General features: G+C 35.6%; 1 protein-coding gene across 1 annotated transcript; it reads right to left on the reverse strand.

Moving 5' to 3' along the window:
• Positions 1–31,836: 31,836 nt before the first annotated feature.
• Positions 31,837–59,116, reverse strand: LOC115425990 (fibroblast growth factor 5-like). Its single transcript, XM_030143899.1, is given in 5 exon segments — positions 31,837–32,019; positions 32,021–32,166; positions 32,169–32,199; positions 43,504–43,607; positions 58,900–59,116. Coding segments are annotated over 5 exon segments (681 nt in total).
• Between the last annotated feature and the right edge of the window lie 10,884 nt (positions 59,117–70,000).

The raw sequence follows: 70,000 nt of genomic DNA on the forward strand, positions 1-70,000 counted from the left end.
ACCTGCAGGTTTTTTCAATAAGATTCAACTATAGAATGATTATTAATGTGAAACTGATGGTTTAGTTTGAATTAATACTAAATAATTGAACCTTCATATTGTCCTGGTTCTGAACCCACTGACTAGAACACATATCCTGGGACAGATATTTTCCTTTTTGTTCATATGTGAGTGTTTTAATCTACAGCCGTTTGTTTCTGTCACTACATTTTTCTCATAAAATGATGTGAACAGACGTTAAAGGACAGATGTATTGAAGTAAATGTAGGTGAACTGATGGTTCTGGTTGTAATATGGGTTCAGGTACTGATTCTTCTGCTCTTTGGACCCGACTTATCACTCTGTTCTTCTTCCTTTTAATATAAATAATGTTCTGGTGGATTTATCTGCACTCATTTTCTATCAGGTGGTGAGATTTCCATGAACACAAACAGAGGAAACTGAGGAGTTTTTACACCTTTTACTTTCAGATTCACAGCTTTTAAAAACAGTTCAATCAGATGTTTGACTCACTGGGATTCATTTTTGGAGACAAAATCCACGTCCTGGTTCTGTGTAAAGGTTAAAGGTTGAACCTTCATGTGTCTGAATTCAAACAATCCCATGTTATTTTCCACAGTTTCGTCTGTTTCCTGCTTCAGAAAATCTGCACCGGATTAGTTTCATTCACAAGTCTGAGAATAACATCACAGAAACATCTGATATATTTCAGTCACTGCAGACTTTGTCCCATGTTCAGTTTATTTATATTTATAAGTTTAAGGTGAACGAGGATTTATTGTCCTGTTTGTCATTGATGTAATAAAGGGATAAAAGTGGAATGTTTGTGTTGTGTTTCATCTGTTTGTCTCATTTGACACAATTTTATTTCAGTCACATGAGTTGAGTTCCAGACTAAGTCATTAACCCTTTCATGCACAGTGGTCACTACAGTGGACTGCTGTTCTGCAGCTGTTCTATTGTATATTTATGGGTTTTGTTGTTTTAGTTCCATATGAGCCAATATAGTGGATGTTTATGTATCATCCCAAACACTGCAGTTCAGACCATTACTCTAACTTTCCTGTTCTTGATAAACCTGATATGCACTAACACATTTTAGTGTAAGTCAGTTGTTAATTGTTCTTAGACTCTGACAATTTTCTTAAACAAAAGTTGTTGTTTTTTTTTGTTTTGTTTTTCCTCCAAGAAGTGAGTAACAGCTAGTACTAGAGTATGCTAAAATGTGAGAAAATGGAATTAGCTGCATTAAAAATGTTTTTATTTCATAGTTTTCATACCGTGTATCCCTTTCTAATGATGGGCTTTAAATAAATGTTTCTTTGCTTCAAAAAATAAATGTATGCTGTCCGGCTGAGTGGACATTTTTATAACTCCATGAAAAATAGGTTCATAAAAAAATTCAGTTGCATTGTTTTTTTTTTCATGCCTAAAGAGGAATAAAATCACTCAAGAAAAAATATTGACTAAGGTTCTCATAATTCATGCATGAAAGGGTTAAATACTGAGTTAACAGAAAAGAATCTGCAGACGAAGGATTTGTCGAAGGTCTGAAACATGTCAGGATGGAACAGATGTTTAAAGATCAGCATCTGGGAGATTATTGGCAAAACTGGAGACAAGATTTAATACTCAATGTTCCTATTTACAAAGTACAAACAAATGGAACATATTTAAGTTTTAGGTGAATGTTGATTTATTGTCATGTGAGTCTGATTTATGTAATAAAAGGATCAAACTGGGATTTGAATTTCCAGAACCTTCCAGTGTGTTTAGACACTCAGTGAACCTGCCGTCAATTTTTTTGTCCAAAATGTCGTTTTTTTGTCTAAAGTTTATCACTATAAAATAATGTATACCTCACAAACACAGAAAGAATAAAATAGTTTTTTTGGGTTTAAAAGATGAAGTTCTGTTCTTTCTTTTGATATATTCAGTGTTCACACACTCCAAACACAACATTTTCAATTTAGTGGATTTGATCAAAAAGGCTGGTGCTGGCTGGAAACAAACTGTAAAACACTCTGGTAGTAAAGAGTTAAGAGACATGTGAACCATAGAGAGGTCTAAGATTTAAAGGGAAAAGAAGTATTGTTGAACTTTGGAGGACCACAGATTTGGAAAAAAATAATAACAACCTAATTTTGGGAATAACTATATGATCTATGATAGCTTTCTAAGAATATTTAAGGTTTTATATGATAAACATTGTCCAATCAAACAATATAGTAGTAGAGGAAAACATAAGGATAATCAATGGATCACAAAGGGGTTAAAAAATGCAGGTAAAAAGAAAAATACACTATAGAGAGTTAATAAAATATAGAACTAAGGAGGCGGAAAATAAATACAAGAAATACAAAAATAAATTCACTAATATAATGACAATATGTAAGAAGGAATACTAGAATAAAATACTAGAAAATAATAAAAATAATATTAAAGGCATGTGGAATGTATTAAACAGTATTATTAGAAATGCTCCTAGTAAAGTGAACTACCCAAATTATTTCACTGAAAATGATATCAATATCAGTAATAGGGACCTGGTGGTGAACATGTTTAATGAGTTCTTTGTTAATGTTGGACCAAACCTGGCAGATAAAATTCCTGCTTCAGCAACAGATCAGAGTAATGGAGTATCAACAGATCAGAGTAATGGAGTACCAACAGATCAGAGTAATGGAGTATCAACAGATCAGAGTAATGGAGTATCAACAGATCAAAATCCAAATTCAATGTTTCTCAAAGCCACTGATGAAAAAGAAAGAAACTGAAGGAAGGTGTTAATAAATGTAAAAATAAAACATCTACTGACTGTGAAGATATCGACATGATAGTTGTGAAAAGGGTCATTCTAGGCATTTCCAAACCGTTAACCCACATCTTCAATTTATCATTCCAAACCGGGACATTTCCAAGTCGAATGAAAATGGCTGAAGTCATACCATTGTACAAGAACGGTGACAGACACCACTGCACAAACTACAGGCCTGTTTCTCTTCTCCCACAGTTAGGGCTGGGTAAAAAAATCGATTTAATTGATCTTAGATCGATCTCATTTTAATTTTGCGTAATTCAGTAATAGTGGATGAGATGGATTTTTTAGAGCAGGACCAGGAGTACGCGGAACCACAGACGGCTCCGTCTTGCGAACCCCTGGGGAAGACTTGGTCTCGCTCGTGACGGCTCTGGTGGGGAAAAGACGCAGAGGAAGGGTGGGGAAAACCTCCCGGCCTCAAACTGGAACCCACAGTGTGAAGTGTTATGGAAATGTTCAACTGATAACCCACACACAAAGAGGAGGAGAGAAAGTTTGAGTTAAAATAAATAAATGCATTTATTGAGAAGTCAATCACAGAGAAACTCTGTAAGTGAAGTCCGATTAAACAAGAGAAAACTAAAGATTATATAGAACCAAATCCAACCCCCTCAAACTATGATGTCATTCCTTACGTACATCGTACCACCCCATACTACTCCTTCTCTGCTCCGTGAAGAGGTCATGATGACCTCTCCACTCTAACCTTGCTTGGATCCTATCTGGAGTGCAGGCGCCATCCTCTATCTACACATTCAGACATTTAGGTGTTTGGGTTTTAACTCAAGGCAAGAACTCCGTTCCTGGGTCGGGGGTGTTACAGAGTGGTAAACATCACACATAATGAATAATGACTCAGCATTAAAAGAAGATGTACTAACAGTATAAAATATAAAGAGTATAAAACATAAAAAGTAAATTTTTCCACCACAGAAGGAACTGGCCACCCGGAGAGACGCAGAAGTCGGTCGTTCTTGGAATAATAACTTGGATCCATACTATCACCTATGGCTGAGTATGGAGTTAGAGGAAGAGGAAAGAGACAATGTCCGACCGCTGCACTACCCCCCCCCACAGTGAGAGTAGAAGGCTCCAGCCATGAAACACAATAAAGATGATGAAGTCTGTTCTGAGCCACTGTACAAACATGGACATGTTTACTGCTGAAATGTCATCTTTATTTCCTTTCTAATATTGATATTGATCCCAGTACTGATGTGTTGCATGACTGCGGTACTCACATAATCAGGTTACAACTGGTTACAACAGGTTACAGCAACTTTTGGACATAATCACTTCAGAGCTAAATAAAATTAAGTTATGGTTTGACAAAAATAAGTTGTAACTAAATTTGTGTAAAATGAAATTCATGATTTTTGGTAAATGTAAAACAAGTAATGAGGTAAAGGTACAAATAGAGGATCAAAATAAGTTTCTTGGAGTGATAATTGAAGATAGAATTTTCTGGAAACCTCACATAAAACATGTACAAAACAAACTATTCAGAAGCATCTGAGTCCTGGCCAGAGCAAAGGGGATCTGAGATCGAAAATCACTTCACATTTTGTATAATTCATTGATCTTACCTTATTTAAGTTACTGTTTGGAGGTATGGGGAATTACATATACAAGTTCATTACAAAGACTCTTATATTACAAAAAAAAAAAAAAAAAGTATTTCTACAAAATAAAGTAAAAAAAAATAAAAAAAATCAAAGTAGTGTTTTTGGATTGGGTTAAACAGGTGTGTTGGCTCCATCTAGTGTATACATTAAAAAACTGCAACAACACAACTTTCCAACAGCATTAGTGGTGGGTAGACTTTTTGACGCAAGAAAAATTCAACAAAACTGATAAAACCTAGAGCACAGGTGTCAAACATGCGGCCCGGGGGCCAAATCTGGCCCGACAAAGGTTCCTTTCCGGCCCGTGGGGGTGAAAGTGCAAAAATGAACCTGAACAGTCAAGGCTGTCAAAATCATTTTGGTTCAAGTTCCACATACACACCAATGTAAAGTAAAAAGTAAAAAATAACAACACAATAACCTATAAATAATGACAAGTACACATTTTCTTTGTGAAAAATTACATAGAAAAAATTTAAGTGAAAAAAATAAGATTACACTGTGAAAATATTTACATTTACAAAACTATTCTTTCACAATAAAATGCAAATAAAAACATAAATAAAAACAAAGATGAACAACCTGAAATGTGCAATTTGAACAATATTCTGCCTGTTACTAAATGTTTGGTGCATTTATGGATCCACTGAGATCTGTAGTTGTGTTAATAATACGAGATGGAATATTGTAGAAACTGTTAAAATTTTAGTTCCAAATTCCAAAATTTTAACAATATTCTGCCGGTTACCAAATGTTTATGGAACATTGTGTGTAAATGTACATGTAGAAATAATAAGTCGAGACATAATATTGTTAAAATTGCACTAATTTTTCAAATGAAATTTCTGTTTTTTCAGGTTATTCACATCGTTTTTGGAAAATGTAAATACTTTCATAATTTAATTGGGGTTTTTTTTTTTTTAACTAAAACAAACAGAAAAACTTTGATTTGTTATTATTTATAGGTCATTAAGTCATTATTTTACTGGTCTGGCACGCTTCAGATCAAATTGGGCTAAATATGGAACTGAACCCAAATGAGTTTGACAGCCCTGACACAGAGAAAGAAGCCAAGAATGTGCGACATTTCCAAAAGGAGCTTTTACGCACAGTGTCTGCGCGCAAAACCAGAGTCCCTTACACTTTTTGTCAAATGTGCGTTTAAAGTTGACAGGAAGAAACAACATTGTTCCTAAAGTGTCTGTTTCAATCATTTCATATACTTTAAGTAATAATGTTCAATTCGGGATACATTAGGTTCATCAAATTGTGGATTTTTTAATGAAATGTCAATATTTTATGGACGAAAAACTAATAACAAACAGGATTTGGACCCAAAAACAGCCTTAAAGTAAATCTACACGAACATTTTGGTGGATTTAGTTCAAGCCGAATTGAAAAGACAGATGTTTGTTTGTGAAAAAAGCCACAGTCCTGTTTGTATCAGGTGAACTGGAACAGATCTGGTCCAAAAACCTGAAACAAACCGTCAGTGGAGGCAGGTTCCAACCCAAAGCAACTGGAACCAAAAGTCAAAGCAGAAGAAAAACTCCACTCACGTTGATGTAAAAGAAATCCACGGCTGTGATTTTGGAGTCCAGATAATCCTCGTAGACTTTCAACTGGGTCACAGTGTCGTGGAACCGTCCCGCAGTGTTGAACTCCATCTTCCTGAGGTGTGTTGGTGGAAAAAGATGCTTAGCAACCCAAGGTTTTTTAGAACAAAACTTTATTGAACAGCAGGAGGAACAACCGCACATGCGCACTGAGACACATGGATCTGAACTATTAGTCTAATAAAGAATATATATAAAAGTTAGAAATAGGAAAATATCATATACTGTTGAAGAAAGAAAGAAAGAAAGAAAGAAAGAAAGAAAGAAAGAAAGAAAGAAAAACAAACAAACAAGAATTCGATTTTATTCTATTCTTCCATATTATATTATATTATATTGTATTAATCTACTCTACTCTATTTATTTCCTTTCTATTTTATCTAATCTATTCTATTTTATGTATTTTTTTTCTATTCTATTCTATTCTATTCTATTCTATTCTATTCTATTCTACTCTGTTCTATCTAATTTATTCTATTCTATTCTATTCTATTCTGCTGTGTTCTGTTCTATTCTATTCTATTCTATTCAGTTCTTTTCTCTTCTATTCTATTCTGTTCTGTTCTATTCTGTTCTATTCTATTCTATCCTACTCTGTTCTATCTAATGTATTCTATTCTATTCTATTCTATTCTGCTGTGCTCTGTTCTATTCTATTCTGTTCTATTCTATTCTATTCTATTCTATTCTATTCTATTCTTTTCTATTCTATTCTGTTCTGTTCTATTCTATTCTGTTCTATTCTATTCTATTCTATTCTATTCTATTCTATTCTTTTCTATTCTATTCTGTTCTATTCTATTCTGTTCTATTCTATTCTGTTCTTTTCTATTCTATTCTTTTCTGCTGTGTTCTGTTCTATTCTATTCTATTCTATTCTATTCTATTCTATTCTATTCTATATCAGTCCATTTACCTCAGTTCTGTTAAATTCAGTTCATCTGTGGTGTGTGTGTGTGTGTGTGTGTGTGTGTGTGTGTGTGTGTATTATTCATACTGCTGTTAAATAATGCAGTGTGTGTGTGTGTTTATCTGTGACCTCACACACTCGTGTCATGGCGTTTGCGTAACATGCTCCTGTCTCCACCTTCCTGTTCCTTCAGGTCACATGACCACGCTGACGGTTAAAGTCGAACAATAAAAATAATGTGGGTCGTTTACTTCACTTCCCATGGACGTCACAGCGGGGGGGGGGGGGGGCTTTAAAAGTCACAACGCATGACAGAATTAAACCAAAACATGAACACATCAGCCAAGAGTCACAGAATAAACGTAAAGACATTCCAGTGAACCTTTTCTTTAGTGTTTTAACCTCAGAAACACAGCGGATGTGCCAGGACTGAAGAACGCAGCATCTGTTGTGGATGAGTTCCACATTTAGGTTCAACTCAATGAAAATAAAGGAGGTTTTTTTTCCACCTGTGGCTGTAATATTAGTTATCTGTTCTGTAAAATGTTCCACACACATGATTAGGAACCGAAAACAGTCACAGAGGTTGAACTGGAACATTAGTTTAACCCTTAAACACCCAGTGGTTCTTCTGTGGCAGTTCACTAATGAACTTTTTCTATATTTAACCTTTCATAAGTGATTTATCACAATTTATTGTAACATTATAGTTTTTTTTTTTAGTGTAAATGATGTATTTTTCTATATTTAATTCACTGATCATGTAGATGTTCATTAAACCTCAGAGTAAATTCAGAGTTTATAATATGAAAACAGAGAAAACTTTTTGTTTTCTTTCTTTTTTTGTTCCCGCAATTTAGTTCAATTTGTCATTTTGTCAACGTTAGGCTACATATTATTTTGTTGATTTATTGTAATTCTTTTCATTTCATTCATTACTTTGGCTGTTTTTGGTCATTTTCTTGCTTATTTTATTCTTTTTTGCTTGTTTTTTCACATCATTTATTATTTTGTAGGTTTTTTTACTCAATTTTTGTCCATTTTATTCACTGTCATTGAACCAACTCCATGGGTTTTTACTGATGAAGCAAGGTTTACATTTTTTTATTCATTTACATTCATTATTTTGTAAAAACAAAAACAAAGAAAGAAAGAAAGAAAGAAAGAAAGAAAGAAAGAAAGAAAGAAAGAAAGAAAGAAAGAAAGAAAAAAATATTTGCTTTGGCTCATTCTGTTAATTTAATTTACTATTCACTTATTTTTGTCCACTTTCTTTCCTTTTTTTTCTGCAACTTAGTTGAATTTGTGGCTAATTTTGTCAATGTTACTTTTACTATTTTGTTGATTTATTATGAATTTTTCTCATTTCATGACTATTTTTGGTCATTTTGCTGCTTATTTTATTCTTTTTTGCTCATTTTTTCACATTACTTATTATTTTGTTGATTTATTATTAATTTTTTTCATTTCATGGCTGTTTTTTGTCATTTTGTTGCTTTTTTTTTGCTTGTTTTTTCACTTTACTTGTTATTTTCTAAGAGTTTTTTTTACTCATTTTTTGTTCATTTTACCCGCTGTCATTGATCCAACTCCATTGGTTTTACTGGTGAATCAATGCTGTAGAAGATGATGGTGTTTCCATGGTAACTACGGAGCCTCTGAACATCCAAACGGGATGACGTTCCATAACAAACATACATGAGAATATAGTTGTATATATTTATTTGTATTACATAAAAACTCATCTCTATACATGTGTTCATAAAAACGTTTGGTGCAAAAATATTTCTTTGTTACATGAGGAACACACAAAGTTAACGACAACGTCAACAACAAAACGCATCGAGATATTTACAGTGTAAGAAATAAAACATGAAAAATAAAAAGATCAGGACAAATGATTGATTGATTTGCTACATTTGCTTTCAAGAGGCAAAAATAAGGTGTAAATAAAACTCCGTCAAGTAGACGATGTATCCCACTGTTCATCTGCGTGTTCACCCTTTAAATATTTACTCAAGTCATTTTGTTGAACTTAGTTTCTTTCAATGTTCAGAAGAAAAATGACATTAAATCTGACATGAGACAGACCAGTAGTAGTTAGTTTTCAAAGGCTACGTTCAGACAGCAGGTCTTGATGCACAATTCGGATTTTTTAGTGAAATCCGATTTTTTCGTGTGCTCGTTCCTATTACACATTAAATGCGACTTCTATCAGTTTTGAATATGAACTGAATGCGACCCTGAAGTGACCCGCATGCACAAAAGAGGTTCTGACGGAATACGTGACCACACAGACACGCACATTTCAATGACGTAAAGATCAGATAAATGCGACCTAGCCCGTTCAGAATGAAGTCGCATTGCAAAATATCAGACACGTATCGGATTTAGGACCACATATGAAAGTGTCCTGGGTCGGATTAGTGCTGTTCAAACTGTCTTTAACAGATCGGATCCAAGTCACATATAGGCAAAAAAGTCAGTCACCACGTTTTTATCATAAAATGATGTGAACAGACGTTAAAGGACAGATGTATTGAAGTAAATGTAGGTGAGTTGGTGGTTCTGGTTGTAATATGGGTTCAGGTACTGATTCTTCTGCTCTTTGGACCCGACTTATCACTCTGTTTTGGTTCCTTGTCACATAAATAATGTTATGTTGGATTTATCTGCACTCATTTTCTATCAGGTGGTGAGATTTCCATGAACACAAACAGAGGAAACTGAGGAGTTTTTACACCTTTTACTTTCAGATTCACAGCTTTTAAAAACAGTTCAATGAGACGTTTGACTCACTGTGATTCATTTTGGAGACAAAATCCACGTCCTGGTTCTGTGTAAAGGTTAAAGGTTGAACCTTCATGTGTCTGAATTCAAATAATCCCATGTTATTTTCCACAGTTTTGTCTGTTTCCTGCTTCAGAAAATCTGCACCGGATTAGTTTCATTCACAAGTCTGAGAATAACATCACAGAAACATCTGATATATTTCAGTCACTGCAGACTTTGTCCCATGTTCAGTTTATTTACATTTATAAGTTTTAGGTGAACGGTGATTTATTATCATGTGTGTCTCATTTATGTAATAAAAGGATCAAACTGGGATTTGAATTTCCAGAACCTTCCAGTGTGTTTAGACACCCAGTGAACCTGGCATCAGTTTTTTTGTCCAAATGTCGTTTTTTTCCTAAAGTTTATCAATATAAAATAATGTATACCTCACAAACACAGAAAGAAAATAGAAACAGCAGAAGAGTGCAAATGTGTATTCATTCATTCAGCGGCTTGGTGTACCAGTTCTGTATCAGTTTTGTGTGAATGCAATACGCTTCCGTAAGGTTGTTCCATACAGTAGAAAAAGTTGAAGCTTGGTACCAGTCATGTGTATGTCCAATTAGATTCAATTCCAATCAATATTTGTTGAGTTATCATGAAAAATGTGTTGTAAATGGGATTTTCAATGTTAAATGTAAATGTCCAGAGTCCACAATCCACAGTGGATGTGGACAATTTTGTGCCAGATACAAGATATTGTTCTAAGCTACAGGTGGATCAAATTGGAGGCTAATCGGAGTCGTTTTGAATTTTTTATGAATTTTCGAAAAATGCTCAATGATGACAGAAGGAAAATTGTAGATTTTTGGCCCAAAATGTCATGGGTTCGTTCCAGGGCCTAGGCCTATCTGTGGGGAAGATTTGGGAAAGATGGGTGGAATAGTTTTCCTGTAAAGTTGCTAACAAACAAACAAACACACAAAGCAAAGTGATCACAATACCTCCTGGAGGAGGTAATGAACATTAGTTTTAGAGGACATTTAGTCTATATAATGTATATTATTCTGGACGGAGGCAGTAAATCCAGGTGTAGATTACTGCACAAAGAGGGAATTGGATTTTCCTTGGTCAGGATATGTACAGTCAGTCCAGCTTGGATTTACAAGGCTGATAATTAATACTGAACAAACAATAACTCAAACTATGAATTATGAAAGAGCTGCAGCATCTGAAACTGACCACAATGAACATTTGACAGATAAACAGAACCACAGTGCTGCAGTTTCACACTCACAGTTTGTCATGTCTGTTAGGGATTGTGTTTATCTCTGTCAACTCACCATATATTTTTTATCAGTAAGTTTTGTTTTGTTTTTATCAATTACTCAAAATTTCAGGCGACCCAATTTGAATTCCAGGCGACCCCACATGTGGTCCCGACCCCAAGGCTGACAAACACTGCTGTACATACATACAGATCAGGGATGTCAAACTCAATTATATCATATTTCATAATAGCCATGAATGATGACTACTCCAATCTTCTCTCTTTGTTTTAGTGCAAAAAAAAAAGAAAACAAAACATTGAATTATGAAAACATTTACATTTGTTACTATCCAAACAAAAAAGACATAAATATACTGAAAAAAATTAAATTTCTTTAAAAAAAAAAAAAACAGGTGCAATTTTAACATTATGCCTTCGACTTCATTTATACATGTACATTATGGATCATATATACAAAGCACAAAACATTTAGGAACAGGCAGAATATTGTTCAAATTGTAAGACATTTTCTTTAGACATTTCAAGTTGTGCACATTTGTTCCAGTTATTGACATTTTATTGTTAAAAGATAGTTTGGCAATGTAAATATTTTCAGAATTTAATGTTATATGTTGGACTAAAACAAAGAAATGAATCATGTGTTAATTATTTATGAGCATATGGTAATTTATTTTTGTTTGTTTGTTTGTTTGTTTTTATTTATTTATTTATTTATTTTTTAACATTAAACCAAAAAGAATATTTATGCTATTTTACTTGCAAATTAATCCCACGGGCCGCATTAGAACCTTAGGTGGGCTGGATTTGACCCGCGGGCCACATGTTTGAAACCTTTGGTATAGATTATTCAACTGTCTAGACTCAAGATACAAAAATATTTTTAAAGCATTGGTAAAGGATTTATAATTTTAATTAAGTCATTTATGAGAGTGTAAACAATTTATACATCTACACAGAGCCATGTATGGACTGTGTCAGTATTTGTTCTGATGGTGGAGGTTGTGAATGATTTAAATGTTGATTTCTGTGGCTTTGACAGTGTTCACATTCTAATATTACAGATGATTAACCTGTTTTATATGTTACTGGTGTTTTAACAGGACTGAATTGTCCATTTCACTGCAGTGATGATTCATGTTATTCAATTCTAAATCAAATATCACCATCTAGTGGTGAAAAGTAAAAATCAGGAAGCTGTGAATGATTGAACTACAAGGAAGAAGAAGTGAAATAGAAAGTAGTTTTAACATTCTTGAACGGAGCTGAAACGCCATTACAGGGTGTTGGATCTAAAACACAGACCAGGAGGATTTTACTGTAAAACCAAAGAGACAGAGGTTTGGTGAGTCTGTGTGTTAAAGGATAATTCACATATCAGAGAAAATGGCAGAGAAACCGATTCTAGAAAACTTTCTGACATGTCCAGTGTGTTTGGAGACGTTCAGAGATCCTGTGTCTCTGAGCTGCAACCACAGCTTCTGTTTAATCTGCCTGAAGGAATTCTGGAAAGAAAAGGAAAACAGAACCTGTCCTGTTTGTAGAAGAAAAAACTCAAAAGACCTAAATGTGAACTTTGCTCTGAAAGAACTGGCTGAATCATTTACCAAGAGTCTGAAAGTTGGATCATCTGAGACAGAAAAAGGAGAACAGAAGGTGGAGGTGGTCTGCAGCAAACATCCAGAAGAACCTAAACTGTTCTGTAAAGATGAAAACAGAGCTGTGTGTCTGGTCTGTGATTTTCCTCATCAACGTGAACACACTGTGGTTCCTGTAGAAGAAGCAGTTACTGAAATGAAGGATGAGCTGAAATCTGACTTAAAGTCTCTACAGGAAAAGAAGAAGAAATACGAGCAAACACAGAAAACATACGATGAAATAATGAAACACTTAAAGAATCAGGTTTTGTGGACAGAGAGTCAGATCAGAGCAGAGTTCAACAAACTCCAGCAGTTCCTGAAAGAGGAAGAGGAGTCCAGACTGGCAGCTCTGAGGGAGGAAGAGGAGCAGAAGAGGAGGAGTGTGATGAGAGAGATGAAGAGGATTGAGGAGCAGATGTCCTCTGTGTCAGACAGTATCTGTGCTGTTGAAGAAGAGCTGCAGAAAGCCAGCGCTCCATTCCTCATCAGTTGTAAAGACACTCAGAGCAGAGCCAGAGCCCAGTGCTCAGTGTCAGAGCCACAGCTGATCTCAGGAGCACTGATCCATGTGGACAAACACCTGGGCAACCTGTCCTTCAGAGTCTGGGACAAGATGAGGGACAAGGTCCACTTCAGCCCCGTCATCCCGTCTGGTTTCCAAAACCAGTCATATTAATACATGTAGATGTGAAATGTATAAAACCTGTTTAACTGAGTCGAATGGAACAAACAGTGAACACTGAGGTGATTTATAATATGATAATTATATGAAAAAGATTATGTTTTTACTGATCAGATGAAATGAAAGTCACTTTGTCTTATTACCTCCGCCAAGGAACAGGAGGTCATGTTTTCATCTGGGTTTGTTTGTCTGTCTGTGAACAAGAGAAGTCACAAAGTTATGGAAGGATTTGGATGAACTTTTCAGGCAATGTTGATACTGGAACAAGGAAAAAATGATTACATTTTGGTGGTGATGGGGGTGGGGGGGCAAACTGATCTGCCCTGGTGGAGGTCTGCTTTTCTAGTTTTATTCATGTTATTCATATTTTAACCTGCAGGTTTTTTCAGTCAGATTCAACTATAGAATGATTATTAATGTGAAACTGATGGTTTAGTTTGAATCAATACTAAATAATTGAACCTCCATATTGTTCTGGTTCTGAACCCACTGACTAGAACACATATCCTGGGACAGATATTTTCCTTTTTGTTCATATGTGAGTGTTTTAATCTACAGCCGTTTGTTTCTGTCACCACGTTTTTATCATAAAATGATGTGAACAGACGTTAAAGGACAGATGTATTGAAGTAAATGTAGGTGAACTGATGGTTCTGGTTGGAATATGGGTTCAGGTACTTCTTCCTTTTAATATAAATAATGTTATGGTGGATTTATCTGCACTCATTTTCGATCAGGTGGTGAGATTTCCATGAACACAAACAGAAGGAAACAGAGGAAACTGAGGAGTTTTTACACCTTTTACTTTCAGATTCACAGCTTTTAAAAACAGTTCAATCAGACGTTTGACTCACTGGGATTCATTTCTGGAGACAAAATCCACGTCCTGGTTCTGTGTAAAGGTTAAAGGTTGAACCTTCATGTGTCTGAATTCAAACAATCCCATGTTTTTTTCCACAGTTTCGTCTGTTTCCTGCTTCAGAAAATCTGCACCTGATTAGTTTCATTCACAAGTCTGACAATAACATCACAGAAACATTTGATATATTTCAGTCACTGCAGACTTTGTCCCATGTTCAGTTTATTTATATTTATAAGTTTAAGGTGAACGGGGATTTATTTTCATGTGTGTCATTGATGTAATAAAGGGATAAAAGTGGAATGTTTGTGTTGTGTTTCATCTGTTTGTCTCATTTGACACAATTTTATTTCAGTCACAGGAGTTGAGTTAAAGACTAAGTCATTAAATCCTGAGTTAACAGAAAAGAATCTGCAGACGAAGGATTTGTCGAAGGTCTGAAACATGTCAGGATGGAACAGATGTTTAAAGATCAGCATCTGGGAGATTATTGGCAAAACTGGAGACAAGATTTAATACTCAATGTTCCTATTTACAAAGTACAAACAAATGGAACATATTTAAGTTTTAGGTGAATGTTGATTTATTGTCATGTGAGTGTCATTTATGTAATAAAAGGATCAAACTGGGATTTGAATTTCCAGAACCTTCCAGTGTGTTTAGACACTCAGTGAACCTGCCGTCAATTTTTTTGTCCAAAATGTCGTTTTTTTGTCTAAAGTTTATCAATATAAAATAATGTATACCTCACAAACACAGAAAGAATATATATATATTTTTTTTTTTTGGGTTTAAAAGATGAAGTTCTGTTCTTTCTTTTGATATATTCAGTGTTCACACACTCCAAACAAAACATTTTCAATTTAGTGGATTTGATCAAAAAGGCTGGTGCTGGCTGGAAACAAACTGTAAAACACTCTGGTAGTAAAGAGTTAAGAGACATGTGAACCATAGAGAGGTCTAAGATTTAAAGGGAAAAGAAGTACTGTTTAACTTTGGAGGACCACAGATTTGGAAAAAAATAATTATAACCTAATTTTGGGAATAACTATATGAACTATGATAGCTTTCTAAGAATATTTAAGGTTTTATATGATAAACATTGTCCAATCAAACAATATAGTAGTAGAGGAAAACATAAGGATAATCAATGGATCACAAAGGGGTTAAAAAATGCAGGTAAAAAGAAAAATACACTATATACAGTAGAGAGTTTATAAAATATAGAACTAAGGAGACGGAAAATAAATACAAGAAATACAAAAATAAATTCACTAATATAATGACAATATGTAAGAAGGAATACTAGAATAAAATACTAGAAAATAATAAAAATAATATTAAAGGCATGTGGAATGTATTAAACAGTATTATTAGAAATGCTCCTAGTAAAGTGAACTACCCAAATTATTTCACTGAAAATGATATCATTATCAGTAATAGGGACCTGGTGGTGAACATGTTTAATGAGTTCTTTGTTAATGTTGGACCAAACTTGGCAGATAAAATTCCTGCTTCAGCAACAGATCAGAGTAATGGAGTATCAACAGATCAGAGTAATGGAGTATCAACAGGTCAGAGTAATGGAGTATCAACAGATCAAAATCCAAATTCAATGTTTCTCAAAGCCACTGATGAAAAAGAAATAATAGAAGGTGTTAATAAATGTAAAAATAAAACATCTACTGACTGTGAAGATATCGACATGATAGTTGTGAAAAGGGTCATTCTAGGCATTTCCAAACCGTTAACCCACATCTTCAATTTATCATTCCAAACCGGGACATTTCCAAGTCGAATGAAAATGGCTGAAGTCATACCAATGTACAAGAACGGTGACAGACACCACTGCACAAACTACAGGCCTGTTTCTCTTCTCCCACAGTTAGGGCTGGGTAAAAAAATCCATTTAATTGATCTTAGATCGATCTCATTTTAATTTTGCGTAATTCAGTAATAGTGGATGAGATGGATTTTTCAGAGCAGGACCAGGAGTACGTGGAACCACGGGCGGCTCTGTCTTGCGAACCCCTGGGGAAGACTTGGTCTCGCTCGTGACGGCTCTGGTGGGGAAAAGACGCAGAGGAAGGGTGGGGAAAACCTCCCGGCCTCAAACTGGAACCCACAGTGTGAAGGAACTGGCCACCCGGAGAGACGCAGAAGTCGGTCGTTCTTGGAATAATAACTTGGATCCATACTATCACCTATGGCTGAGTATGGAGTTAGAGGAAGAGGAAAGAGACAATGTCCGACCACTTGTGGGAGGAAGCCGGAGTACCCGGAGAGAACCCACGCAGACACGGGGAGAACATGCAAACTCCACACAGAAAGGTCCCACCCCCCGTCGACTGGTGTTGGAATCGAACCCAGGACCTTCTTGCTGTGAGGCACGAATGCTACCCACAATTCTCCAAAAATCCACAAAAACTCTTGAATGACAGATTAGACAAATTCATAGAAAAATACAAATGACTTTCAGACAGTCAATATGGATTCAGAACCAACCGATCAGCATCACTGGCATTCACTGAACTCACTGAAGAAATCACAAATTCCATAGACAATAAAAAATTCACAGTTGGAGTTTTCATTGATCTAAAAAAAAAGCATTTGATACCATAAACCATGACATTTTATTTAATAAACTGAAACAGTATGGAATCAGGTGGTGCTGAATTGGGTGAGAAGGTATTTGGAGAACAGGAAACAGTTTGTGATGATGGGAGTCTGTCGTTGTGAGTGTTTGGATATTGTGTTTGGTGTCCCCCAGGGGTCAGTGTTGGGACCTAAATTGTTTCCAATGTATTTTAATGATATATGTAAAGTGTCTGAACAAATTAAATGTATTATTTGCTGATGACACAAATATTCTGGGAACTGGTGAGGATTTGCAGAAACTTTGGACATAATCACTTCAGAGCTAAATAAAATTAAGTTATGGTTTGACAAAAATAAGTTGTCAATAAATTTGTGTAAAATGAAATTCATGATTTTTGGTAAATATAAAACAAGTAATGAGGTAAAGGTACAAATAGAGGATCAAAATAAGTTTCTTGGAGTGATAATTGACGATAGAATTTGCTGGAAACCTCACATAAAACATGTACAAAACAAACTATTCAGAAGCATCTGAGTCCTGGCCAGAGCAAAGGGGATCTGAGATCGAAAATCACTTCAGATTTTGTAGAATTCATTGATCTTACCTTATTTATGTTACTGTTTGGAGGTATGGGGAATTACATATACAAGTTCATTACAAAGACTCTTATATTAGAAAAAAAAAAGTATTTCTACAAAATAAAGTAAAAATTAAAAAAAATCCACGTAAAGTAGTGTTTTTGGATTGGGTTAAACAGGTGTGTTGGCTCCATCTAGTGTACACATTAAAAAACTGCAACAACACAACTTTCCAACAGCATTAGTGGTGGTTAGACTTTTTGACGCTAGAAAAATTCAACAAAACTGATAAAACCTAGAGCACAGGTGTCAAACATGCGGCCCGGGGGCCAAATCTGGCCCGACAAAGGTTCCATTCCGGCCCGTGGGGGTGAAAGTGCAAAACTGAACCTGAACAGTCAAGGCTGTCAAAATCATTTTGGTTCAAGTTCCACATACACACCAATGTAAAGTAAAAAGTAAAAAATAACAACACAATAACCCATAAATAATGACAAGTACACATTTTCTTTGTGAAAAATTACATAGAAAAAATTTAAGTGAAAAAAAATAAGATTACACTGTGAAAATATTTACATTTACAAAACTATTCTTTCACAATAAAATGCAAAGAAAAACATAAATAAAAACAAAGATGAACAACCTGAAATGTGCAATTTGAACAATATTCTGCCTGTTACTAAATGTTTGGTGCATTTATGGATCCACTGAGATCTGTAGTTGTGTTAATAATACGAGATGGAATATTGTAGAAACTGTTAAAATTTTAGTTCCAAATTCCAAAATTTTAACAATATTCTGCCGGTTACCAAATGTTTATGGAACATTGTGTGTAATGTACATGTAGAAATAATACGTCGAGACATAATATTGTTAAAATTGCACTAATTTTTTCAAATGAAATTTCTGTTTTTTCAGGTTATTCACATCGTTTTTGGAAAATGTAAATACTTTCATAATTTAATTGGGTTTTTTTTTTTAACTAAAACAAACAGAAAAACTTTGATTTGTCATTATTTATAGGTCATTAAGTCATTATTTTACTGGTCTGACCCGCTTGAGATCAAATTGGGCTAAATATGGAACTGAACCAAAATGAGTTTGACAGCCCTGACCCAGAGAAAGAAGCCAAGAATGTGCGACATTTCCAAAAGGAGCTTTTACGCACAGTGTCTGCGCGCAAAACCAGAGTCCCTTACACTTTTTGTCAAATGTGCGTTTAAAGTTGACAGGAAGAAACAACATTGTTCCTAAAGTGTCTGTTTCAATCATTTCATATACTTTAAGTAATAATGTTCAATTCGGGATACATTAGGTTCATTAAACTGCGGATTTTTTAATGAAATGTCAATATTTTATGGACGAAAAACTAATAACAAACAGGATTTGGACCCAAAAACAGCCTTAAAGTAAATCTACACGAACATTTTGGTGGATTTAGTTCAAGCCGAATTGAAAAGACAGATGTTTGTTTGTGAAAAAAGCCACAGTCCTGTTTGTATCAGGTGAACTGGAACAGATCTGGTCCAAAAACCTGAAACAAACCGTCAGTGGAGGCAGGTTCCAACCCAAAGCAACTGGAACCAAAAGTCAAAGCAGAAGAAAAACTCCACTCACGTTGATGTAAAAGAAATCCACGGCTGTGATTTTGGAGTCCAGATAATCCTCGTAGACTTTCAACTGGGTCACAGTGTCGTGGAACCGTCCCGCAGTGTTGAACTCCATCTTCCTGAGGTGTGTTGGTGGAAAAAGATGCTTAGCAACCCAAGGTTTTTTAGAACAAAACTTTATTGAACAGCAGGAGGAACAACCGCACATGCGCACTGAGACACATGGATCTGAACTATTAGTCTAATAAAGAATATATATAAAAGTTAGAAATAGGAAAATATCATATACTGTTGAAGAAAGAAAGAAAGAAAGAAAGAAAGAAAGAAAGAAAAACAAACAAACAAGAATTCGATTTTATTCTATTCTTCCATATTATATTATATTATATTATATTGTATTAATCTACTCTACTCTATTTATTTCCTTTCTATTTTATCTAATCTATTCTATTTTATGTATTTTTTTTCTATTCTATTCTATTCTATTCTATTCTATTCTATCTAATGTATTCTATTCTATTCTATTCTACTCTGTTCTATCTAATGTATTCTATTCTATTCTATTCTACTCTGTTCTATCTAATTTATTCTATTCTATTCTATTCTGCTGTGTTCTGTTCTATTCTATTCTATTCAGTTCTTTTCTATTCTATTCTATTCTATTCTATTCTGTTCTGTTCTATTCTATTCTATCCTACTCTGTTCTATCTAATGTATTCTATTCTAGTCTATTCTATTCTATTCTATTCTATTCTGCTGTGCTCTGTTCTATTCTATTCTATTCTATTCTATTCTGTTCTTTTCTATTCTTTTCTATTCTATTCTTTTTGCTGTGTTCTATTCTATTCTATTCTATTCTATTCTATTCTATTCTATTCTATTCTATTCTATTCTATTCTGTTCTTTTCTATTCTATTCTATTCTATCCTACTCTGATCTATCTAATGTATTCTATTCTATTCTATTCTATTCTGCTGTGCTCTGTTCTATTCTATTCTATTCTATTCTGTTCTTTTCTATTCTATTCTTTTCTATTCTGTTCTATTCTATTCTGTTCTTTTCTATTCTATTCTATTCTACTCTGTTCTATCTAATGTATTCTATTCTATTTTATTCTATTCTGTTCTTTTCTATTCTATTCTTTTCTATTCTGTTCTATTCTATTCTGTTCTTTTCTATTCTATTCTATTCTATCCTACTCTGATCTATCTAATGTATTCTATTCTATTCTATTCTATTCTGCTGTGCTCTGTTCTATTCTATTCTATTCTGTTCTTTTCTATTCTATTCTTTTCTATTCTATTCTATTCTATTCTGTTCTGTTCTGTTCTGTTCTTTTCTATTCTATTCTATTCTATTCTATTCTGCTGTGCTCTGTTCTATTCTATTCTATTCTATTCTGTTCTTTTCTATTCTATTCTATTCTATTCTATTCTATTCTATTCTATTCTATTCTATTCTATTCTATTCTATTCTATTCTATATCAGTCCATTTACCTCAGTTCTGTTAAATTCAGTTCATCTGTGGTGTGTGTGTGTGTGTGTGTGTGTGTGTGTGTGTATTATTCATACTGCTGTTAAATAATGCAGTGTGTGTGTGTGTTTATCTGTGACCTCACACACTCGTGTCATGGCGTTTGCGTAACATGCTCCTGTCTCCACCTTCCTGTTCCTTCAGGTCACATGACCACGCTGACGGGTAAAGTCGAACAATAAAAATAATGTGGGTCGTTTACTTCACTTCCCATGGACGTCACAGCGGGGGGGGGGGGGGGGGGGGGGGGCTTTAAAAGTCACAACGCATGACAGAATTAAACCAAAACATGAACACATCAGCCAAGAGTCACAGAATAAACGTAAAGACATTCCAGTGAACCTTTTCTTTAGTGTTTTAACCTCAGAAACACAGCGGATGTGCCAGGACTGAAGAACGCAGCATCTGTTGTGGATGAGTTCCACATTTAGGTTCAACTCAATGAAAATAAAGGAGGTTTTTTTTCCACCTGTGGCTGTAATATTAGTTATCTGTTCTGTAAAATGTTCCACACACATGATTAGGAACCGAAAACAGTCACAGAGGTTGAACTGGAACATTAGTTTAACCCTTAAACACCCAGTGGTTCTTCTGTGGCAGTTCACTAATGAACTTTTTCTATATTTAACCTTTCATAAGTGATTTATCACAATTTATTGTAACATTATAGTTTTTTTTTTCAGTGTAAATGATGTATTTTTCTATATTTAATTCACTGATCATGTAGACGTTCATTAAACCTCAGAGTAAATTCAGAGTTTATAATATGAAAACAGAGAAAACTGTTTTTATTCGTTTTCTTTCCCTTTTTTTCCCTGCAATTTAGTTCAGTTTGTCATTTTGTCAACGTTAGGCTACATATTAATTTGTTGATTTATTATAATTTTTTTCATTTCATTCATTACTTTGGCTGTTTTTAGTCATTTTCTTGCTTATTTTATTCTTTTTTTTTTTTTTGCTTGTTTTTTCACATCACTTATTATTTTGTAGGTTTTTTACTCAATTTTTTTTTGCATTTTATTCAATGTCATTGAACCAACTCCATGGGTTTTTACTGATGAATCAAGTTTTACATTTTTTTATTCATTTACATTCATTATTTCGTAAAAAAAAAAAAAAAAAAAGAAAGAAAGAAAGAAAGAAAGAAAAAAATTATTTGCTTTGGCTCATTTTGTTAATTTAATTTACTATTTCACTTATTTTTGTCCATTTTCTTTCCTTTTTTTCTGCAACTTAGTTGAATTTGTGGCTAATTTTGTCAATGTTACTTTTACTATTTTGTTGATTTATTATGAATTTTTCTCATTTCATGACTATTTTTGGTCATTTTGCTGCTTATTTTATTCTTTTTTGCTCGTTTTTTCACATTACTTATTATTTTGTTGATTTATTATGAATTTTTCTCATTTCATGGCTGTTTTTTGTCATTTTGTTGCTTTTTTTTTGCTTGTTTTTTCACTTTACTTGTTATTTACTAGAAGTTTTTTTTACTCAGTTTTTGTTCATTTTACCCGCTGTCATTGATCCAACTCCATTGGTTTTACTGGTGAATCAATGTTGTAGAAGATGATGGTGTTTCCATGGTAACTACGGAGCCTCTGAACATCCAAACGGGATGACGTTCCATAACAAACATACATGAGAATATAGTTGTATATATTTATTTGTATTACATAAAAACTCATCTCTATACATGTGTTCATAAAAAACGTTTGGTGCAAAAAATATTTCTTTGTTACATGAGAAACACACAAAGTTAACGACAACGTCAACAACAAAATGCATCGAGATATTTACGGTGTAAGAAATAAAACATGAGAAATAAAAAGATCAGGACAAATGATTGATTGATTTGCTACATTTGCTTTCAAGAGGCAAAAATAAGGTGTAAATAAAACTCCATCAAGTAGACGATGTATCCCACTGTTCATCTGCGTGTTCACCCTTTAAATATTTACTAAAGTCATTTTGTTGAACTTAGTTTCTTTCAATGTTCAGAAGAAAAATGACATTAAATCTGACATGAGACAGACCAGTAGTAGTTAGTTTTCGAAGGTTACGTTCAGACAGCAGGTCTTGATGCACAATTCAGATTTTTTTGGTGAAATCCGATATTTTTGTGTGTTCTTTCACATTACACATTAAATGCGACTTTATCAGTTTTGAATATGAACTGAATGTGACTTAAGTGACCCACATGCACAAAAGAGGTTCTGACGGAATACGTGACCACACAGACACACACATTTCAATGACGTAAAGATCAGATAAATGCGACCTAGCCCGTTCAGAATGAAGTCACATTGCAAAATATCAGACACATATCGGATTTAGGACCACATATGAAAGTGTCCTGGGTCGGATTAGTGCTGTTCAAACTGTCTTTAACGGATCGGATCCAAGTCACATATAGGCAAAAAAATCAGATTTGGGCCACATTAGCCTGCAGTCTGAACGTAGCCTGAGTGTTTTTACTGTTAAGTGGATTTATGTGGTGTTTATATTCTGAACTCTGACCAGTAGGGGTCAGTCTAGTACAAGAACACACTTAGTTCTACCAAAACCACCAATGAACCAACCCTTTGTATCCACAGAAGGAATCAGTCACTGAATAAAGTCTATTTGTTTGTTTGTTTGTTTGTTTGTTTAGCAGGGGCAGTACACATTAATGAACATTTCTGTAAATGTGCCAGTATTAGCAAAAAAGCTATTTTTCAACTGTGGTCCCTGGGTACGAAGTAAAGTACCAGCATTCATAAAGCTCATTGTTGCCACATCTGTTTCATGGAATCATCAAGTTTTGTTCAAAAACTATAAATCATAGATCACAGGTTTCAAACATGCGGCCCGGGGGCCAAAACCGGCCCGCCAAAGGTTCCAATCTGGCCTGCAGGATGAATTTGCAAAGTCCAAGTTAGGGCATCAAACTCAAAACTAATATCATAATAACCTATAAATAATGACAACACCAATTTTTTTCTCTTTGATTTAGTGCAAAAAACATTAAATTATGAAAATGTGTACATTAACAAACTATCCTTTAACAATAAAATGTGAATAACCCGAACAAATATGAACAACCAGAAATATTTAAAGAAAATTAAGCACAATTTTAACAATTTTCTGCCTGTTACTAAATCTTTTGTGCATATGTATAAGTGATAAGTCGAGGCATAATATTGATAAATTATACTTACACTTCTTTACAAATTCCATTTTTCCAGGTTAGTCACATCCTTTATGTTTGGATAGTTTGTAAATGTAAATATTGGCGTAACTGAATGTTATTTTTTGCACGAAAACAATTTGAAGTTGTCATTATTTATTGGCTATCACGCTATTATTCTGTTCTATTCTATTCTATTCTATTCTATTCTATTCTATTCTATTCTACTCTATTCTTGCACTGGTCCAGCCCACTTCAGATTAAACTGGGCTGAATGTGGCCCCTGAGAGAAAATGAGTTTGAGACCCCTGTTATAGACGCTTATTACCTCCGCCAAGGAGGTTATGTTTTTGCCAGGGTTTGTTTGTTTGTTTGTTTGTTTGTTTGTTTGTCTGTTTGTCTGTCCGTTAGTGTGCAACATAACTCAAAAAGTTATGGACAGATTTTGATGAAATTTTCAGGGTTTGTTGGAAATGGGATAAGGAAGAAATGATTAAATTTTGGTGGTGATCGGGGGTGGGGGGCCCACGGGGGGGCCCATTTCCAACAAACCCTGAAAATTTCATCAAAATCTGTCCATAACTTTTTGAGTTATGTTGCACACTAACGGACAGACAAACAGACAAACAAACAAACAAACCCTAGCAAAAACATAACCTCCTTGGCGTGGGGGGGCCCACGGGGGGGGGCACTGATCAGCCTTGGCGGAGGTCTGCGCTCTCCGAGTGCTTCTAGTTTTAAAAGTAATTAAAGTAACACTGTGTCTTATCGTCTTCATATGTTGTGTCAGCTGATAGTTTACACTGTAGCTCTGTTAGCTTAGCTCTGTTAGCTTAGCTCTGTTTTTAGACTTAAACAGCCACAGTAAAAGCACTTATCACCTCTGTTTTCTGTTGGGTTTGTGTCGTCAGTAACTGAACTAAAGATCTGTTTGAATCCAACAAACAGGGTCAGAACTGTCACAGTTTAGTCTGAACTGTGGATCAACAAACGGCAACTTAGCAATGACAAGAACATCCCATAATAACTTTATACCTTTATAAGCCTCAGACTCAAACTCACCCGTGTAGAAGAAACGCTGATGTTTCACCATCAAACTCCATTCTGTACATTTACAGCTGAGTCCAGAGGAGAAAACCCCTTTAATTAACACTAACTCCATGTATGTGTTCATCAGGATGTTATTAACACTATTTCTGAAATTAACAGAATGTGTATCTGTTTTGGACAGGGGTCAGGGTTTAGAGGAGGTCTTTAGCAGGTGAAGGAAAGCATGGACTTATTACTTCCATTTTTTGAAGGGAAATCTAAAGGAGGATCTTTCGCCCGATATGGAGCTCAAACCCACGACCCTGAGATTAAGAGTCCCATCCTCTACCAACAGAGCTAACCAGGATGTGAGAGATTGAAAATTTAGTTGACATTTTCATCTTGAAAACATCTTTTCTCAATTCTAATAACTTCTCTTTGTCATCAACACACATCTGCACCACCGCAGCACAAGAAGCTTTTCCTAGTATTTAGAAAAACACCAGAAACTTTCACTGTTTTGTAAATGTTACGTCTTCCACCTCCAGTAATCAAACTCACCCCTGTAGACGACGAAGACGACAATGAAGACGACGACAAAGACGACAACGAAGACGACAACGAAGACGACGACGAAGATGTCAACAAAGATGATGTCAATGAAAACGATATTGAAGATGATGACGAAGATGACGTCAACGAAAACGACAATGAAGATGACAATGAAGATGACGATGGAGACATCGACAGAGACAAGGATGACGACGAACACGATGACGAAGACAACAACAAAGATGGTGACAAAGATGACGACAATGAACATAATGACAAAAATGACGACGAAGACGACAACGAAGACGACAACGAAGATGACAACGAAGATGACAACGAAGACAACGACGAAAATGGCAAGGACGAAGATGACGGCGAAGATGACAATGAAGACGACACCAAAGATGGCAACAAAGACGATAACAAAAATGACAATGAAAATAATGACGAAAATGACAACAAAGACGACGACGAAATGGTGACGAAAATGACAACAAAGAAAATGACGATGACACAGTTCCTTCCCAGTAGCTCACGTCCTATTGGCTGGTGAGATTAAAACAAAAAAAAGCACCACACATATGTCCACATGAATGAGTTTGTAACTCACGATGTTCAATAATTAGATGCTTTCGTTGTAGTTTTCATCAAACTTCAAACTACTTGTGATCCAGTCTTTGCTGGTAAAAACATTTGCAACGGTGAAATATGACAAATCTGAGTTCGGACAAACTAATCCATGTGATTTTCTGTCAAATGCACCGTAAGCTTCCACCGTTTAAAAGGATAGTTTTACTGACAGTCTTCAATTTATGGTCCTTCTTGGACAAAGTGAAGCTGTGTTCTTCATGACCGATCTGTGTCTTCGTCCCAGGAGACACGTCCCTGTTTTCCTCCAAAGCCATTCGGCGGCTGTCGGCCATCCGATACATCTGCAGCTTTCCCCAAAACAAGGGTGGGCTGCGTCCCGGCGTCTTTGTCCCCGCGGTGGCGGTGGTGGACGCTGCTCCTGCCTGGAATGCAACAAGGTCGTGACTCTGGATTTTTAAGGGGGGCAGCCGGGAGATGAAATGATAGATTTGATGGACAGTTCTCTCCTTGATCCCTCACAGCTGTCCGAAAGGAGGGGGAGGGAGGAGGGGGAGAGGGAGGAGGAGGGGGGAGCAGGAGGAGGAGGAGGAGGAGGAGGAGGAGGAAGAGGGGGAGCAGGAGGAGGAGGGGGGAGGAGGGAGAAAGAGCAAGAGGGGGAGGGGGAGGAGGAGAAGGAGAGAGAGGTAGAAGAGGAAGAGGAGGAGGAGGAGGAGGAGGAGGAGGAAGGGGGAGGAGGAGAGGGAGGAGGAGGAAGAGGATGGAGGAGGAGGAAGAAGAGGAGGAGGAGGATGGAGGAGGAAAAGGAGGAAGGGGGGAGGAGGAGAGGGAGGGGGAGGAGGAAGAGGAGAGGGAGGAGGAGGAAGAGGATGGAGGAGGAGGAAGAAGAGGAGGAGGAGGAGGAGGAGGAGGAAGGGGGGGAGGAGGAAGAGGAGAGGGAGGAGGAGGAAGAGGATGAGGAAGAGGGGGAGCAGGAGGAGGAGGGGGGAGGAGGAGAAAGAGCAAGAGGGGGAGGGGAGGGGGAGGAGGAGAAGGAGAGAGAGGTAGAAGAGGAAGAGGAGGAGGAGGAGGAGGAAGGGGGAGGAGGAGAGGGAGGAGGAGGAAGAGGAGGGAGGAGGAGGAAGAAGAGGAGGAGGAGGATGAAGGAGGAAAAGGAGGAAGGGGGGAGGAGGAGAGGGAGGGGGAGGAGGAAGAGGAGAGGGAGGAGGAGGAAGAGATGGAGGAGGGGAAGGAAGAAGAGGAGGAGGAGGAAGGGGGGAGGAGGAAGAGGAGAGGGAGGAGAAGGAGGAGGATGGAGGAGGAGGAAGAGGAGAGGGAGAAGGAGGAGAGGATGGAGAAGGAAGAGGAGAGGGAGGAGGAGGAAGAGGATGGAGGAGGAGGAAGGGGGGAGGAGGAGGAAGAGGATGGAGGAGGAGGATGGAAGAGGAGGAAGAGGAGAGGGAAAGAGGAGCAGTTTTCTCCTTGATCCCAGACAGCTGTCCAAGAGGAGGAGGGGGAGGAGGAGGAGAGTGAGGAGAAGAGGGGGAGGATGGAGGAGGAGGAGAGAGAGGAGGAGGAAAGGGGGAGAAGGAAGAGGAGGAGGAAGAGAGGGGGAGGGGGAGGAGGAGCAGTTCTCTCCTTGATCTCTCACAGCTGTCTTAGAGGAGGAGGAAGAAGAGGAGTAGGAGGTGGAGCAGGGTTAGGGTTAGCTCCTCCTGTAGATCTGCTGAAAAGACATCACCTGGTGATGACCTGAACTCAGTCCTCCTCTAAACCCTGACCTCTGTCCAGAACTGGTGAACCTTCTGTTCATTCCATAAAAACTGTTCATAACATCCTGATGAACACATACATGGAGTTAGTGTTAATTAAAGGGGTTTTCTCCTCTGGACTCAGCTGTAAATGTACAGAATGGAGTTTGATGGTGAAACATCAGCGTTTCTTCTACATGAGTGAGTGTGAGTCTGAGGTTTATGAAGGTATAAAGTTATTATGGGATGTTCTTGTTGTTGCTAAGTTGCCGTTGTTGATCCACAGTTCAGACTAAACTGTGACAGTTCTGACCTTTGTTGGATTCAAACAGATCTTTAGTTCAGTTACTGACGACACAAACCCAACAGAAAACAGAGGTGATAAGTGCTTTTACTGTGGCTGTTTAAGTCTAAAAACAGAGCTAAGCTAACAGAGCTAAGCTAACTGAGCTAAGCTAACTGAGCTACAGTGTAACTACACTGGGTTACAAAAAAATGTCTTTTGCAAGTTGTTGAGGTTTTTTCAACTGAATTCGGACCATTTTGCACCGCTAAATCCAAAAATGACATCTGTTTTTTCTCAATCAGGTCAGGTTTTTTTGCTAATTTGATTTTGAAAATTTGATCTTCTCACAAAATATAATAATTAATACCAAAATAAGATTGGTAAGCACACTTTAACTTGTGACTTGATTCCTGTTAGGTACAATGGTGTATTCAGCGCAGATGTAGCAGAATACGTCAGGCTTATTTTTGCAAGATCTTCTAGTCGAAGTCATTTCATTCACCTGTTATATTAAAAAAACATTAATCATAAATTGGCAAAAGTCAAATCTTCAGAACTCGTTTATTGCAAGAAATATGAAAGAATTTTGTATCATATGATGTGAAAATGCCCATAAATGTAAGCAAAAATGTTCAAAAGCCAATATGTAGCATAGTTCAGAAAGTTGACCTGATCGAGCAAAATTAATGTGATTTTTGGATTCAGCACACCAAAATTATCCCAAATCAGCTAAAAAAACTTAAACAATTAATTTGTTGTTGACCAGTGTTATCAGTTGATGTTAACATTATAAGACACAGTGTTATTTTAAGCAACTATTAAAATAAGCGTCTATGAGTTTTCATACTGATCTCATGAAATTGCATTGTATGTCACGCCAGTTCTTAGGGCACTTAGCGTGCTATGGGGGGTAAATGTGACAAACTCATGGGCCCAGCATTTGTGGGGGGGCCCATAGAGCAATGGAGGGGGTCTAGGGGATACAGGTTAGAGGCTGTGAAACATTTTGTGTAAGATCCGCTGAATAATAGAGGCATAGAAGCGAGGAGTCAGACGTTGAAAGTATGTTAAATTTCAGTTTCACTTCATGCCAGCGTTAGTTACATCAGTCATGGACCACACCCCCGGTCCGACAAATCGATACGATACTGAATTTTATAAACGGCCCATGTCATTTATCTTTCATGGGGCTCATAATTGCTAGCGGCGCCCCAGGCTATATGTACATATTTTCATCCTTTCACATGTTATTCAACACCATTTGATCACCTGTCAATGTACGCCAAGATCTCCGGTTTACATATCCGTAACCGCTAACCCTAACCGCTAATGGTGCTAACTGCTAATAGCGCTAATCGTGTGGTATTTGATAGACGTGGAAAGCTTATAATGCGTACAGATAATACGCCAATGAAAAGTGGCGTGTTATCTGCACGCAATTCATGATACAGTCTACTCTCGTTATACCGCCAACTTCCGTTCGCGGCCAAATTGGCCATATAGCGAAAATGGCGTTACAACGGGTTGCGTCCATAATGTGCATGTCTTTACTATATGATGTCTATGCTGCCTCCGTTAACCCGTTCTAATTGCGTTTCTAAATAAATCTTGATTCTGTTATGTTGTAAGGCAGGGATCGGCAACCTTTAACACTCACGAGCCCTTTCGACCCGGTTTCCACGGAAAAGACAACACTGGGAGCCGCAAACACTTTTTGACATCTGAAATGAAGATGTTAGCCTATATATACCGTAAATTCCAGACTATAAGCCTCTACTTTTTCCCCACACTTTAAACACTGCGGCTTATACTCCGACGCGGCTTATACAATGATTTTACCGGCACCCCTCGGAGGTGCCGCGCCGCGGCGCACCTCAGAGGTGCCGCGCCGCGGCGCTGGCGGTATAACGGTCGGGAAATCAATGGTATAAGTGTTGTTTGTGCATGGAACTGGGCTGGCAGATGGCGATAGGCGGAAATGGCGGTAGCTAATGGAATAATGCATTGGGGATTTTTGTGCAATGGTTTTGGTCGGCGGTGAGCGAAAATGGCGGTATAACGAGGAGTAGACTGTATCACGTTGGAGTTTTAGTTTTTGAATAAAACTGCTGATTCTATAATACACATGTGGAAACAATGAGCTCTATCCTTTATTCAGTGACTTCAACTGTCGGTGGAAACACACAGTTGGTTCGTTGGTGGGTTTGGAAGCTGTGGGTCTGTTTGAATTCAAGACTTCCCACCTGTTTTTGACACTTTCCAAACTCAACGCCACATGTAACCCCTGTGAGAGCAGACAGTCTCAGTTTTATAGAAGTCAGAGATACGCCAGACAGAGCAGTATCCACTGTTAGCAGGTTGACGACAAGATCAATTATTCCATTTTAACTGGAGAACATCAGCCTTTTGTCACTAAATGATCAAATAGTCAAACTGTGAATGAACGGTTCTCGTCTTCTGAGGAAAAACAAGTTTGGAACTTTGAACCAACAATGTGCAGAATCTGTGGGTTTGGCATGAGTTTTATTTTTCCTGTTGGGAGGTTTACGGAGTTATTCTAAGACCGAATGTTTTGTACATGAAAAACTAAAAGTTGAAACTGAAAATTCAAGTTTTGTTGTTGAATTTTGAAAAAAAAACATAAAGACAGTAGAATATCAAAGGGGAACTTTATGAAGTTTCCCTCGACAAAGCAAATTTGTTCAGCACAAAAAGGCAGCCAGACTACCAACCCTTCTGCTGTTATGATACTGGACAAGACAAGTTAAAAAAGAAAAAAATAAATAAATAAATAAATAAAAGAATTTTGGAATATTTAGGCCACACCCCCCACGCCACATCAGGGCCAAAAGTTTTACAAGCAAAAAAGAAGAGATCTGAAAGTGAAAAGAAAAAAAGATTTGAAGCTGTAAAAATAAAACGGAACTGAAAAAAAAAATTTATAATAATAACACCTCAAATATTAAAATATATATGGAAGTGAAAAATTAAAATAAATAATTTATTCAAAAGAATTACCCAAGTGTTTTTTTTTGTTTGTTTGTTTGTTTTGTTTTTGTTTTTTTTATATGGGTATTATTGTTATGCAATGGACATAGTTCATTTTTGTTTTTTTTTTATATGGGTGTTATTGTATGCAAGGGACAGAGTACAATTTTGTTTTTGTATGGGTGTTTGTTATAAAATGGACATAGTTTATTTTTGATAAGTATATTACTGCTAAGAAATGGACAGTATATTTTTTTGTGCATTTTGTAATGAAACGGATAGTTTACTTTTGTTTTTGATCTGTGTATTATTGTTATGAAATGGACAGAGTTTATTTTTGTTTTTGATATGTGCACTATTACTGCTACGAAAAGGACAGCGTTTACTTTAATGTGAAACGCTGCTGCAAAATGGACAGTCTATTCTTTATATGTACAGCAATTTTGTGTTTTGTGTAGGAATTTAGGGTAGGTTGAAGGACGGGGTAGGGGGTGGGAGATTCTAAATTAAACTTCATCCTGCTCCTGTTCAAATGTGGGACTTTCTTTATATTATTCTTTAGTTGTTTGGTTTAATGCTAATTTGAAACAAATAAATGAACAAACAAACAAATTATATTTAACCTGAAAAAACTTTTTATACACTTATTGTTAATTTGAATACATTGTTGTATTTTTCAAAATTCCAGATTCAAACTTGAATTTTCAGTTTCAAATTTTACTTTTTCATGTACAAACTTACAGCACCAGAATGGCTCCACAGCGGTTCACCACATGGATAAATGATGTGAAATAAAACGGACTCACGTGGATAGAAAAGTCCCGCCTACCACCATAACTTCGTCCACGTTGTGCGCAGCAGCCCTTTGAGGTTCTTCACAGACAGCAGGAATGCTTTGAGCGACAAATGTCTGGAGTCTGGAAATGTTCACGACTCACATGTCAGTAAGTGTCGGTGAATCTATCCGAACCGGTACTTAGGCCAGTACTTGACTTGTGTCCGTCTGGGTATTGTCCCCGCGTGGACGTTCGCCCTGGGCGTTAGCGGAGGCGGAGGTGGAGTTTTCCGCCTTTCTTTGCTTTTGTCCGTGATGGTGAACCCACGCTCGCCGTTGTCGTGAAGGCCGACCCGGGGCAGGAAATGCTGTGGACACGTGCTGGGACTTGACCCGTGGACTGGAGCCCATTTTGGCCTTGCCCCTCTTGTTGAGGGCGACGAACCACTGGCGTCCAGTGCGGTGGTTCCTGTGGATGACCGAGGCGTAGGTGTTGTAGCTGTTCTCCTGGAACGCTCCCTGAACTTACAGTCGTCTGTGAACCATTCCTGGAAGAGAACCGCACAAAGGTCGTAAAAAGGGGAGAGTAGAAGAAGAACCTGTAAACACTGGAGGAGGTTCATTTTCACCTTCACGCCGAACAATAACTCATCATAGTTACTGTCATTATGTTTTTTCTCTGCTTTTTTTATTTTTATTTATTTTTTGGTGAATAAAGACAAACGGTGATAGAACAGAGTAACAGAGATAAATGAACCCTGTAAAGCCTGAACCATTAAATCACTGATGGAAAATTCCAGTTCTTTGAAACTGGAGCCTTTATTGGTTCTTCTGAACAACCCCCAAAATTTTTTTTTCCAAATATGAGTTTCCATGTATGCATCAAAAAAACAGTTGTTTTTCATTCTTTCGATTGTACACACAAATTAAAAATTGGAAATAAGCAAATGGACCAAATGTCGGGTTTCATGGGGACATTTTTTATATTATTTATTTAATATATTTTTATTATTATGTTTTCTTCATCTCGTGTCCGTTTTGCCTCGTCGTGTCTTTTGCTGGTTTTTTCATTTTAATCTTGTACATGATCTTCCTTTTGCATCATTTCTGTCTTTTTTGTTGTTTTTGTTTCTTACATCTTTGGTTCAGGCCTCTCAATCTGCGTATTAATGGTTCTTTTCATATTCAATTGAGAATCCACAATCAGAAACAAAAAAAAGACTTATTTCATTATTCATGTACAAATCAAAAATAAAAAACAGAGGGGTTTTTTTTCATGCTTTTGATTGTATGCACAAATAAAGAATTGGAAATAAGCAAATGGACCAAATGTGGGGTTTCAGTCAGTGTATATGTTGGTAATTGGATTTTTCTTTTCAGAAACAAACAAAAACTATGGCTAATTGATTTTTGTTTTAAAATGCAAGAATTAAAATTTGGATATCGAAAGAATGAAAAATAATTTGTTTTTTTATTTTTGATTTGTACATGAATAATGAAATAATGAGTAATTTTTTCGTTTTCTGATTGTGGATTCTCAGTTGAATATGAAAAGAATGAATGATACACAGATGTGAATGTAGCCTTAATCTGTATCTGTACCTGAAGATAGAAATGAAATCCAGAGTTATGTAACAAAAAAAAAAAAAAAACCTCAGGATAATTTGGCTGAGTTTTCATAGGTGTAGTTGTGGTGAGAAGATTTGGCGTCGACTCTTTCCATCCATTCAAACGTGTCAGTAAATGTAAAGCCATGCGGATGTAGTCTGAGCTGCAGATAATCGCTGAACGTTCTCTGTTTTTGGGCCTAAAAATATCTGGGGTGGGAACCTCTTCCATGTACCCAGGGATGCGGTGGTCCTGCTGCAGCCGCTCAGTCCCATTCAGAACTAAAACAAACTGTTCTGCTTTGCTGAAGAGTGCAGCATAGCAGAAAATGATGCCATTACAGCGTTTGTAAACATGCCAGTCACAGGAGAGCAGGCGGAGGCAGCGGAACAAAAGCACAAACATACGAGTTCTTCAGAGCCACCCACTTCTGCTTTGGCTGTTGTTTTTAAAGACGATTAGGAAACTGTACAGAACCCAAAGAGGGGCTGCTGCGGGTGGACGGCACAGATTCAACCCAACGCAACATACAGGCTCTGGTACCAGCCTGGGAATTACACATGTGGAAACAAACCCAACGGAGCATGAGCGTACACAACACACACACACACACACACACACACACACACAGTCATGTATGAGCACATGCAGACGGTGAAGACGCTCTGGCTCCTGCTGCGTCTCCGAGGCTTTAATGGCCGCTGTAGGATTCCTCCGCTCTTCCAGTTCCAATCTGAATGCTTGTACAGCTGTTTAACCTGGCGCTCGCCCGGCCTGGATTGGTCACACTCTGTTAAAAGGACCTTTCCCATGATCCTCGGGGTGAGCCGTGTCGACAGCAGAGGTGGAGACTTCATAAAGACTAATATTTCAACCCGCCTATACCAGGGGGTGTCCAACATGTGGCCCAAAACCAGTCCGCTAAAGGGTCCAAACCGGCCTGCTAAAGGGTCCCAACCGGTCCGCTAAAGGGTCCAAACCGGCCTGCTAAAGAGTCCAAACCAGTCACTAAAGAAGGGTCCAAACCGGTCCGCTAAAGGGTCCAAACCGGCCGCTAAAGAGTCCAAACCCAGTCCGCTAAAGGGTCCAAACCGGCCTGCCTAAAGGGTCCAAACCGGTCCGCTAAAGGGTCCAAACCGGCCTGCTAAAGGGTCCCAACCGGTCCGCTAAAGGGTCCAAACCGGCCTGCTAAAGAGTCCAAACCAGTCCACTAAAGAAGGGTCCCAAACCGGTCCACTAAAGGGTCCAAACTGGCCCGCTATAGGATCCAAAACCGGTCCGCTAAAAGGGTCCAAAACGGCCCTGCTAATGAGTCCAAACGAGCCCGCTAAAAGGTCCAAACCGGCCCACTAAAGAGTCCAAACCGGTCTGCTAAAGAGTCCAAACGGGCCTGCTAAAGGGTCCAAACCGGCTTCCACATGCTCTGGAATTTCCCCCTGTGGGCTAAAAAAGCATATCTTATCTTATCTTATCTTATCTTATCTTATCTTATCTTATCTTATCTTATCTTATCTTATCTTATCTTATCTTATCTTATCTTATCCAACGCCATTTGATCACGTGTCAATTCACGCCAAGCTGTGCGGTCCACATATCCGTAACCATAACCTTCAGTGCGTGGTATTTGACGCAGCTTGAACATTCACCTGGAAAGCTTATGATGCGTACAGAAACACACCAGTTAAAAGCGTCGTGTAATTTACGCGAGTCATGAAATCCCATGCTGCTGGTACCTGATGATTTGCACATTTATACTAAAAAAAAAAACAAACAAAAAATGCTGTAGCACAGGGATGCTAACATGAGGGATGAATTTGAAAACAATCACTGGTGTTGAACTGGTTTTAGTTCAGGTTCCACATACAGACCAATACGGTCTAAATTAAAATAATCGCATAATCATCTATAATATTGACGACTACAATTTTTTCTTTGTTTTAGTGCAAAAAACAAACAAACATTAAATTATGAAAATATTCACATTAAAGTATAACCTGAACAAATGTGAACAACCTGAAATGTGTAAAGAAAATTAAATACAATTTTATCAGTATTCTGACTAATATTAAATATTTTATGTAACATTGTGTGTAATGCACATGTACAAATAATAACTTGAGGCATAATATAATTAAAACTGCATTTATTTTTCTTAAGAAATTTCAGTTTCTTCTGGTTATTCAAATCTTTTATGTGACAGTTTGTAAGCGGAAATATTTTCATATTTTAATGTTTTTGTATTGCACTAGAACGTAGAAAAAAACTTTGTTGCATTTATGAAATGTTGTCACGATACCAATAATATCACCCACTAGTGGATTTTGGATGATTTTGAATTATTTTTGTCCATTTCTATCAGTTTTGTTGTTATTTTGTCAATTTCTTTAATTTCGTTTAGTATTTTGTCCATTTCTATTAATTTTGTTTCCTATTTATGTTTATTTTTTTTTATTTTGTTTATATTTTGTTCATTTCTATTAATTTGTTTATTATTTTGTCCTTTCTATCAGTATTGTTTATTTTGTTAATTTCTATTAATCTTGTTTGTTATTTTGTCAATTTCTTTTAATTTTGTTTATTATTTTGTCCATTTCTATTAATTTGTTTGTTATTTTGTCAATTTCTTTTAATTTTGTTTATCATTTTGTCCATTTCTATTAATTTTGTTTCCTATTTATGTTTATTTTTGTTCATTTTGTTTTTTATTTTGTCCATTTCCATTAATTTGTTCATTATTTTGTCAATTTCTATAAATTGTCTTTATTATTTTGTCCATTTCTATCAATTTTGTTTGTTATTTTGTCAATTTCTATTAATTTTGTTTATTAATTTGTCCATTTCTATCATTTGTTTCCTCTTTATGTTTATTTTGGTTCATTTTGTCGTCTTTTTCCAGTTTCTATTCATTTCCTTCACTCTATGCTTGTTCATCGGATGTCCCGTGACCTTTGACCTCTCCACAGATTCGTTTGTGATCCTCGCTGAGTGGGTCACGCGCCTGGTGTGCATCTGTCTCTCGCTTATCGTTTCACCAATAAATTGCCGCCGTGGAAAATGTAAATATTAAATATGACAGACCGACGCAGCGAGGTCGGTTGGCGGTGTCACCTGACCTGTGGCGAGGGGCCCGGTCCGACGGCGGCCCCCGAGGTTACGTCGTGAGGCGTTTCAGTAGCAGAGTGCAGCTGTAGCCACAGATTGGTAGTTTTAGCTTTAGACAAATATTTCTCCGAGGCAGAGCTGCACAGGAGGCAAAAATATAGCACCGACTGTAACGAGTGAAGCCGAAGGAAAAGGTTCTAACAGAAAAAGGAGGAAATGATCATACTGAAATGCAAAGGTAGACTTAAGACAGGATATTTTATTGGATTTTACGTTTAGTATGTGTCTTTATCACATCCTCATTCTTATGTTTCTTATGTACATGTGAAATAACCTCTTATTATCGCTGTCAGTGCTGTTTCTGTCCCTGGGGAGGGGCCATAATCCCACAGATATAAAATACAATATTATTCTAATGAGAAAAAATAAATAAAATCAAGGCAAAAAAAAAGCAAATTTTCCTGAAGTTCTGTCCTCTATGACCAAAACAAAACAATCTGACGCCATTTTGATGCAAAAAAGTGAAGATATTTTCCTAATTTCTCTATTGAATAATAAAATATGATTTTTTTTTTTTTTAATTACCCTATTTTTTTTATGGAGTTACAAAAAGTCCACTCAGCTGGACACCATGCGTTTAATTTTTGAAGCAAAGAAACATGTATTTGCTGTCATACTGTGTGAAAACTATGAAATAAATGTTTTTTGTTTTTTTTTTAATGTTGATAATCTGATGTTTTCTCACATTTTAACAAACTATAATAGTAGTTATTACACACTCAAATAATATGCAAAAAACAACAAACACACAACAACTTCTTGTTTAAAAAAAACAAACAAACCTGTTATTTACAGTCTTATAACAATTAGCAATTGATTTACACTCAAATATGTTAAAAACAGATCAGGTTTCTAAAGAACTGCAAAGTTACAGTAATGGTATGAATTGCAGTGTATTATGGGATGGTGCATAAGTATCCACTGTGTTGGCTGATATGCAAATAAAACAACAAAACCCACAAATATACAAGAGAACAGCTGTAGAAAAAACTGTCCTCTGCAGTTACCACTATGCATGAAAGGGTTCATATAAAATGGCCTAAATCCTTCATCTGGGCTGATTTTCTACAGTCTTTGTTTCCTCTCAGACCACTTGGATTACAATATTCTAAAAAATAATTATGCTTTTTTTAGTCGATTATGTAAAAAAAACCAAACTATTAAACATTGTTACTTTATGTTATATCTGTGGTGGCATTGTGGTGTAGTGGTTAGCACTTCCACCACCCTAATGTGCTACATGCTAATGCTAATGCTAATGCTAGGTACTGGTGTGTATAATTGGTAAAATACGGACAAAACAAAGGACATAAAACTGATTAATCTTTAAAATGCTCTTTTCTGTAGCATTTGTCACCTGAAGTCAGTAAATTCACATGTACACTTTATATTCAGCAGTTATTCTTTATACCGCTTATTCTTGTTTTATTTTTACCTGTTTTTTTTTTTTTTTTAAACACATGGGATTTAACAAGGAAGAGAAAAACAGTTTCTCAATTCTTTGTATGGCTGGTGCATCTAGTGAAATAACAATAAAAGATCTTTCCATTTTTGCATAACTTACGGGTGGGGAAGCAAAATTTACAATGAACATTTTTGTTGTTTTTTCTCAGCAGGCACTACGTCAATTGTTTTGAAACCAAACATATATTGATGTCCTAATCATACCTAACACTATTATCCATACCTTTTCAGAAACTTTGGCCCATATGAGTAATCAGGAAAGCAAACGTCAAAGAGTGTGTGATTTGCTGAATGCACTCGTCACACCAAAGGAGATTTCAAAAATAGTTGGAGTGTCCATAAAGACTGTTTATAATGGAAAGAAGAGAATGACTATGAGCAAACTATTACCAGAAAGTCTGGAAGATACTATTAAAGAAGAATGGGAGAAGTTGTCACCCCAATATTTGAGGAACACTTGCGCAAGTTTCAAGAAGCGTGTGAAGGCAGTTATTGAGAAAGAAGGAGGACACATAGAATAAAAACATTTTCTATTATGTACATTTTCTTGTGGCAAATAAATTCTCATGACTTTCAATAAACTAATTGGTCATACACTGTCTTTCAGTCCCTGCCTCAAAATCTTGTACATTTTGCTTCCCCACCCTGTATGTGACTTAGCACATTGGTACCACAGCATCAGCACCTATTTTTTTGTCAAATATATAAAAAACTATTAAACTTTGCTACTTTAAGTAATATCTGGGGTGGGGTGGTGGTGTAGTGGTTAGCACTTTCACCTCACAGCACCTGTCCTCTCCTAATGTGCTACATGCTAATGCTAATGCTAATGTGTGTGTATTATGGGTAAAATGCAGAGATGGACAAAACGAAGAATATAGAGTGAGTTGACCTTTAAAATTTATCTTTTCTGTAGCATTTGTCACCTGAAGCAATTATAAATTTACATGTAATTACAATTAACCACATAATTTAATAACATACAACAATATTTTTGCACACTTATGTACATTCTTTAATTTCATATTGATAATATATTGTCTAGTACATATTGTACACATTGCTGTTCTAATTATGTCTTAATAAAGTGTTTTAATATTTGGTATACATATATTATGCATATGTTTGTATTTTTAGAGCTTTACATATATTTATATATTTTTTCTTTTTCTGTTGTACTGATAATTCTTTCCTGCTACTTTTTTAAATTATATTTGAGTGAAGTGACTGTGACACAAAATAATTTCCACCTGGGATTAATAAAGTTTTCTGATTCTGATAATGTGCTACATGCTAATGCCAATGCTAAGTAGTGTGTGCGTGCGTGTGTGTGTGTGTGTGTGTGTGTGTGTGTGTGCATTATGGATAAAATACAGAGACGGACAAAACAAAGGACATAAAGTGAGTTAACTTTTAAAATTGATCTTTTTTGTAGCATTTGTCACCTGAAGTCATAATAAATTCACATGTATTAATATTCTGCTATAGTTACCTCCACCAGGTGGTATTGTGATCACTTTGCTTTGTGTGTTTGTTTGTTTTTGTTGCTAACAGCAAGATAACTCAAAAAATTACGAACAGATCTGGATGAAAATTTCAGGAAATGTTGATACTGGCACAAGGAACAAATGATTAAATTTTGGTGGTGATCGGGGAGGGACGACTGATCTGCCTTAGCGGAGGTCTGTGCTCTCTGAGTGCTTTTCTTGTTTATTCTTTATACCACTTATTTTTATTCTATTTTATTTCTTTTTCTGTTGTATTGATAATTTCTTTCCTGCTACTTTTTGAATTATATTTGAATGAAGTGACATTTCTTTAATTTTCATATTGATAATATATTTTCCAGCACATATTGTACAAATTGCTGTTCTAATTGTGTCTTCATAGAGTGTTTTAATATGTGTATTTGGTATTCAAAGCTACAGCTATATATGTTTGTATTTTTAGAGCTTAATATATATATTTACATATTTTTTTTCTTTTCTGTTGTATTGATAATTTCTTTCCTGCTACTTTTTTAAATTACATTTGAATGAAGGGACTGTGACACCAAATAATTTCCCCCTGGGATTGATAAAGTTTTCTGATTCTGATTACACTGGTAAAACAACAAATGTATTGTTTCAGTTTTTTGAGCTGATTTAGGATAATTTTGGTGCTGAATCCAAAATCACATTAATTTTGCTCAATCAGGTCAACTTCCTGAACTCTGCTACATATTGGCTTTTGAACATTTTTGCTTACATTTATGGGCATTTTCACATCATATGATACAAATTCTTTCATATTTCTTGCAATAAACGAGTTCTGAAGATTTGACTTTTGCCAATTTATGATTAATTTGTTTTTAATATTACAGGTGAATGAAATGGCTTCGACTAGAAGATCTTGCAAAAATAAGCCTGACGTATTCTGCTACATCTGCGGTGAATACACCATTGTACCTAACAGGAATGAAGTCACAAGTTTCATAAAGTGTGCTTATCAATCTGATTTTGGTATTAATTATTATATTTTGTGAGAAATTCAAATTTTTTCAAAATCAAATTAACAAAAAAAACCTGACCTGATTGAGAAAAAACAGATGTCATTTTTGGATTTAGCGGTGCAAAATGGTCCGAATTCAGTTGAAAAAACCTCGACAACTTGCAAAAAACAATTTTTTGTAACCCAGTGTATATGCTAGTGCTAATGCTAAAGCTAATGCTAGGTACAGTGGTGTGTATTATGGGTGAAATGCACAGACTAAACATCCCCACAGTCATACCAAAGCCAGTCAAACTTCATCTTTTCTGTGTTTGGGCCGTTCTTCGACCCTTCCATAACTAGAGGTCGAATCATTGCATTTTTTTTTTAATAATCTGTGAAAATGTCCTGGCAACCCCCCCCCCCCCCGCTGACCCAGTTGAAACGTGGTGAAACAATAGCAGCAGCTGAGGGGGCATAAACCTCCGTCCCCACGTCAACACCAAGCAGCAGAGTGAGTGCGATAGTTTTCCTCCACATATTGATTTTCACTTGTGTGTATATATCAGGCGCTCCAGACAGGCCTTAATCTGCTCTTCCCATTAACACATGCTAATGGCCGCAGCCTGGATGTGCGCCGCTGCCAAACCTCCCGCTGATGCCGTGCTCCGGCCGGCATGCGGACAGATTTGGGCTTACTGCGCGTTCGGGGGGATTTCAAAGTCTCTGAAACTGTGGTCTAAAGATTACAGCAGTGTGCCCTGACATGGTGATGTTCCGATTTGGGGATTTTGTTTTGCAGCAAAGATGCAAAGCTATGCAAGAACTCATAAACAGAGTAAACAGAGCTGCGCTGGGCCAAGATTTGATGAGGAAATAGATCAGGTTCACCAGTCGGAAATAGACGGGACGGCAGCAGAGAAGGACATCAACAGAGTCCAGTATGGGTAAAAAAAGTGGTATATTTCACATATCAATAGTATAAAATAGATTTGTGCTCATAAATGTATTTGCACTTACAGTAAATGTTCTTTTGCACCTTCTCATTCTGAATATTACAGTTTGTTTTGCACCTTACAGTTTTATTTTGGCACATTACAGTTATTATCCAGATTCAGTACCCATGTATACTGTAATGGGTTTGCCCTTGTGTTCTATCTTTAATGTGTATCATGGAAACAATATATATAAATATATGTATGTTCTCTTTGGCTTTTAATTCAGTGTGAGAGGTTATCTATCTATCTGTCTTATTTATTATTTTGTTCTTTTTGTTAATTTTGTTCCCTATTTTATACACTTTTGTCCATTTCTGTCAATTTTGTTATTATTATTATTCATGTATATTTTTTGTAAATTTTCTATCTATCTATCTATCTATCTATCTATCTATCTATCTATCTATCTATCTATCTATCTATCTATCTATCTATCTATCTATCTTATTCATTATTTTATTCTTTTTTTGTTAATTTTGTTGCCTATTGTGTTAAATTTTGTTCATTTCACATTAATTTGGCTGATGCTTATGTTTGTACATTGTACCAGTGTACATCACTACATCTCTTTTTACCATTATTTTTTAATTATCTATTTATCAAGCCGACATACTTTCCATTATTTTGTCCATTTCTATCAGTTTTGTTTATTTTGTCCATTTCTATTAATTTTGTTTATTATTTTGTCCATCTCGCTCTCTCCCTCTCTCCCATCTATCTATCTATCTATCTATCTATCTATCTATCTATCTATCTATCTATCTATCTATCTATCTATCTATCTATCTATGATGGAAATAGAATCCAGAGTTTTGTAACTTCATGCAATTGGGAACGATAGGAAACAAACAAACAAAAAAAATCAGCCTCAGTATAATTTGGCTGAATTCTCATCGGTATAATTGTGGTGAAAGACTTGTTCCATAAATGAGATTTATTTGCCAGTAAAAATATTTGTAACTTATAAAATGCTGAGTGCTATAGAATAGAATAGAATAGAATAGAATAGAATAGAATAGAATAGAATAGAATAGAATAGTTACTTTCACTATAGTAAATGGGTGTTTGTTTTATATTTTTTATTTTCTATTTTAGTTAAATGATTATACTACATTATTTATTGTTATTCTACTTTTTATGTCTTCTATTTTAATTGCATTGCATTTAGTAACATGTTGAGAGAGAACTTACATCTCAGTTCTCTGTATGTCCTGTGTGTTAGTAAATTGTCAATAAAAAAATCTTATTTTATTCTAGTAGATGGTTAGATGTGGTAAAATATATATATACATATATTATTTACAGTCAGAATGTGAAAAATATTTTTAGAAATTTAAAGGGAGAACATTTAAAATCATAGATATGGATTTAAAAAAAAAAAAAAAAAAAAAGCCTCAGATATGGTTTTACTGAATTTCTCTTAACATTTATGTTGTTTTTTGTTTGTTTGTTTGTTTGTTTGTTTGTTTGTTTGTTTGATCCAAAACTATGATTTTAAATGCTCTACCTCTAAATCTTGAAAATATCTTCCATGCTCTGACTGTAAATAATAATTTTCTTCCACAACTAACCATCTACTTTCTTCACATCTCACTGAGGAAGAAAAATCAACGATTAAACTTTAAGGACATACTGATGTTTATAAACTATATGGACAAAAGTATTGGGACACAACATGTCAACAGCTGTGACATGTCCTGTTCATGAGGATTTCAGATAAAAACAATATTTCTTTACAGTTTAATGGTCGATTTTTCTTCCTCAGTCAGATGTGAAGAAAGTAGATGTTAGTTGTGGTAGAAAATTATTATTTACAGTCAGAGCAGGAAAAATATTTTAGAAATATGGAGGAAGAACATTTAAAGTCACAGTCACGGATAAAAACAAAACAATCAATGTTGAGAGAAATTCAGTGAAAACCATGTCTGGGGCATTTTGGAAGGAAAGATAACAATTTAAACCAAACTAATGATATGTATCCCATAATATAAAACTATATATTTTCATTAGTCATTATTATTTTGTACCCAGACCCCTGTTAGAACAGAAACACCTGAATCCACTGTGTCCACATACTTTTGTCCACATGTATATCATTTCTGTGGACGTGTGTGTTCACAGTGAACAGAATGAAGTGTGTGTTGGACTCACGGTGGCGTGGAGTCGTCCTCTTTTATTCATGGCCAGGAATCTGTTACTGTAGACCCCTCTGATGCCGATGACCCCCTGAGAAACCGCAAAGAGCTCCAGGACACCTGGGAGGACAGACCACATGACCTGGTGATTGACGGGCCACGGTGCGCTGTATTTTTACCCCCTCGTCAGTTCCGGGGGGTCCAGTCCAGTGTCAGCGATGTGGCACTAAATTCACCGTCATGTTGGACTAACAACTGCCAACATCAATCTGTAGTGATAAGTTTAGCCTTTAATGGACTGTTCCTGCTATATTTAAGAAGCATAACCTCTGGAGCTTTTATCATCCTTAAAGAAAGATCAAGACCCAGAAATACTTTTATGGAAACGCCTGATTTTTCCTAAGTAATCACCATTATTCTAATATTATCCTCTATACTTTGCTTTTTTTCAATGTAAACCAGTATTTTCCCCATATTTAATTCACTGGTCATGCAGATGTTCATTAACCCATAAAGACCCAGAGTATGGAAGTATATCTGTGTCATCAGATTCTGAATTATAAAGTCATTGAATTTGTAGCACTGAACTTTTTTTGCACTCAAATTAAGTATCTGAATTTTTTTTTTGCCCTGAAATTAAGTATCTAACTTTTTTTTTTGCACTGAAATAAAGTATCTGAATTTTTTGTCTCTGAATTCAACTATGTTCAAAAATAAAGAATTTAAAAAAAAAAAATTCAGATGCAAAAAATTCAGACACTTAATTTCAATCTACTTCCATACCAGTGCTACTTTTGTGGCACTTCTGTATTTCTACCTTTCTTAACTGGTTCATCACTATTTTATAAATTAATATTATCCTCTGTATTTTGCATTTTTTTGGTGTAAATCATGTATTTTCCTATATTTAATTCAGCAATCATGTAGATGTTCATGAAAACTCAGAGTAAATTTAAAGTTTATTATATCAAAACAGAGAAAAATGTAGAAAAAGTTACTTTTTCAGTAAAGGTATTGCTAACTGAATGTAAAAACAAGTGTCTCTGTCCATTGTCATTTTGTGGCAGTTTCCAAAAAAATTTTTTTCTTTATATTTAAGTTTTCTTAAGTGATTTATCACAGTGTATAATGACATAATGTTCTGTAATTTGTGTTTTTTCAGTGAACATCAGGTGTTTCCTATATTTAATTTATTGATCATGTAGATGTTCATAAAAGTTCAGATTAAAGTTGGAGGTTATTGAATCACAAACAGAGAAAACTGAAGAAAAGGGACTTTTTCAGTAAAATATATCATTATCAGTGTGTCCATCCACTGTCACTGATCCAACTCCATGGGTTTTACTGGTGAATCAATGTTGTAGAAGATGACGGTGTTTCCACGGTAACTACGGAGCCTCTGAATGTCCAAATATGGTCATATCTGATGACCATGAAAAGATGAAGAACTGTATTTTACACCAATTATTTCCATGTATTGATAGGATTAGTGGATCAACAGGTATTAAACTGTTTACATCAGTAGATGGTTTGTGTCACTGGTTGCTGTTTGGGTCTTAAGTCTCAGAGTAAATTCAAAAGTTATTAATATCAAATCAGAGAAAACTGAAGAAAAAGTGACCTTTTTCAGCAAAATATACCAAGAACTAGACATAAAAACTAGTATTTATAACCTCTGCATTTGTTCAGTTTATGGTTATTTTGTTCAGGTAACTTATTATTCTGTTGATGTATTATTAATTTTTGTCCATTACATTGATTATTTTGGCTGTTTTTGTTCATTTTGTGGCTTATTTTATTCTTTATTATTGTCATTTTAGTCAATTAGTCATTTTTGTTCTTTTAATTATTGCTTAATATAAAACAAGTGTCTCCATCCACTGTCATTGATCCAGCTCCATGGGTTTTACTGGTGAATCAATGTTGTAGAAGATGACGGTGTTTCCATGGTAACTACGGAGGCTCTGAATGTCCAATATGGTCATATCTGATGACCATGAAAAGATGAAGAACTGTATTTTACACCAATTATTTCCATGTATTGATAGGATTAGTGGATCAACAGGTATTAAACAGTTTTAGATCAGTAGATGGTTTTGGTTTTTGAGGGTTAACAGAATAAATACAGGGTTCTGGATGGTATAAAACAGTGAACTCTGCTAATTTTTCAACTATTTTATGCATTCTCTCCTCACTTTTAGAAGGATTTGTTCACTTTCATGCTGTATTTCAAGTCTTTTTGGGTTAATTTTTTCCTTATTTTTCAATTTTTATTGTCATTTTACAAGTTTTTGTACATTTTATCCTATGAATATTTGATGTAAAACTGCCTTTTTCCTCTAATTATTTCCATGTATTGATAGGATTAGTGGATCAACAGGTATTAAACAGTTAGATCAGTAGATGGTTTTGGTTTTTTGAGGGTTAACAGAATAAATACAGGGTAATGGAAATGATGAACTCTCATTTTTCAAGTATTTTACTCATTTTTCTCATCACTGTAGAAGGATTTGTCACTTTAATTGCATATTTAAGGTTTTTTGGTTAATTTCTCCCTTATTTTCAAGTATTTTGCTCATTTTATTCTCATTTTCAAGTTTCTATTCCTTTTATCCTATGAATAATTGAGGTAAAGCTGTATTTACACCAATTATTTCCATGTATTGATAGAATTAGTGGATCAACAGGTATTAAACAGTTTAGATCAGTAGATGGTTTTGGTCACAGCAGTTGTTTGAGTCTCAAAATATTTTTTATTTTGTACAATTTTTTTCACCGATCTAAAGGAATTACACAAAGCTAATAAATATCATCTGATTTCTCTCACTTTAACTCATGTATCATGTAAAAATGATTCATATCCTGAAAAAATTACATATATATCAGAGTCCAAAACCTCCCGACCACAGCCATCCAAGTGTAAGTTGTTTAAGCTGAACATACAGTCGACTCTATCCTCTGTTATACACCCAAGGTCTGCACTGACTCCGCCGTATTGACAGGAATTTAAGCTAAAGTCATTTATCTTGAACTTTCCAGAACTTTTCTATTTCTAACCATTTTTGTTCTACATTTATTTGCTCTGGGAATAAAACCCGACTGCAGCGATCCCACTCATTACATCTGAATCAGTCGAGATGAGAAGAAAAGGAAAGACTTGTCAGGATTCAGTCCAAACTCAGTCTTTTCCCATCATGCACTGGGCTTTTGCAGCCACTGGAGAGAAACTGAATGAAGTTTGTCGTTTATAACCACGTGACGTCAGAGGAAGTCAGGGTCATGATGGACAGAAATCTGCATTATGGATAAATGTGGATGATCAGAAACCAGCCTGATGTTGAAGGACTTACAGCAGGGATATTTTACTTCTTTTTTTTTTTTTTAAATGGAATTCTTCCTTTTCCCACATTCCCCTGTGGGTCTCCATAAACTGTAAATGCTCTGCTTGGGTCTGAATTCTTCATTCATTCAACTCCACAGGTCCATCTTCAACCCTATTTCTGAGTAATGACACCAGAAAGGTGGTTTGGAGCGCTGGCCCTTTAAATGCACTTGAGACACTTCAGGCCCCGCCCCCCTCCAGGTTATTGGCTGTGCTGCTCTGTCCCGTTCAACCAGCAACTGAATATTTTAGGTAATTTTGGACACATTTTCAGCCTGGACTACAACCGCTGCTGCTGACAAACAATTCTGTCGAACTGGAGAAATGTTCGTCTGAAGTCTGGACCTTAAATGTGCAAATGTCGTAACTAGTTATAGACGGAACAAATTAAACAGGACATAAAACAGGCTGTAGAAATCCACTGGATTTTGCTCAAATGAATATAAAGATAGTTTTGCAGCAGCTGGAGGGTTCAAATTCAAACTGTCTGAACTATTAGAGTCCAAATACACAAAGAAATGAAGCACAGACTAAGAAAAGTGGGTTTAGATCAGGGGTGTCAAACTCATTTTAGTTCAGGGGCCACATTCAGGCCAATCTGATCTCACCTGGGCCAGACCAATAACATAATAAATGAAAAAAGTAAAATTACATGATGAAAATGTTTACATCTACAATGTTTCCTGTATAACACGAACAACCTGAAATGTTTTAAGAAAAATAAGTGCAATTTTAACAATATTATGCCTCAGTTTATCATTTACACATGTACATTACAAGTTACATTACAAGTACAAATACACAAAACATTAGTAACAGGCAGCATATTGGTAAAATTACACTCACTTTTCTTAAGTCTTTTCAGTTTGTTCATATTTGTTCAAGTTGTTCACATTTTTTGTAAAGTATAGTTTGTAAATGTGAATATTTTCATGTAATTTACACAAAAGGCGTAAATGTATGACGCAGATCTGGAACAAACTACCAGAAAATCTCAGGTCTGAGATCTGAGAGTCTGAGTTCTGTTCAGTGCAGGTTCCAGACTCACCTGTTCACTGGGTTCTGGTTCTGGTTCCAGACTCACCTGTTCACTGGGTTCTGGTTCCAGCTGACTAAAAGGATTTTGACTTTTTACATTTTAGATTCGCTTTCGAAACTCTGCACTGCAACTCTTACTTTAATATGTGTTTTTATTTATTTATTTATTTATTTATTCATTTTTATTTTATGTGTTGTTTTCTTACTTGCTGTTTTTAATCACCTTTTACGTGTTTCTTTTATAATGTTTTACATGTGTTTCTTTTTCCCTGTCGTTGTATTTCAGGTTCCTGTGTGAAGCACCTGAACTGCCTTGTTGCTGAAATGTGCGATACAAATAAACTTGCCTTGCCTTACATTTTTTCATGAATTAGAGTCCTTTTCAGATGCTTTTTAAAATTTTTTTTTTCCATATCTGTCCATTTATTATCATTATTATAGGTGATATATACTTAAAACACCTTCACACACAGTCTAACACAACTTCAGCATCTGTACAATCCTGCACACTGCACTTAACCTTCCACAGTGTTTTTTTTTTTTTTTTTTAGTCTCTACTGTTTTTAATCACACTGTTATTTATTTATTTATTTATTTATTTATACATATATACTAATATTGTCTTGTATCTTTTTTTATTATTATCATGTGGAGCAGAGTAGTAGCCCCACAGCAATTTCGTTGTAACTTTTGTCCAATGACAATAAAGGCTATTCTATTCTATTCTATTCTATTCTATTCTATTCTATTCTATTCTATTCTATTCTATTCTATTCTAAAACAGTGTGTTACAGCAATTTTTTTATTTTTTTTTATCATATTTATAATGAAAAACAACTGTAAATGGGCATAACTAAACTTATGAGGTTATAGAAATAACCTTTCAACTATTTTACATGTACTCAAATGTTTTTCTCAACTGTGGGGGTGCTAGCACATGGGGGGGGGGGGGGGGGGTTAACGTGGTCGTGCATGTGTGCGTTAGCGACTACTATGTACATCACATTTTAAATCATTTGGCTCATACTCCCCCAGCTCATGTGTCAGATTGAGGTCCATTCTTGGGGGGGGGGGGCATATTATCCAACACATTTTCAGGGGCAGCAGATAGTCAGTGATGAGGAGTTCACTTTCACTTTCTCACAGCTTCATCTACACGTCCTCCACATACAGATCTGTCACGTTATTTGTAGAATTAGGTACTGAGGAGCAATCGAGGTCCATGGGAGGGGGGGGGGGTTATTATATGTAGATCAGTAGATCACAGCTGACCTACAAAGGCTCAAACATTTAGTAACGGACGCAATATTGTTGGAATTGGAACTAAAATGACTTTGACACACTTGACAGTTTGTCACAGTTTAGAGTGAAGAGATGAAAATAAGCAATAGAATGGACTTAACCCTTAAAAACCCAAAACAAACAAACCACCACAACCAAACCATCTACTAATATAAACTGTTGACTACCTGCTGATCCACTAATCCTATCAAAACATGGAAATAATTGGTGTAAAATACGGTTTTACCTCAATTATTCATAGGATAAAATATATAAAAACTTGTAAAATGAGAGTAAATTAGCAAATACGTGGAAAATAAAGAAAAAAATGAACCAAAAACCTTTAAATATGGTATAAAAACTGAACAAATCCTTCTAAAGTGAGAAGAAAATTAGTAAAGTATTTTAAAAATGAGGAGAATTCATCATTTTGTAACATCCAGAACTCTGTATTTATTCTGTTAACCCTCAAAACCAAAACCATCTACTGATCTGAACTGTTTAATACGTGTGGATCCACTAATCCTATCAAAACATGGAAAAAATTGATGTAAAATACAGTTTTCACTTCAATAATTCATAGGATAAATTTTACAAAAACTTGTAAAATGAGAATAAAATGAGCAAAATACTTGAAAAATAAGGGGAAAAAAAATGAACCAAATACCATGAAATGTGGCATTAAAGTGAACAAATCCTTCTAATGTGAGGAAAAAAATGAGTGAAATATCTGAAAAATGAGGAGAATTTATCGTTTTTATAACATCCAGAACCCTGTATTTATTCTGTTAACCCTCCAAAACCAAAACCATCTACTGATCTGAACTGTTTAATACCTGTGGATCCACTAATCCTATCAGTACGTGGAAAAAAATTGGTGTGAAATGCAGTTTTACCTCAATTATTCATAAGATAAATATGTAAAAGCTTGTAAAATGAGAATAAAATGAGCAAAATACTTGGAAAATAAAGAAAAAATTGAACCAAAAACCTATAAATATGGTATAAAAGTGAACAAATCCTTCTAAAATGAGAAGAAAATGAGTAAAATATTTGAAAAACTAGAAAAGCCCAATTTAATCATTTGTTTCTTGTGCCAGTATCAACATTTCCTGAAAATTTCATTCAAATCCATTCATAACTTTTCAGTTCTCTTACTAACAGACAAACAAACAAAAAAATTAATTAATTAATGGAGGTTAACAGAGTCACAAGCTGTTTTCAACACTTTGCATTGGTTAAATATTTCTAAAGCCATCATGCCAATGTGAAAATATATCACTTTACGCAAAAAAAAAAAAAAAAGACAAAAAATGGACTTATGAGGTGGGGACACTATGATAATAAATGTTGATAAATCACTAAACAAAGGTTAAATAGAGAAAAATTAATTTGGTTGAGCAGACACAAAAGTAGCGCTGAGTTCCACAAATGCAGAGAACTACCTTCTAGTGTTAAATCTGAGGGAAAAAAATCGCTTGTTTGGGACTAAAAACACGATAAGTCAACTCAGACTCCATAAAGCAGAGTGGGGACTGGATCATCATAGTCACTTTTCCATTGACCCTCAAATTGCACAAATAAAACTTGCGCATAAAAATTTACCTGATAGAAAAACGACAATTTCACCTAAACTCTCATTTTTGATTAAAAGTTTTTGCGGGCACAGCACAAATGGTACATCACGCAAAACTGCAATGGAAAGACCTTTTTTCGCAACTAGAGTCAGTGAATTAAAAACCTGGATGATGACGTACGTTACAACAAACGAAGAAAAACATGTGTCAGTATGTGGGACACACCAGGAAACCCGATAATTTTGTTAATTTAGTACGAGTTGAGATGTAATATATAATAATAATGAATATATCTGTAAATCAACACCATATTTACGTTTGTCGTCATGTTTATGGAATGACTTCTCGTGTCATCTGCAATAACAAATAAACAAATCTCGCATTTGGATTTAATGGAAAAAACCAACATTACACAGTTCTGTTTTTTCGACATTTCATAAATATCGGTAAAGTTTTGCACAGATGTTCAATGGAAAAGTGACTAATGTGAACACTGCAAAATCTAAATCTGACCAAGTGTATTTGTCTCATTTCTAGTCCAAATATCTCGTCACACTTAAAATCAGACAGAATCACCTAAAGAAGAACTGTTCACTGAGATAGAAGAACTGATTTAGAGACATAGATCTGGAAAATCGGATTTCAAGAAATCTGACCGAGATAATTTTCACTTGTTCCACTGGCAGATTTTTTTGCTTAATTCAAGATTTTTTTTTTTTGCTTCATTCAAGATGTATTTTCTGCTTAATTCAAGATTTTTTTGTCTTATTCAAGATTTTTTTTTGTTTAATTCAGACTTTTTTAATTCAAGTTTTGGTTTGCTTAATTCAAGATTCTTTTTGCTTAATTCAAGATTTTTTTGCGTAATTCAAGATTCTTTTGGCTTAATTCAAGATTTTTTTTCTTAATTGAAGTTTTGTTTTGCTTAATTCAAGATTTTATTTTGCTTTATTCAAGATTTTTTTTTTACTTAATTCAAGATTTTTTTTTGCTTAATTCAACATTTTTGCTTAATTCAACATTTTTTTGTGTGCTTAATTCAAGATTGTTTTGGTTTATTTCAAGATTTTTAAATTTTATTTTATTTTATTTTTGTTTTGCTCAATTCAAGACCTTTTTTGCTTAAGTTAAAGATTGTTTTTGCTTCATTCAAGATTTTTTTGCTTAATTCAGATTTTTTTTTTGCTTAATTCAAGATTTTTCTTTTTGGCCTAATTCAAGATTTGTTTGCGTTAATTTTGCGCAGATGTCCAGTGGAAAAGCGACTACTACTGCAGGTTGAGTATCTGTACTTCCGTCAGTGTCTTCGTCTGATCGGAGCAGATTCAGTCCACGTCCGTCTTCCTGGCGCCAATCTGGAGACTGTGATGTGAGCTAACGCTAATGCGGCCTGATGCTAAAACCTTCTTCATATTACAGGTCTACGACGGCCGGTCTGCGGCTCGTCTCCAGAAACCGTGCCTGCAGGAGTCCAACCCACAATGGCTGTCGCCTTGAGCTCCATGTAACCTGACAACTCTTCTAAAGGGGGCCCGTGAAATGGAGGCACAAGTGCACTTTCACGGTCAGCTTCGGCTTTTTCGTCAGCGGAGGACGGCGAAAGGGATCTGAGGAGGCAGTAAAAACTGAAAATCGGATTTATGTGTTCGTCCTCCGGTCTGAGGACACATAGAGGACTGAGAAGACACAAAAAGAGTCCACGGTTACTCTGACACAGCTTCAGGTTCAGATACGGGAGGAGTTCGGACGACGAGTTCACAGCATTTTCATCAGAGCTTTAATTAGACACACTGGAAACAATCTAAACCTGACCAAGTGTGTTTGTCTCATTTCTAGTCCACATATGTCATCAGACTGAAAATCACACAGACTCGCCTGCAGAGGAACTGTTCAGTCAGATAGAAGAACTGGTTTATAAACAATAGAGCTGGAAAATCTGATTTCAACAAGTCTGACCAAGAGAATTTTCACTTGTTCCAGTGGCGGATTTTTGTTGTTGTTGCTGGATTCAAGATTTTTTTTTCTTTTTGTTTAATTCAAGATTTTTTTTTTTTTTCTTGATTCAAGATTTTTTTTGCTTAATTCAATTTTTTGTGCTTAATTCAAGATTTGATTTTACTTAATTCAAGATTTTTTTTTGCTTAATTCAACTTTTTTTTTGCTAATTCAACTTTTTTTTTTTGCTTAATTCAAGATTTTTTTTTTTGTTGCTTAATTCAAGTTTTTTTTCTTATTCAAGATTTTTTTCTTAATTCAACTTTTTTTTTTGCTTAATTCAGATTTATTTATTTTTTGCTTAATTTCAAGTTTTTTCTTAATTCAAGATTTTTTTGCTTAATTCAAGATTTTTTTTCTTAATTCCAGATTTTTTTTTGCTTAATTCAAGATTTTTTTTTTTTTCTTCTTAATTCAAGATTTTGGGGGTGGCTTAATTCAAGATTTTTTTGCTTAATACAAGATTTTTTTTTTTTTTTTGGCTTTAATTCAAGATTTTTTTTTCTATGCTTAATTCAAGATTTTTGTTTTATTTTTTTGCTTAATACAAGTTTTTTTTTTAATCAAGAAAGTTTTTTGCTTAAGTTAAGACTTTTTTTTTTTTTTTGCTTAATTCAAGATTTTTTTTTTTTTTGCTTAATTCAGGTTTGTTTGTTTGTTTGTTTGGTTTGTTTGTTTGTTTGTTTGTTTGTTTGTTTGTTTTGCTTAATTCAAGAATTTTTTTTTGGCTTAATTCAAAAAAATCTGCCAATGGAACAAGTGAAAATTTTCTTGGTCAGATTTCTTGAAATCAGATTTTCCAGATCTATGTCTATAAATCAGCTCTTATATCTCTGAACAGTTCCTCTTTAGGTGAGTCTGTCTGATTTCAGTGTGATGAGATATTTGGACTAGAAATGAGAAAAATACACTTGGTCAGAACTGGATTGTTTTCCAGTGTAAGGTTTACAAAATAAGAAAACAGGGTAAATCGACCCATCAAAAACTAGTCACAAACTTCTAGTATTTTTTTTGTTTGGTAATTTAGATGTTTATTGGACCTTTTAATAATATCCAAACAACGCATTTTGCCATTTTTATTTGATACATTGGGTGTTTTTGTAAAGTATCTTATACACCTGCAGTATCAAATCTGTAAGCAAATACAACTTGCGCAAAAAAATTGACCTAATGGAAGCCAACAATTTCGCCAAAAGTCTCATTTCTCGATTAAAAGTTTTTGTGCTGGCAAGAGGTGGTTTTTCAGGCATAGCGCAAAACTGCAATGGAAAGACCTTTTTCTGTAACTAGAGTCAGATGAAAGAAAAAAAGAACGGATGCTGACGGACGTTACAACAAGTGAAGAAGAAACATGTCGCGGTATGTGTGGACACACCAGGAAACCCAGTCATTTTTGAATTTAGTCCGAGATAGAGGGGTAATATATAATAATAATGAATATATCTGTACATCAACACCATATTTTCGTTCGTTGCCATGTTTATGGAATGACTTCTTGTGTCATCTTGCGATAATAAACAAATCATCACATTTGTGATTAAATGGAAAAACCGACATTATGCACTTCTGTTTTTTCAACATTTAGTAAATATCGGTAAAGTTTTGTGCAGATGTCCGATGGAAAAGTGACTACTGACAGTGGATGGACACACTGGGTTTATGTTCAGTTAATGAGAGATTTAACTAAAAAAGTCACTTTTTCTTCAGTTTTCTCTGTTTCTGATATAATAACCTCCACTTTAATCTGAGCTTTAATGAACACCTACATGAGTGAATTAAATATAAGGAAATACATGATTTTTCAATTAAAAACACAAAATACAGAGGATAATATTAGAATAGATGGTGATAAAGCACTGAAGAAAAGTTAATATGGAGAAAAATGAAACAAAAGTAGTCTTTATGGGTAAAAAAAAAAAAAAAAAAAAAAAAAAAAAACTGAACGTATTGAGTTAGATTGACAGAAGAAAAAATGACACTATTTCATTAGTGAAGTCAACAGCAGAGAGAGAGAGAGAGAGAGAGAGAGAGAGAGAGAGAGAGAGAGAGATAGATAGAGAGAGAGATAGATAGACTAGATAGATAGTAATAGATAGATAGATAGATAGATAGATAGATAGATAGATAGATAGATAGATAGATAGATAGATAGATTAGATAGATAGATAGAATAGATAGATAGATAGAATAGATAGATAGATAGATAGATAGATAGATAGATAGATAGATAGATAGATAGATAGATACATACATACATACATACATACATACATACATACATACATACATACATACATACATACATACATACATACATACTACATACATACATACATACATACATACATACATACATACATATTTATTCCTGGCTCCACAACACAAAGCTCTAATTGTTTTTCATATTCGGTGAAGGTAGAGGAAGTACATACATATAATCCTTCAACTGGAATCCTTCATGTATCTTCTGTGTTTCTGTTCAGTTTTATTCAACTTCTCTAATGCATATTTTTTGCAGCTTTAGTTGCTTTTCTGATTAGTTTTTCAGCCCCTTCCTGTCCAGTCAGTCCTTCAGAGCTTGAGTTTCACAGTATCTTCTTCAGCTCAATAAACTGTGAAAATGTCTGATCACAAAGATAATGTATATTCTGTGAGAGAGTGAATGAGGGAATGAATGCCTCATATATAAATGCAACACTGGATTATTGAATTGTATGGTAGGATTGTTTTTAAATGATGTATATTTTATATATGTTATAATTTTATGCATGGTTTGATCATTTTACCAGAGACTGGAGTTGAGGATTAGCACTAACTATAACTCTATATGCATCACATCAGCTGCAGACTTGTAACTATGTGTGACTACCTTGTCCCTGCCAAATAAATAAATAAAACAGGGCTCTTTTATGACTTTCTACACAAACATGGCTCTCACCAGACAGTGACACTACAAACATATGGTCATCTTATAGGATATGATGGATTTCTGTAAATTAAACCACAAAATGAGCTCAGAGTTAACATATACTGCAGTAAAATGACTGGAAAACATCCCATATTAAAAAACACTTTGGACTTCAGAAACATTTTGTACATGATACATAAGTGATTTTACTCACAGTTTCAGATAAACTTCGACTGATAAAGGAGCATATTCAGTGTTATGCTTCACTTTTACCAGAGGAATTCTGTATATTTCACCCACCACCCATCAAAACAATCAGCTAGTACAAACTTATTATTATTATTATTATTATTATTATTATTATTATTATTATTATTATTATTATTAGTATTATTATTATTATTAGTATTATTAGTATTATTATTATTATTATTACTGCTATTGTATAAGCAAATATAGATTCAATCACAGTTCCTGAATGATAACATTTAAGGGTTTCTTATCAAAATGTTTGTTTATGTTGAAATAAATCCGTTTATATGTTGCTTATTGTGATTAAATTTGTGTTTGGAGCCTTTCTAAGCCTGAAGAAAGAAGAAAATATTATGATAAAGTGGCACCAAATTCCAAAATTCTATATAAACGCATATATTTCGGCATTTCGTTAGCCTCATAGCATAACTGCCTAACTCATACACAAATGGACAAAAGTAAGTGGACACGCTGAATTCTGATGTTTCTTTTCAGGGGTCTGGGATACAAAACAGTAATGACTAATGTTATAATATAGTTTTATATTATGGGATAAATATCATATTGAGTGTTAATATTGACGTTTTTATGTCAAATCAGCATGAACAGGAATCTGACAGCTGTAGAAAAGAAAAGAAAAGAAAAGAATAAGCTACAATACAATACAATAAGATAAGACACAATAAGATAAGATGAGATAAAATAAGATTAAAAAAAAGATAAGCTACAATACAATACAAAACGATAAGGTAAGATAAGATAAGATAAGATAAGATAAGATAAGATAAGATAAGATAAGATAAGATAAGATAAGATAAGATAAGATAAGATAAGATAAGATAAGATAAGCTACAATATGATGCGATACGATACAATAAGCTATGATACGATACGATAAGATACGATACATAAATATTGGGACACATCATGTCTACAGCTGTAAGATGTCTTTATCATGATTATCTGAGATAAAAAAAACATCAATATTTCCTCAAAGTTTAAAGGGATTTTTCTTCCAGAGTGAGATGTGCAGATAAGTGCCTAGTTATGGCAGAAAACTATTATTTACACTCAGAGCATGAAAAATATTTTAGAAATGTAGTGGCAGATCATAGTCATGAATAAAAACAAAATCAGTGTTGAGAGAAAATCCATCTCAAGATAAGAATTCAAACCAAACTAACCAATGCACTGATATGTATCCCATAATATAAAAGTCATTTGTATTTAGTGTTTGGTTAGAAAAATGCCTGAATTCAACATGTCCACATACTTTTGTCCATATAGGTTAGCCATTTATGCTATATGAGGCCAATGGTTTCTTATGTCAGATCATGGATGTAAAAAAAAAAAAAAAAAAAAAAAATTAAATGGTTGGACTTAGATTTTTATGGTGGCCCAGAGGTGCAACAGCCCAAAAATTATCCACTATAAGAAAAAAAAAAAAGAGAACAACTTTTTCTTATAGTGGATAATTTTTTGGGCTGTTGTCTTTTTTTTCTTATATGGATAATTTTTTGGGCTGTTCTCTTTATATATTATATATATATATATATATATATATATATATTATATATATATATATATATATATATATGGATGGATAATTTTTTGTGGCTGTTGCACCTCTGGGCCAAACAATGGTCTGTTTGTCTATTTAAGATGGACTGGTTTGTTTCTGCTGGGTTTGTATTTGTCTATTTAAGGTGGACTGGTTTGTTTCTGCTGGGTTTGTATTTGTCTATTTAAGGTGGACTGGTTTGTTTCTGCTGGGTTTGTATTTGTCTATTTAAGGTGGACTGGTTTGTTTCTGCGGGGTTTGTATTAGTCTATTTAAGGTGGACTGGTTTGTTTCTGCTGGGTTTGTATTTGTCTATTTAAGGTGGACTGGTTTGTTTCTGCTGGGTTTGTATTAGTCTATTTAAGGTGGACTGGTTTGTTTCTGCTGTGTTTGTATTTGTTTATTTTAAGGTGGACTGGTTTGTTTCTGTTGTGTTTGTATTAGTCTATTTAAGGTGGACTGGTTTGTTTCTGCTGTGTTTGTATTTGTCTATTTAAGGTGGACTGGTTTGTTTCTGTTGTGTTTGTATTCGTCTATTTAAGGTGGACTGGTTTGTTTCTGCTGTGTTTGTATTTGTCTATTTAAGGTGGACTGGTTTGTTTCTGCTGGGTTTGTATTAGTCTATTTAAGGTGGACTGGTTTGTTTCTGCTGGGTTTGCATTTGTTTATTTTAAGGTGGACTGGTTTGTTTCTGCTGGGTTTGTATTAGTCTATTTAAGGTGGACTGGTTTGTTTCTGCTGGGTTTGTATTTGTCTATTTAAGGTGGACTGGTTTGTTTCTGCTGTGTTTGTATTAGTCTATTTAAGGTGGACTGGTTTGTTTCTGCTGGGTTTGTATTTGTCTATTTAAGGTGGACTGGTTTGTTTCTGCTGTGTTTGTATTAGTCTATTTAAGGTGGACTGGTTTGTTTTTGCTGGGTTTGTATTAGTCTATTTAAGGTGGACTGGTTAGTTTCTGCTGGGTTTGTATTAGTCTATTTAAGGTGGACTGGTTAGTTTCTGCTGGGTTTGTATTAGTCTATTTAAGGTGGACTGGTTTGTTCTGCTTGTTGTGATGACAGTCGGGCCCATCCTGCTGTCTGCTGCTGCACCTGTTACTTCCAGAAATAGTCCATACCTGCCAACATCCACCCCAGACACAAACAAGGCGCATCAAACGCCGGCATTTCACGCGGACGCACGGACTAAGTTTAGGCGCGCGGTGCCAGTTGGGGGGGGGGGGGGGGGGGGGGGGGGGGTGTAAATCATTATTATTATTATTTACTGGACTGGGATGGCGTTCACAGGAGCTACGGCTACAAACAAGAGTGGATGAATGAATTAATGAAAGGTAAATGTTGACATTAGTGCGCGTGCCAGCGGGGACGCACCGGCACCGGCGTCTCCGCGCGCGTGCGTCATGCGGGTGTTGGACTTACTCAGCTGGTTGGGCTCATGGCTGCCGTTGACTCTGCCGTCGGGATGAATCTGGAGATGGAAGCCGATGCCAACCCTACAGTAGAGCCTGCAAGTCCCGCGTCCGGACCGGATCCCCTCCTCCAGAAGTTGGCGCTCCACGGACACGCGCGAGGCTCCGGTGGCGGCGGCGGCGCAAAGCAAGTGAGCGAAGGTCAGAAGGTAGTGAGGAACATTCATTCTTCCAGACAGGACGCGCAGGCTAGGCCACCTCTAGCATTTTGGGTGAAGGATCCTGAGCTCTGAGCGCACACAGACACGCGTGGGGATCCGTGCGTCCGTGCGTGCGTGCGTCCGTGCGTGCGTGCGCTCCTGGGCATTACCCCCGGCTGCACGAGCTGCTGGAGCTGTTCGGATATTTATAACGCCAATGATCTCACTACTCGACGCATGCCCGAGCTCTAAAGGACGCTCTTTCATCCGGATTTTGTCGCCGTGATGCCGCTCCTGCTCCGCGCAGATCCACAGCACACACGCGTCAAGGGAACCCGCGCCTGGACGCACCGAGCGCGGCATTTTACGCACGGGGACGCATGGTTTTTTAATGGACGCGCGGTGGCTGTTAATTGGCGAAAGCAAACCAAAACACGCTCCTGTGGCTGAAGATGAGTTCCATCTGTGAACCCACAACCATGAAACATTCAACAGCAGAGGAGGAGGAGGAGGAGGAGGAGGAGGAGGAGGAGGAGGAGGAGGAGGAGGAGGAGGAGCGGGGTCCTCAGGTGGCGCAGCAGCTCCGAAAGTTCCACAAACACTGGCTCCACACCAGGGAGGGTCCGCTGTATTTATAGGATCTAACCCACCTGATCAGATGATACCGCCTCAAGTTTACAGGAGACCTGCCAGGACCAAGAGGGACAGACTGAAGGACTGAGGAAGACTGAGAGAGACTGAGAAGGACTGAGAAAGACCGAGAAAGACTGAGAAGGACTGAGGAAGACTGAGAAGGACTGAGAAGGACTGAGAAGGACTGAGAAAGACTGAGAAAGACTGAGAAAGACTGAGGAAGACTGAGAAAGACTGAGGAAGACTGAGGAAGACTGAGAAGGACTGAGAAGGACTGAGAAAGACTGAGAAAGACTGAGAAAGACTGAGGAAGACTGAGGAAGACTGAGAAGGACTGAGAAGGACTGAGAAAGACCGAGAAGGACCGAGGAAGACCGAGAAGGACTGAGAAGGACTGAGAAAGACTGAGGAAGACTGAGGAAGACTGAGAAGGACTGAGAAGGACTGAGAAAGACCGAGAAGGACCGAGGAAGACTGAGAAGGACTGAGAAGGACTGAGAAAGACTGAGGAAGACTGAGGAAGACTGAGAAGGACTGAGAAAGACCGAGAAGGACTGAGAAGGACTGAGAAAGACTGAGAAGGACTGAGAAGGACTGAGAAATACTGAGGAAGACTGAGAAGGACTGAGAAGGACTGAGAAGGACTGAGGAAGACTGAGGAAGACTGAGAAGGACTGAGAAAGACTGAGGAAGACTGAGAAAGACCGAGAAGGACCGAGGAAGACTGAGAAGGACTGAGAAGGACTGAGAAAGACCGAGAAGGACCGAGAAGGACTGAGAAGGACTGAGAAAGACTGAGAAGGACTGAGAAAGACTGAGGAAGACTGAGAAGGACTGAGAAGGACTGAGAAAGACCGAGAAGGACTGAGGAAGACTGAGGAAGACTGAGAAGGACTGAGAAAGACTGAGGAAGACTAAGAAGGACTGAGAAGGACTGAGAAGGACTGAGAAGGACTGAGAAAGACTGAGAGAGACTGAGAAGGACTGAGAAGGACTAAGAAGGACTGAGAAGGACTGAGAAGGACTGAGAAAGACTGAGAGAGACTGAGAAGGACTGAGAAGGACTAAGAAGGACTGAGAAGGACTGAGAAGGACTGAGAAAGACTGAGAGAGACTGAGAAGGACTGAGAAGGACTAAGAAGGACTGAGGAAGACTGAGAAGGACTGAGTACAAGCACAGGTCCAGGCTTCTGTTCTTTCTTCTTTAAAATAAATCTTGTGTAAATAAAAAAACTGAGACAGAGGAAGTTTCATCACAACACATGCACTGAAACATGAACATTTCCAAAATATATACAATATATGGACAAAAGTATTCAGACATGTTGAATTCAGGTGTTTCTTTTCTTTTTCTAAGGAAATATATTTGTATTTCTGTAAGTTTTTATTTAGATATTTTCATTTTTCCACAAAACAAACATTCTGAGGACAACACTCTCCTTTGCACTAAGTCCTTGTGGAAAGTTCAAGTGTTTTTTATGATTGTGTTTTGTTTGTTTGTTTTTTGAAGTTTGTGGATCCTGCTGGAACCTCTCTATCTCTCTATCTCTCTATCTCTCTATCTATCTCTTGCACAGGACCTTTTGAATTAAAGCACAAGTCAATAGAAACCACATGGAAAACAGACATGTGTTTGTACCACTGGAAATTACAACAGTACAGTATCAATCTCAGACAGACATAAAATCTACTAATAGCTCCCATTCCTCCACCAGTCGCCCAAATACTGAGTAATACAGTTCCATCTTTGTTCAAAGTGTTTTTGGAAGGAAATACTGATGTTTATAAACTATATGGACATAAATATTGGGACACATCATGTCTACAGCTGTAAGATGTCCTGTTCATGAGGATCTAATAAAACAAATAAAAAAGGACTTGAATTTTTATCATATTTATGAGAGCTGAAACAATTAATTGACTTGAACTGATTGAAGGGAAATATTCTATTGCAGTTTTCCTGAATTGAAGCTTCTTTGTGCGTCACAATAAGCGTCCGTGTGAAACACAACAGTGGAACTAATGTTTAACAGCAGAGAAATGAAGGAAACTACGCTTTGATTCAGGAGAATTATGGTTGAATGATTTTTTTTTTTTTTGATCACTTTGAGTCAATTAATCATTTCAGCTCTAAATTTATTATCCAATAAAAGTGTCAGAAAATGTCTTTTTTTTGCCAATTCTTTTACAACTTTTTTTCAGGAAGACTTTAACTTTCAATATGTGTCCATTAATTATCATTATTATATGAGATAAATGTTTAAAACAGTGTTAGAGCACAAATAGGATTTAAAAGGACAGGAATTTTTTCAATCCTATTTGTGATTTAAAAAAAAAACAAAAACAAAAACAACTGTAAATGTGCATAATTAAACTTTATGAGCTTCTAAAAATAAATGTTCAACTATTTCACATGTGCTCAGATGTTTTTGTTTGTCAGTGTCCATGTTAAAGCTTTTTTTTGTTATTTTTAGGCATTTCCTCTCTAAAACTCTGCTAAAAGTAATAAAAATCTTCCATGTCTCTCTCACCGACTGCACTGTGCTGCTCTCTGCTCCGCCCACTTCCAGCCCTCCCCCTCAGCCAGTGCAGACCTCTACTCTAATGTGTTCTAGACCAATAGAAAGACCCCAGTCTCAGATAAAAAGATGCTGTTTGGATTATATGACTAGTGTAAACACAGTTCCACAGTTTCAGTGATTTGAATGACAGCAGATGAAGAAGTGTGGCACCACAGACACAACCGTCTACAAAGAGTTAAACTGATGGAAGTATGAACAGTTATTCCTCTGATCGTCCACCAGGTCACAGGTCAGCTGTTCAGAGTTCAGTGTTTCAGTCAAATATGGAAACATTCACTTACTTTAAAGTTTAATGGGAGATATCTTATCTCATCTTATTGTATCTAATCTTATCTAATCTAATCTCATTTTACCTTTTCTCATCTTATCTCGTCTTCTTATCTTATCTCGCCTCATTTTATCTCATCTAGTCTTATCCCGTTTTATCTCGTCTCATCTTATCTCATGTTATATAATCTTATATTATCTTGTTTTATCTCATCTGACCTTATCTCATCTCATCATATCTCATTCTACCTCATCTCATCTTATTTCGTCTCATCTTATCTCATCTCATGTTATCTCATTGTATTTCATCTGATCTCATCGTATCTCATCAAATCCCATCTTACCTTTTCTCATCGTATCTCATCTCATCTATCTCATCTTATCTCATTGTGTCTCATCTCATCATATCTCATCTTATCTCATTGTGTCTCATCTCATCGTATCTCATCTTATCTCATATCATATCTCATCTTATCTCATCTCAATGTATCTCATCTTTTCTCATCTCATTGTATCTCATCTTATCTCATTGTATCTCATCTTTTCTCATCTCATCGTATCTCATCGTATCTCATCTCATCTTATTGTATCTCATCTCATCTTATTGTATCTCATCTCATCTTATCTCATTTTATCTCATCTCATCTTGAATAGAGGCTGAGTCCAACCTGTATAGATAAAACTCAACACATGAAAAACTCATGGACATAAAAAACAAGATAAACGACACAATTACAAACATATAACAGACAAAAAAAAATACAGAAATAATGCAACAACACAAATTACGGTGTTTCTATGGTAACTATGGAGCTTCTGAACGTCCAAATGGGTCATATCTGATGACCATGAGAAGACGAAAAACTGCATTTTACACCAATTCTTTCCATGTACTGATAGGATTAGTGGATCAACAGGTATTAAACAGTTCAGATCAGTAGATGGTTTTGGTTTTTGAGGGTTAACTGAATAAATACAGGGTTCTGGAAACGATGAACTGTCACTTTTCAAGTATTTTACTCATTTTCTCATCACTGTAGAAGGATTTGTTCACTTTTAGGCCATATTTAAAGGTTTTGGGTCATTTTTCCCCCTTATTTTCAAGTATTGGTGTCTGGGTCTTTACGGGTTAACCAAACTAACCAAAGCGATGATATTTATCCCATAATAAAATATATTCTGACATTAGTCATTATTCAGTTTGAAAAAAGATTTTTTTTTAAAAATTGATTCTTGTGAGGTCCAGTATTTAATAATGACAGTTTGTTTGTTTATGGATGATGTTGAACTGATAAATCTGCTGGAATTACTGAAGAAAATGGTTGAATAGTTGAGTCTGTTTGTGTGACTGTACTGACATGATCATGTTGTTGTGTATAATTCAGTTCCTGCATTATGGATTTGTTGTGGTTCGATGCTAAATTAGGAAAATTGTACTGTTTGATTCTTGTATTAAGTTAGTGATAAAGGTGTAAAAGCACTGAGGGGTAGGATTTAAATAAGTTCATACTTCTTCCTACTCCTTTTCGACCATGCAATGTTCAGACTTGTATGTGCTTGAAAATAGATTCTGTTCATTTAAATGTTCTTTTGTTTTTGTCTTAATATGCTTTGTTTCATTTTATTTTGTTTCTTTGCATGTTTAAAATAAATAAATAAATGATTGTTTTGTATCCCAGACCCCTGGTAGAAAAGAAACACCTGAATTCAACGTGTCCACATACTTTTGTCCACATCCTTCACTATCTGAAACCAGAACCTGCAGAAACACTAACGCTCAGTGGATGCAGAGGTCAAAGGGTCAGTCTGACATCTGACGCAGCAGTCGGTCACATGATCAGAGGTGAAGGACAGTTTCAACCTCCACATGTGAAACAACAACAAAACAAAACATCAGTGATCACATGTTTTTGAGCATTTTATATGAAACAGCGTCTGAAAAACGGAGAAAACTTCAGACATTTTGCAGTTCCTCTGAAATGTAAATATGTATATAGTCTGCATGGTTTTTATTGCTATTGTTATTATTATTTTTGCTTTATATTGTTTCTTTTTTGCACTATGTTCATGTTTGTACACTTTTTCTTGCACTTTATTCTGTTGCTGTTTAATTTAATCTAATCTAATCTAATAGACCTAATAAATCTAAAATAAAATAAATCTGAATCTAACATATGAACACCTATTTCTGCTAAAAAAAAAAAAAAAAAAAGACTAAAACACGTGCTTAAATGTTACATAAAACATACTGAGGAGGGAATACACTGTAAAAAATCAATCTAAAATCATTTTTTCAGTTCAGTAAATAAACACAGTAACTATTTGTAAAGAAGAGGCTATATGTGATCAACATATTCTCTGTTCTATTTAAAAAAAAAAAAAAAAAAAAAAAGTAAAAAAAAAAACGGTAATATTCCAGCAGCTGGGGTGCCAAAAAAATACTGTTAAATAACGGAAAATAACCATCTCATAAAAACACGGTATTTTCCATAATTAAAATACAGTTTTTTGCCCTAACTTTACATGAGATTTTTCTTTTTTTTTTTTTTCTTTTTTCTTTTTCTTTTTTTTTTTTTTTAACTTTTTAATGTTTAATAAAGTATATTTACATGTATTAAAACAATCAAATTCCCTATAAATATATATATAATATATATAAATAATTGTCAATGAGACTCAGTTGTCCAATCCACTGATAAAAACCGTATTTGGACAGTTTATCAGTGCTTATACATGTTATACATTCACAAAAATACATTTACTCAACATTTTTGTTGTGAAACCTCAGAACAAATACTTCTTTTATTAACTGTCAGTAATTTTATCTTGTTGTATTTTTTTTTTTTTTTACAGCATTAAACTTTAAATTAACAGTTTAATCTCATAAATAGAAAAGAAATATTTGTGAAATTACTCTACATTTGCAAATGTATTTTAACTGTATTTTTCTGTGAAAAAAAAAAATCTTTTAAAAAATGGAAATTTTCTGGTTATTCACAGTTACAGTTTTTTCATGTTCTTTTCCCTTGGACATGTAAAATCACAGTCTGTTTTTGTCATTTCATTGATATTTTCCTGTATCTTAAAAATACAGGAAAAATCTGTAAAATAAACAGTGAAAATTCTGTTAAATTACAGATTTTTTTTACAGTGTTGTTTATGGTTCTGAAGCTGAAAACTGATAATAGGTGCTTCACTGGATGGAAAAACACAAAATGTAAACGTGCATTAACTCTGACAGACGTACAGCTGCAGAAACTTCCACATTGAACCATTTCTGAATGATTTATCACCATCGATTATAATATTATCCTCTGCATTTTTGCCTTTTTCAGTCAAAAGCGCGTATTTGAACATATTTGATTTACTGATCGTATAGATGTTCAGAGTGAATTCAAAGGTTATTATACAAAAACAAAACACAGAAAAAGTGAGTTTTTTAGTCAAGTACATATCAAAACAAACATGTCCATCCACTGTCACTGATCCAACTCCATGGGTTTGACTGCTGAATCAATGTTGTAGAAGATGACGGTGTTTCCATGGTAACTACAGAGCCTCTGAACATCCAAATATGGTCATATCTGAAGACCATGAAAAGGTAAAGAATTGTATTTTACACCAATTATTTCCATGTATTGATCGGATTAGTGGATCAGCAGGTATTAAACAGTTTAGATCAGTAGATGGTTTTGGGTTTTGACGGTTAAACAGAAGAAATACAGGGTTCTGGATGGTATTAAACAATAAACTCTACTCATTTTTCAAGTATTTTACTCATTTTCTCCTCACTTTAGAAGGATTCGTTCACTTTGATGGCATATTTAAAGATTTTTCAATAATTTTTTCCTGTTTTTCAAGTATTTTACTCAATTTATTCTCACTTTAGAAGGATTTGTTGAATTTAACACCATATTTAAAGATTTTTTTGGTTAATTTTTTTCCTTGTTTTTCAAGTATTTTGCTCATTTTATTCTCATTTTCAAGTTTTTATTTATTTTATTCCATGAATAATTAAAGTAAAACTGGATTTTACCTCTAAATATTTCCATGTATTGATAGGATTAGTGGATCAACAGGTATTAAACAGTTTAGATCAGTAGATGGTTTTGGTTTTTGAGGGTTAACAGAATAAATACAGGGTTCTGGATGGTATGAAACAATAAACTCTACTTATTTTTCAAGTATCTTACTCCGTTTCTCCTCATTTTAGACAGATTTATTAACTTTTATGCCATATTTTAAGATTTTTTGACTCAGTTTTTTCATTATTTTTCAAGTATTTTGCTCATTTGAAAAGTTTATCCTGTTAATAATTGAGGTAAAACTGCATGTTACTCCAGTTTTATTAGAGGTGTCTGTAAAACATGCAGTGAACAGACACTTCAGAAGGAGAATATATAAAAAGACGAACTCATTTTTCCTGTATTTTACTCATTTTCTTCTCACTATTGATGGATTTGTTCAGTTTTATGCCATATTTAAAGGCTTTTTGGTTCAATTTGTCCTTATTTTTCAAGTATTTTACTCATTTGAGAAGTTTATGCTAAAAATAATTGAGGCAAAACTGCATTTTACGCCAATTATTTGACAGGATTAATGGATCAACAGGTATTAAACAGTTTACATCAGTAGATGGTTTTGGTTTTTGAGGGTTAACTGAATAAATACAGGGTTCTGGATGTAGTGTTGTGTAAGTATTTTACTAATTTTCTCCTCACTTTAGATGGATTTGTTCACTTTTATGCCATATTTAAAAGTGTTTTGCTTCATTTTTTCTTTATTTTTCAACTATTTTGCTCATTTGAGAAGTTTATCCTGTTAATAATTGAGGTAAAACTGTATTTTACTCCACTTTTATTAGCGGTATCTGTAAAACATGCAGTAAACTGACACTACAGACGGAGAATAGTTATAAAAAGATGAATTCTACTTATTTTTCCTGTATTTTACTCATTTTCTTCTCACTACAGATGGATTTGTTCACTTTTATGCCATATTTAAAGGCTTTTTGGTTCAATTTGTCCTTATTTGTCAAGTATTTTACTCATTTTATTCTCATTTGACCAGTTTATCCTATTAATAATTGAGGTGAAACTACATTTTTACACCAGTTTTATTAACGGTAGCTGTAAAACATGCAGTAAACAGACAATTCAGATGGAAAATGTGAGACAAAAAATACAAAATACAGGGTTTTAGATGTTATAACAAGATGAACTCTACTTGTTTTTCAAGTATTTTACTCATTTTCTTCTCACTTCAGAAGGATTTGTTCACTTTTATGCAATATTTAAAGGTTTTTTGGTATTTTCCTCATTTGATAAGTTTATCCTATTAATAACTGAGGTTAAACAACATTTTACACCAGTTTTATTAGCGGTAGCTGTAAAACATGCAGTAAACAGTCTCTTCAGAAGGAGAATGCGAGGCCTAAAATGTGCAAATATAAAAATAACAAAGGTATCCACTGGTAGGAATGTAGTTTGACGGCTGTAAATGATGTGAAAATGCTTAAACCCAGCGGTCCGCCTGGATCTGTGCTGGGTGCTGCACGTGTTCAGGGTTTAAGCGGGTTAATTTTCCATCTTCACATGCGTCGGCTGTAATCCCACAGCTCATTGTCTTCGGGGGGGGGAGTCCTGCTATGTTTGCCTTTGATTAGCTGGTGCCCGGCGCTGGATTAGGGCCTGCAGAGGGGCCTAATTGTCTGTGGCCCACGGAGCCGAGGCCAGGCCCACATTACCTTTTAAGTAAACAGCGGTCCAGTGTTTAGTCCCACTGTTCTAATGGCCAGTCATTCCTGTGAGGCCATTCCAGTAACAGTGAGGTAATCCTCCCCGCTCGCATAAACACGGATGATCCTGATTGATTCTCCCGCCCGATTGATCCCAGCTTTTAGCAGCTTTTTAGTCTAAGCAAACAGCAGACGCCGGGGTTCTGCCGCGACCCTGAACCGTCTGAGCCCGAAGACGGTGATCAATCTGAGGGTCGAGGGCTTCGATCCGACCGACGACAGCGTCAAGAGAAGCTCCAATGGTCGACGTAGAAGAAGAAGAAGAAACGTTTGGACTGGAGGTTCAGCTGCACAGGTGGTAAAAGTACACGCTTTTACTGCAGTAGAAGTACAAGTACACTCTGCAATCTATCCAAATATTGTGGACCAATGTGACAAGTGTCAGGGCTCTCCCTGCACTTTAACCCACATGTTCTTTTCCTGTGTTACGCCCCGGCCTGGGGGTTCACCAGGATGAACATCATGTGCTCACTTTGTCCCCTCCCAGCTCCCAAGCACACACGTCAGTCGAAAACTAAAATTTACAGTGTTTATTACAATGATTTTTTTTGTAAACAACTAAGGAAGGGTTAGGGGAGGGAGCGGCTAAAACAACAAACAAAATATCTTCTGTAAAGTTTAAACTAACTTACCTACTCAAAATAAATGCAAGAAATAAAATACAGAAAACTTACCTAACTACCTAACCAAAAAACAGGAGAAAACGGAAAACAAAAGAGCGGCCTCCCCTACCAGAAAAAGGTGCAATTTCACAAAACTATTTACAACCATGTACAATCGAATCATCACACGAAGACTGACGGTCACACACACAAACACAGGGTTGAGAGCTGGCAGGAGCAAGAGAGAGCATGGATGGAAGCTCCAGGGCCATTTTTAAAGGGGCCAGGCAATCACCTTCCACCAATCCTGTTCCTGCAACAAACAGACACAAAAGGGGCACAGCACACCTACAGGACAGGAGGAGAACACACACACTGAACAGAAAACATATATACACATACAGATAAATAGACAACTAATGACCCAGGGTCATAACACCTGTCCTAAGTTACTGAAATTTTGGGGTGATTACTTTATGATCATGACTAATATTCTTAGGAAAAATATCAATACATGTCCTTTTATAGTGATATTTGGGCTCCCTGTTGACTCCTGTTTTAACCAAACAGTCTGATATAAGAGCTTTCACATCCCTCCTTGCAAGACGACGCATCTTATTTTTGTGGAAGTCTCCTAAACCTCTGTCTATTTCATTTTGGCGTAGAGATGTTATGTTTTTTCTTAAATTAGAAAAGATTCGACTCTCACTACAAAGCTCCTCAACTAAATTCTTTAATAAATGGCAATTTTTTTTAGATTACTTTCAGTCTTTACAAACGCTGCCTTCAGATTGATCTCTCACACCTCCGCCCTACTCTGTTTTATTATTGTTTAGGTATTGTTGTTTTTTGTTGTAATTTGTTCTGTCTACCAATTATTGTCACATTTGATACATCTAGGTAATGTCTAATATTTAAAAGTAAACACAGGTATCTACAAGCTATGACTTTTTTTTTTTTTTCTTCTGTTTCCATTAGCTCAGTTAATATTCTTGTACACCACAGATTTGATGCTGCTTGTACTTATATG

This window comes from Sphaeramia orbicularis, chromosome 9, assembly GCF_902148855.1.
Source record: "Sphaeramia orbicularis chromosome 9, fSphaOr1.1, whole genome shotgun sequence".
In the NCBI taxonomy this organism is placed as follows: domain Eukaryota; kingdom Metazoa; phylum Chordata; class Actinopteri; order Kurtiformes; family Apogonidae; genus Sphaeramia; species Sphaeramia orbicularis.